General features: G+C 43.6%; 3 protein-coding genes and 1 long non-coding RNA gene across 5 annotated transcripts; 2 read left to right on the plus strand and 2 right to left on the minus strand.

The window, feature by feature from the left end:
* Positions 1-6,578: 6,578 nt before the first annotated feature.
* On the plus strand, positions 6,579-7,548 carry LOC139532144 (basic helix-loop-helix transcription factor scleraxis). The gene is made up of 2 exons (XM_071329357.1): positions 6,579-7,167; positions 7,385-7,548. Exons 1-2 carry the CDS (start codon positions 6,667-6,669, stop codon positions 7,415-7,417), a joined length of 534 nt encoding a protein of 177 aa, XP_071185458.1. The 5' UTR covers positions 6,579-6,666; the 3' UTR covers positions 7,418-7,548.
* Positions 7,549-9,502: 1,954 nt separating this feature from the next.
* On the minus strand, positions 9,503-25,024 carry LOC139532142 (eIF5-mimic protein 2-A-like). 2 transcript variants are annotated; one of them, XM_071329355.1, is made up of 12 exons: positions 24,892-25,024; positions 23,988-24,061; positions 23,705-23,881; positions 23,375-23,469; positions 23,094-23,159; positions 22,802-22,937; positions 22,399-22,508; positions 12,849-13,019; positions 11,520-11,666; positions 10,746-10,884; positions 10,412-10,534; positions 9,503-10,292 (listed from the first exon to the last, which is right to left on the minus strand). In XM_071329355.1, exons 2-12 carry the CDS (start codon positions 24,049-24,051, stop codon positions 10,255-10,257), a joined length of 1,266 nt encoding a protein of 421 aa, XP_071185456.1. In that variant the 5' UTR covers positions 24,052-24,061; positions 24,892-25,024; the 3' UTR covers positions 9,503-10,254. The 2 variants fall into 2 exon arrangements, with proteins under 2 accessions (XP_071185456.1, XP_071185457.1); XM_071329356.1 differs by having other exon boundaries at positions 10,106-10,286.
* Positions 25,025-25,226: 202 nt separating this feature from the next.
* aox5 (aldehyde oxidase 5) lies at positions 25,227-49,796 on the plus strand. The gene is made up of 33 exons (XM_071329358.1): positions 25,227-25,350; positions 26,389-26,446; positions 26,849-26,945; positions 27,146-27,254; positions 27,379-27,505; positions 27,684-27,745; positions 27,884-27,985; positions 28,804-28,884; positions 28,985-29,129; positions 29,306-29,398; positions 29,488-29,639; positions 30,219-30,312; positions 30,460-30,572; positions 30,854-31,038; positions 41,292-41,454; positions 41,642-41,731; positions 41,827-41,996; positions 42,583-42,709; positions 42,940-43,159; positions 43,242-43,366; positions 43,605-43,738; positions 44,054-44,141; positions 44,240-44,326; positions 44,570-44,761; positions 44,879-45,109; positions 45,627-45,851; positions 46,066-46,140; positions 47,843-47,895; positions 48,066-48,180; positions 48,354-48,419; positions 48,555-48,743; positions 48,935-49,102; positions 49,330-49,796. The coding sequence occupies exons 1-33, from the start codon at positions 25,294-25,296 to the stop codon at positions 49,378-49,380; spliced, it is 4,044 nt and encodes a 1,347-aa protein (XP_071185459.1). The 5' UTR covers positions 25,227-25,293; the 3' UTR covers positions 49,381-49,796.
* Positions 49,797-49,813: 17 nt separating this feature from the next.
* On the minus strand, positions 49,814-50,626 carry LOC139532146 (uncharacterized). Its single transcript, XR_011666511.1, has 2 exons — positions 50,469-50,626; positions 49,814-50,202 (listed from the first exon to the last, which is right to left on the minus strand). It is a non-coding gene; the product is annotated as an uncharacterized lncRNA (long non-coding RNA).
* Positions 50,627-71,453: the final 20,827 nt, after the last annotated feature.

A 71,453-nucleotide genomic window follows, 5' to 3' on the forward strand; every position in this document is an offset into this window, starting at 1 on the left:
AATGGGAGAAGAAATGCGGTTTGTGTAATGTCTATATTATTTAAACAGAGAGTCGCCATTGAGATCAGGGTGTCTTTCGCAAAGGAGCCCTGCACATACAAATCATAGACCAAACAAATGAAAATCAGAAAACAAACAAAAATACAGCGCAAGAAACAATCAAGAAAACAGCCAGATTAGTCAGCAAATTGTTCCCCAATCAATATTGACATTTTCCCAAGCGGCATCAGAGCGTCCAATTGCAGTCTATTTTGCAGTTGGTTCCAGTAATGAGGTGCATTAAAACTAAAACCTAATTAAAACTAAAACCTAATTCGGTGTAGCACTGAGGAATCTCAAGAGTTAACCAACCATGTGACCGGGTTTGGTATCTCATGTTTTTTTTAAATATATATATACATTAACAACAAAGTTAGGTAAAATGGAAGCTTGTCTAGTAGGAATTTGTGAACAAATAGGGAGTAATAAATTGATCTATGGGACTTTAATGAGGACTAGCCGACCTTTTGATACAGGATGCAGCGGTGAGTATTAAACGAATGGGGCTATGGTAGACGACATCCAAAGGTTTAAGAGTAGTGGCTTCTGCAATCTGATAAATGGTGTCATCGTAATCAAGAACTGGCAAGAAGGTCGACTGTACAACCTGCTTCCTGCTATTTAGGGAGAGGCAAGATCTATTTCTAAAAAAGAAGTCTACTTTAAATCTTAGCTTTTGAACGAGCTCGTCCGTATGTTTCTTTAAGCAATAACACTTGGTCAATCCAAAAACCCGATCAACGGGAGAACCGTCCAATGAATAAATATGTAGTCCATCTGAAACATTCTTGTGAGAACTAGAGAACAACATATGTTTAGTCTTGCCCGCAATAAGTACACATTTTAAGACGACCAGGGCTTTCTGTAAGGTAACAAGGTCAGATTGCAGCTCTAACATACAAAAGGTGTGATGGGTGCGCACTTTGCAGCTTTTTTGTACCTACACACTGAAGAAGGCTGCAAAGCCATAATGTATGTGTGGGCTATCCCTGATTCAGTGAAAATAATGAAAGAAAATAAGTCAGCTTAATGCTACATCTTTTTGAATGCGTACCGTCGTATCTTTTGCTTGTCTCAATTCACGGGTTTTACACACCAGCCAAGCTTCTGGGAGAGCGCGATGGTCCCCTTTTGCTTTGTGCAGCTCTAAAAAAAAGCCTGGTCAACAGTTGGGGCAATGACGTATAAACTCAGCAAAAAAAGAAACGTCCCTTTTTCAGGACCCTGTCTTTCAAAGATAATCTTCTATCCAGATCTTCATAGTAAAGGGTTTAAACACTGTTTCCCATGCTTGTTCAATGAACCATAAACAATTAATGAACATGCACCTGTGGAACTGTCGTTAAGACACTAACAGCTTACAGACAGTAGGCAATTAAGGTCACAGTTATGAAAATTTAGGACACTAGAGCCCTTTCTACTGACTCTGAAAAACACCAAAAGAAAGATACCCAGGGTCCCTGCTCATCTGTGTGAACGTGCCTTAGGCATGCTGCAAGGAGGCATGAGGACTGCAGATGTGGCCAGGGCAATAAATTACAATGTCCGTACTGTGAGACGCCTAAGACAGCGCTACAGGGAGACAGGTTGGACAGCTGATCGTCCTCGCAGTGGCAGACCACGTGTAACAACACCTGCACAGGATCGGTACATCCAAACATCACACCTGCGGGACAGGTACAGGATGGCAACAACAACTGCCTGAGTTACACCAGGAACGCACAATCCCTCCATCAGTGCTCAGACTGTCCGCAATAGGCTGAGAGAGGCTTGACTGAGGGCTTGTAGGCCTGTTGTAAGGTAGGTCCTCACCAGACATCACCGGCAACAACGCAGCCTATGGGTACAAACCCACCATCGTTGGACCAGACAGGACTGGCAAAAAATGCTCTTCACTGACGAGTCACGGTTTTGTCTCACCAGTGGTGATGGTCGGATTCACGTTTATCGTTGAAGGAATGAGCTTTACACCGAGGCCTGTACTCTGGAGCGGGTTCAATTTGGAGGTTGAGGGTCCGTCATGGTCTGGGGCGGTGTGTCACAGCATCATCGGACTGAGCTTGTTGTCATTGCAGGTAATCTCAATGCTGTGCGTTACATGGAAGACCCTTCCTCCCTCATGTGGTACCCTTCCTGCAGGCTCATCCTGACATGATCCTCCAGCATGACAATGCCACCAGCCATACTGCTCGTTCTGTGAGTGATTTCCTGCAAGACAGGAATGTCAGTGTTCTGCCATGGCCAGCAAAGAGCCCGGATCTCAATCCCGTTGAGCACGTCTGGGACCTGTTGGATCGGAGGGTGAGGGCTAGGGCCATTCCCCCCAGAAATGTCCAGGAACTTGCAGGTGCCTTGCTGGAAGAGTGAGATAACATCTCACAGCAAGAACTGGCAAATCTGGTGCAGTCCATGAGGAGGAGATGCACTGCAGTACTTAATGCAGCTGGTGGCCACACCAGATACTGACTGTTACTTTTGACCCCCCCCCCTTTTATCCAGGGACACATTATTCAATTTCTGTTTGTCACATGTTTGTGGAACTTGTTCAGTTTATGTCTCCATTGTTGAATCTTGTTATGTTCATACAAATATTTACACATGTTAAGTTTGCTGAAAATAAACGCAGTTGATAGTGAGAGGACGTTTATTTTTTTGCTGAGTTTATAACAGTGTTGTTTACATACAGATGAATATTACAAGTTTTAACAGATATACCATTATTATTTATATAAATAGTAAAGAGTACAGGTCCCAGTACTGACCCCTGGGGTACACCTTTTGTAATATCCATGAACAATTTATGATCAAATACGTGCATACCAAACCATTTATAAATGAGCCCCCTGGTAATTATGCAGTGAAGGAGTTAGGAGGACAGGGGTTAGAGGGATGCCTACCTAGCCCAGGGGCCACAGACGTTCACTGTGTGAGTCACTGGAGGTGGAGGATGAGGAGGAAATGAGGATTAACAGATAAAACCATCACCAAACTGCATCACCTCTGAGCCAATTATGACAGGCTATTCTGCTCTGGCAGCCTTTTGTCTTTGGTTTTCAAATCTCATTAAAATCAGTCTTAGTTGCCCTGTTTGAGCTCAGTAGGATTAGTCTTTTTGCAAGTCAGTTGATGTTTGTGTAGCTTTGTTCTAATCCCCCGTACTCTGCATACTGGCAGCTAATTCTAGTTCAACCCAAGCAAGCAGCCTCTGCTTTTGAAATAGTGTTCAGAATAATTCTGTGGCAACCTCACCAACTCCTGGATGGTAAATATCACGGGAAAGCCTGAGATCCACCCTCAGTGATTGTCTCTCACGGTTAAAACTTTGAGAAGCGAAACAAACTTTGTTAGGGAAATGACTGTTGTATTCTCTCCTGTTTATCCCTCACAAGATGCTGAAAGATATTAGTTTATGGTAATGTGTTTATTTTGGAATAACGGAATTGCTCACATCAAATAAAAACGCTGTTCATTTTGTCACGGCAATGACAATGTATCTTCCTTTCCAACAAATTCAGTTACAACCTTCATTTACCTTTCTGTGTCTGTCTGAATGTCTCTGTCAGATCCTCAAAAGCTGCACCATTGAGAGCATCTTGACTGGCTGCATCACCACTCGGTACGACAACTGCAAGGCACCCGACTGCAAGGCGCTACAGAGGGTGGTGAGTACGGCCCAGTACAACACTGGGGCTGAGCTCCCTGCCATCCATACCAGGTGGTGTCAGAGGAAGGCCCAAAATATTGTCAAAGACTCCAGCCACCCAAGCCATAGACTGTTCTCTCTGCAACCGCACGGCAAGTAATACCAGTGCACCAAGTTTGGAACCAACAGAACCGTGAACAGCTTCTACCCCCAAGCCATAAGCCTGCTAAACAAGACTGCTAAATAGCTAATCAAATCGGTGCCTGGACTATCTGCATTCACCCTATGTACACATACTGGACTCTACCCACACACTCACACATACTTACAGTAAAACCCCAACACACACATACACACACACACACTACATACGCCCACACGCACATAACATGCGTACACATGCATACTGACGCCACACTCACTCACACACACACACACACACACACACACACACACACACACACACACACACACACACACACACACACACACACACACACACACACACACACACACACACACACACACACACACACACACACACACACACACACACACACACACACACTAAACACATACACTGCTGCTACTGTCTGTTATCTATCCTGTTGCCTAGTCACTTTACCCCTACCTATATATACATAGCTACCTCAATTACCTCTTACCCCTGCACATCGACTCTGTACTCGTACTGCCTGTAAATAGCCATGTTATTTTTACTCGTTATTGTTATTCGTTCTTCACTGTGTATATATTCCTTGTGTCACTATTTTTTTTATTTTCTTTATGTTTAACTCTGCATTGTTGGAAAATGACCCGTAAATTAGCATTTCACTGTTAGTCTACACATGTTGTTTACAACGCATGTGACAAATACAAATGTATTTTATTTTATTCTCTCTCTCTCTGTATGTCTCTCTCTCTCTTTTCACCCTGTCCTTTGTTAGTCCCCAGGCTCATTGTATGATCTTTCTAAACCCTCCATAGTTACCAATAAAGTGTGCCTGTACACATCTATGGGTGGTAATCAAAGTAATTTGGATAGTGCAAAGTTCCCCAATGTTGCATAATGGTCCAGAAGAAAAGGGGAGAAGCAGCTGCTAATGTTACCCTACTAAATGAAAGAAGAAGCTGAGCTACACCTAACTACACCCCTCTTTTAGCACAGACAGACAAGCATGTAGACCTGCACCTTGTTCCTCTCCTCTCTCAGCCCCCTCCTCTCCTCTCCCTCTCTTTCCTCCTCTCTCTCCCACCTATCGTTCCCTCTCCTCTCGCCCTTCTCCCTCTGTCAGCGGTGTTAGTGACAGAGCTGCTACGTCAAACATGTCACGCACTTGTCACTAGTAAGTCTCCAATGTGCTGTCACACACACACAGTCCACACACGGCTGACACAGCTCCGTTCCTGTGGATGTATGCCGGTGCCCACCTACACAAAGAAAGGCTGTCAAAAGTACTTCTGTCAAAATGGCTCATAGTAATTCCACACCAGTGCTATATTGCCATCTAGTGGTGACATGCAGTCTATTGCTATATAACCCGTAGTGTAGACCTGAAATACCAAAACAACAACTTTGACAAAGGACATGCAAATCAACTCCGCTAATGTTTTATATTTTCATTTCCACAATATATGGTTGCATTGATTAGCTCAGTTGGCCCTTTGAAATCATTCAAACCTATTGATATGTAATTGCTGTGGGTATAATTCTCTTTTCACACAACTTCCATTGCTCTCAGGAACACTAAAACTATTGTTGGTATCGTGATGAAAATCTTGGTACGATGATCTTAAAGTTGACTGAAGTAACACTATATAAGTGACTTGTACGTTCACAGATATTTATATCAAGGCTAAAGATGGCACAAGTTATGGGGGGACTGCCATGGGGTGGAGGAACAGCTGGAGGGTGACTGATACACCTGGACTATTCACTCACGGTCCTGGTCGGAGAGCACTGAAGCTGGTGTCATGACTGTAAGACCAAGGAGTAATTCCTTCACTGGGGTTTGAACTGTGTTTGAATTTGAGTTCTGAGAGTTGTTGACATGCTGTAACGAAGTAGCACTTCCCCCGAAACACTTCCCCAAATAATACGGACAGGATTTCTGGGAACACACATCCTATTGTGAAACTATGCAACATGTTCTAAATATCAGTCATTTGACTGACACAGTGGCCTAGCGTAAACCGGAGGAATGTTTTCACTGTCAAGATTTGCATTATCATCTTTTCGTGACCTTTGGTGACCTTTGCACAGCGTGCAATAAAAGTTTGTGCGAATGTGTGTATGTTGTTGAGGCTAGTTAGACCGGCGTTTGAATCAGCGGGAGAAGATGAAAGACTTCCAGGAAGCAGGAGATAAGAAAATGAAGGTTATTGATGGAGGGAGTAGAGAGTCACAGCACGACCATGTGTTTACATGGGCTGAGAGTGGGAGAAGGTTAATGTAGTGCATCTGCACTGTCACACTGTCACACCCTGACCCCTCAATGCTTGCAGACCTGAAGGGGCTGGATAAGTATAAGCAGTGTAATGGTCAAGCTTCCACCATATTGCTTCCACCTTACAGATCTGCAAACATGGAAGGGTTAGGGGTCAAGAGGCAGGGGTTAGGAGCAAAGTGGGAGTGTTCTGGCTCTCTGTGGGGGGTTATATATATAAACCTCAAGCACCCAAAGAACCACGACCAGTGGCTTCTCCTCTCCAGCCTCCACCTGTCTTTCCTTTTCCAGAGGCCACATGCATGGTGACCGGGCCCAGAAAGGATCCGTTATTCAAGAAATGGCATGATGCTCTGCCAAGGGGATGGCGTGAGCCCAGTTAGCGCAGGATCCCCGCACCCCCAGTCACCGGATCACACGGCGGCAGCTGGTCCCAGGTGCTATTTTCACTCTGCATTTATAAAGCAGTCGCCATGAAACAGACACAGGAGCAGAACCAGTCCCAGACCCCAACTCAGACATCCAGCCAGGTCCACCATGAAGTCCACAGGGAGCGAACAGTGTGCCGTGCCGGACGGTTTCCCCTCCGACCTGGACGAGCTGGATAGCGGAAGCGAGGAGAGCTCCGACAACAAGTCGACGGGCAGCGGCTGTAGCCCCCAGGGAGGGGGCCGGGAGGGGGCCAGGCAGAGGGAGAGGGGGTGCAGCAGGCGTCTGCAGGGCGTTAGCAAACAGAGGCAGGCAGCCAACGCGCGGGAGCGGGACCGGACCCACAGCGTGAACACGGCCTTCACCGCGCTGCGCACCCTCATTCCCACAGAACCAGCCGACAGGAAACTGTCCAAAATCGAGACGCTGCGCCTGGCGTCCAGCTACATCTCCCACCTTGCCAACGTGCTGCTGCTGGGGGACGAGTGTTTGGATGGACAGCCCTGTCTCGGGTACCACAGCATCTTGCAGAGCAGCACCAACATCAACAGCAGCAGCCCCCCACTCAGGCCCATATGCACTTTCTGTCTCAGTAACCAGAGGAAAACGGTGAGTCCTCAAAATAAATCAGTATATATTGGTTGACAGGCTGTGGGTTATCATAGAAGGCTGCATGTAATCTCTATAAAATAAAATGGATGGGATTTAGATAATGGGTCAGTACTTTATTTAAGATTGGAGCAATTCCATAACAGCCATCCCAATCAATAGTATTTCAACGGTTTTATTTTCAATGTAAACTACTACAATGTCTCTACCCTCACAGCTCAGAGATGGAGGAAAGCACACAGCCATCTGACATGGGCACGCACTACTGTCAAGACAAGGATGCAACAAGGATGCATACCAAGTCACACGGATGTTTACACGTACCTACGAGTGGGGGAAAAAACGATATAACTTTGTACATATTTTTGCAAAATCTTAGGACAACCCCCCACTGAAATGCGCTTTCCGTTCACTACATGTGCGTCTTTTCCACCGTGTTTTGGTAAAATTGTAACTCGAGCGCAATGTGTAAGTTTCCACCTGGCAGTGGGCTATTTCGGTATCAGAAATAGTAAGCCCTAGTGTAGCGCTCCTAAAAAACAGTCTCGCCTCCCCCATGCAGCCAGTCACGTGGTTGTAACCCAAGCCTAGGCCATGCAGCGGTTCGTCAGTGGAGTAGTGGACTGGTTGGCTTGTCTCCTGACTGACTCATCTTTTGCCAACTGAGGAGAGGGTGCTGTGCTTGACAATTATGAATTCTAACTGCCATTCAAGCTCAATTCAATAGTCCCAAATATACTTTGGTAGTAGTAATATTTAAATTCATTTTAACCAGGATAGTACACTTAGTAAATGAGTATAAGCCAATTCTTTCGAGGGAGTCTTAATTTAAATGGGGTAGGCAAAACAACAATATACAAAATATAAAATGTGCTTAAATCCAAATATGAAGTGTTATATGTAGGCCCCGCCCACTTGTACAGCAGAAGCAACCAGACTTGGTGTTTACAAACTTCACCACAACATCAAGTCATATTCCATGTCAAATGTAACATGGTGTATATCAAAAGAAAACGTAACATGCATATGTAAACACTCCTTTTGGGAGCTCAATGTTATACCGTATGTTGAGAAATGTTTACTTGCATGTATTGCACAAGCCTTTCCACAATTCACAAACACACAATAGCTCTGCATGTGTTTGTGCAGTATTGGTTGCACCTTTGAAGGCCCAATGCAAATGTTTTTATATCACCATCAAATCATTTATAGTTAACAAAATACCTTACTGTAATATATTTCCATTAAAATTGGGGGGGAAAATACATTTTTTAGCACAAAACTTTCTCAAGCAAGAATTTTGCTAGGACTGTCTGGGAGTGGTCTGAGTGGGAAGGGTAAACTGAAAACTAGCCGTTATTGGCAGAGGGGTTTGGAACTCTTATTGGTGATGGTCTATTAACAAATTAACCACATGGTGCTGTCACCATGGAAACCAAAAACTCACACCCATGGAAACCTGCTGATCAGAAGGACCTGTGTAGATTGTATTTTCAACCAGCAACTATCAGGAAATAACACTAATCAAATGTTTCCACACTTTTACAGTGTTCATTTCATCAGCCGTTGCACAATATAATTTAAAAGGCAGGAACAGAATTGACTGCATTGATTTGCGTATATAATAAATTACTTCAAAATCATGCAAAATAAAAATACGATCTTATTTGGATGAATTATCCAAAACAAATAACGATGTTTCACACTGACTGCAATACACTTTTACCTCAATGAAGACCTCTGAATGTATTAACCTAATAGAATTATAGGCCTACCTCCAAGTCTATTGTAATGTGTAACATTGTTGTAAACATACTTGAATTTCTCCTAACTTATGGAAGACAATTGTTCTCTTCACATAGCAAACAATGAGAAGCTGTTTGAAGGAGAAAAAAAAAATGTATTTTTGTACACTAAGTTAAAAATATATTTGACTTGTAAACACAATCATTAAACTACTTTCAAAATAAATATTGGACTGATGAGTTGAATGTGCATGTAAAATACCTTCTTAGGCCAAGTTTACACAGGGAGTCCAATTCTGAACTTCTACTAACTTGACCAATCAGATCAGCTCTTTAGTCAATAATTGGGAAAAAGATCAGAATTGTGCTGCCTGTGTAAACACAGCCTTAGAAAATCACTCAAGACCATTTACTGTGAATTGTGTAGTACATTAAATCAGGTTTACCCAGTAATAACATTAAGCTGTGTGTGCATTTGGGACCTCAGGTGGAGTTGTATTAGTACAGCAGGCACCTAAGTTTAGTAATTGATTGCAATGCTACACACCAAACATACAAGAAATGTATACCATAAATAAATCAGAACAATATGAATTTTAGTCATCTTTATTTCTTTTAAAAAGAATTGGTTTAATCAGATTAAAGAAATTAACCAATATTACTTAGCTGGCATTGCATCTTCCAGAGAGGATGTCAGTCAGGTCAAGAGGTGGTTCTACCAAGATGAGTCACTGCAAAACGTTCATCCGATCACCAATTCAACTGTTCATTACAGGTTTGTCCAAAAGGCCAAGGTCAGGAAAGGAGCTAACATGAGGATAGGGCTACCGGTAAATCCTTTGGCGAGAAGGCAATGACTTGTCATTTTAGGGTGCCTTTAAGTCACATAGCAAGAAGGCGCACTACTGCAATACTAACAGATACACCAGTATCAGGGATATCATGGTTATCAGACTGGATGCAGCAAGATCAATAGAGGATCTTAATCAAGTGGAATGTTCCATTTCCAAAACACAGAAGGCATAATAGTAATACCAATAAAGGGAGTTCAGTTCTGCTTCTTTCCAAACAAATCAACACTTCATTTGTTAATCTTATGATTGAGGTTTTAATTCACAATACGTGTGAACTATTAAGGGTAAGTTTAAAAGAAAATGTAATAAGGAATGTACTGTTCACACCACAGCCCTTGAGTTAAAATGTAAATGTTGAAGTTGGAGAGGGGTGAAAGAAAACAGGTAAAATAATAAAATAGGACTGGGAGAGAATAGCACTTCAGTAACAAAAACATTCTACTGCTCCTATTGTGCTGTTTAAAATGCACATGTGGAGGGTCGAGTTCTCAGTTCTCTTCCTCGTCCTCGGACTCAGACTCAGACTCTGGGAAAACAGAAAAGAGTTGAAACAAATCAGAACATTACAATTTACAGCAACATGAATATTAAGATGACTTTTTCAAATAGGTGACTATTTACTATTAAACGTCGTTTCTTTTTTACCTTCCTCTGCATTCTTCAGCCACTCAACGAATTTCTTCATCTGCTCGAGGAAAACACTCTTTCCTTTAGCAACGTGGGCCTCTGCGTACCACTTAAGAATGGCCTCTTCACTCAACACATCCGCTGTGTTGGGAGAGGGGGCAAGAACAAGGAACATAAGAATGTTCGGTCAAAGGTAATGAGAGCACACCATAAAGGGCACACCATGGTACCTAATGAACGTACCTAAATGACATGTCACATGAGAGCCATTGTGCCCCCCCCACACACAGGCTGTATCCCAAATGGCACCCTATTCCCTTTATAGTGCACTACTTTCAACCAGGGCTCACACCTTTGTAGAGGAGCACCACAATCTTCTGGAAGGCCTTCATGAAGTGGATGTTGTCATAGCAGTACTCCTGGATTTTCACCAGCAAGATGATCTCAGAGGCTCCCTGGGAGGTGAATGCATTCAGGAGAGGACTGTATTGCTGTGGAGAAGAGAGAAAGACAGGGCGTTAGGGTACAGGAGGGTTAGAGACTAGATGATCTCAGAGGCGAACACTGTAAGGAAAGGACTATTGCTGTGGTGGAGAGGCCCAATTCGTTTCCATTCATCCAATCTTTATTTACTAATAGTAAAGTCAATGAGGAACAGATTCTTAGTTGCAATGACATGTCAGGGGCAAGCATAGCAGCAATATAAGCACCTACATTTACATTTTAGTCATTTAGCAGATGCTCTTATCCAGAGCAACTTACAGGAGCAATTAGGTTTAAGTGCCTTGCTTAAGGGCATATCGACAGTATTTTCACCTAGTCGGCTTGGGGATTTGAACCAGCGAACTTCCAGTTACTGGCCCAACACTCTTAAATCGTTATACAGGAGGGGGCACAAGGTGGTTGACTGGACTAAAACCAGCCAACTAAAACCTAATCACGCTCCAATCTGGCCCATATTCGTACCGCCCCACCCTCCTCTTCCAATACAGCTCCAGAAAACACTAATCTGAAGTTAACTAAGCAGCAACTAATTTAACCTTCATCTAGGTTTGTCTCATTGAGAAATCTTTTTGGCAAGAGACCGGTTCAAGACCGCAGAAGACTACAGTTACAAAGCATTTACCTTCAAGTGTTTGATAGATTGTTCGCAGACCAGCTCTTCCTTCTTGTTCCATTCCACACAGCTCATGACACTGGACCACACGATGCCGATCATCAGTTGTTCAGCGATGCTGGTCTTCTTCATCTCCTCCCTGACGTAGGCAATTATCTAAACACAGCAGGGAACATGTCAATGAACAATGCCAAGCTATCAAGCATATATATATACACTGAACAAAAATATAAACGCAACATGTAAAGTGTTGGTCCCATGTTTCATGAGCCAGAAAAAAAATCCCAGATATTCTCCAAATGCACCCCAAAAAATATTTATTTCTTTACTTCCCTGTTAGTGAGCATTTCTCCTTTGCCAACGTAATCCATCTACCTGACAGGTGTGGCATATCAAGAAGCTGATTAAACAGCATGCTCATTACACAGGTGCACCGTGTGCTGAGGACAAAAGGCCACTAAAATGTGCAGTTGTGTCACACAACGTCACAGTTGTCTCAAGTTGAGGGAGCGTGCAATTCGCATGCAGACTATAGGAATGTCCACCAGAGCTGTTGCCGGAGAATTGAAAGTTAATTTCCCTACCATTAATTTCCCTACCATTTTAGAGATTTTTGCAGTACTTCCAGCCTCACTACCGCAGACCATGTGTAACCATGTGAGCCCAGAACTTCCACAACCGGCTTCTTCACCTACGGGATCGGTAGAGACCAGCCACCCGGAACGCTGATGAAACTGAGGAGTTTCTCTGTCTATAATAAAGTCGTTTTGTGGAGAAAAACTCATTCTGATTGGCTGGGTCTGGCTCCCCAGTGGGTATGCCTGGCTCGTGGGTGGGCTGATGCCCTCCCAGGGCCACCCATGGCTGCGCCCCATGTCATGTGAAATCCATAGATAAGCCTAAAATGTATTTCAATTGACTGATTTCCTTATATGAACTGTACAGTGCAAAACTGGTTACTAAACCATTTACTCAGTACTTTGTTGAAGCACCTTTGGTAGAGATTACAGCCTCTAGGCTACTTGGGTATTACGCTACAATCGTTGCATGCTAGGAATACGGGACCAAATACTAAATTGTTGACTACTTTAATACACAAGTGAATTTGTTTCAATACTTTGTCCCTTAAAAAAAAGTGGGGACTATGTACAAAAAGTGCTGTAATTTCTCAAATGGTTCACCCGATCTATGAAAACACAGTCAAATGAAAGCAGACAGTCTGCACTTGAACCTGTCATTGTAATTCAAATATCAAGTCCTGCATGCAGTACAGAGTCAAAACGACAAATGTGTCACTGTCCCAATATTTTGAACCCACGGTATAAGAATAAGTCTCACATCTTTGAAGTTGTCCCCACGGGCCATCATCTCTTGGAGCTCTTTCTGCAGCTCCTTACGGGACCCGATGGCCTCCTGGTTCCTGGCAAAGTCTGACAGCTCTTTCAGTCCCGCGTCAGTGAAGTACTTTGAAAAATACTCGCAGCTCCGCTTGTTGGCAGGAAAGAGTTCCTGTGACAGATATTGATACAAGTAATTAGTTCCCATTCAATATTTATTTTGTTTTAAATCTAAAGGCCTATATAAAAACTTAAGCTGGTTTAACAGACAATCTCCATGGAAGAGGTTTAGACAACTAGTCTTTAAGGGATAGTTCACCCAAATTACAAAAGTATACTTGCTTCCTTACCCTGTAAGCAGTCTACGGATAAGGTATAACAGATATCCATGCTTTGGTGTAGTATCCCTCGCACCATTACAACATGCTAACGTTTCAGCATTAAAGTCATGGGACCGGATTAGCATTCTTCACACATGTCCAAATCATCCAAAAGTATCTGAAATTGATTGTGAAGCTCAAAGTCACAGATGATTTGAAAATGGTGTGAAATGTTAATATCGGTCCCACGACTAAATGGGATATTCCATAAATGCTAAAATGTTATCGTATGGAAACAGTGCCAGGGATACCAAAGCATATACTGCATACAGCAGGTGTCACACTCATTCCATGGAGGGCCTAGTGCCTGCTGGTTTTTCCTTTAAATTAAGACCTAGACAAGCAGGCGAGGGGAGTGCCTTACTAATTATTGTCCTTAATTCAATCAAGTACAACGGAGGGGCGAAAGGCCGAGTGTCTGCAGGTGTCCGTGGAATTAGTATGACATGTAGCTTACAGGGTAATGAAATAAAAATGTATTTGTCACATGCGCCAAATACAACAGGTATAGATAGACCTTACAGTGAAATGCTTACTTACAAGCTCTTAACCAACAACGTAGTTAAGAAAAGAAAATAAGAAATAAAAGTAAGAAATAATTCAAGAGCAGCAGTAAAATAACAATAGTGAGGTTTTATACAGGGGCCACCGGTACAGAGTCAATGTGCGGGGGCACCGGTTAGTCGAGGAAATACGTACATGTAGGTAGAGTTAAAGTGACTATGCATAGATAATAAGTAGCAGCAGCGTGGGGGGGGGGGGGGGGGTCTGGGTAGCCATTTGATTAGATGTTCATGAGTCTTATGGTTTGGAGGTAGAAGCTGTTTAGAAGCCTGGGCCGTACGCACTACCCTACGTAGTGCCATGCGGTCGGAGGCCGAGCAGTTGCCATACCAGGCAGTGACGCAAACAGTCAGGATGCTCTCAACGGTGCAGCTGTAGAACCTTGAGGATCTGAGGACCCATGCCAAATCTTTTCAGTCTCCTGAGGGGGAATAGATTTTGTTGTGGCCTCTTCACAACTGTCTTGGTGTACTTGGACCATGTTAGTTTGCTGGTGATGTGGATGCCAAGGAACTTGAAGCGCTCAACCTGCTCCACTACAGCCCCATCAATGAGGGCGTGCTCAGTCCTCCTTTTCTTATAGTCCACAATCATCTCCTTCGTCTTGATCACGTTGAAGGAGAGGTTGTTGTCCTTGCGCCACAGTCAGGTCTCTGACCTCCTCCCTATAGGCCGTCTCGTCGTTGTCAGTAATCAGGCCTACCACTGTTGTGTCATCGGAAAACTTAATGGTGCTGGAGTCGTGCCTGGCCATGCAGTCATGAGTGAACAGGGAGTACAGGAGGGGACTGAGCATGCACCCCTGAGGGGCCCTCGTGTTGAGGATGTGTTGTTACCTACCCTTACCACTTGGGGGCGTCCCATCAGGAAGTCCAGGATCCAGTTGCAGAGGGAGGTGTTTAGTCCCAGGGTCCTTAGCTTAGTGATGAGCCTTGAGGGCACTATGGTGTTGAACGCTGAGCTGTAGTCAATGAATTGCATTCTCACATAGGTGTTCCTTTTGTCCATGTGTGAAAGGGCAGTGTGGAGTGCAATAGAGATTGCATCATCTGTGGATCTGTTGGGCCGGTATGCAAATTGGAGTGGGTCTAGGGTTTCTGGGATAATGGTGATGTGAGCCATGACCAGCTTTTCAAAGCACTTCATGGCTACTAATGTGAGTGCTATGGGTCAGTAGTCATTTAGGCAGGTTACCTTAGTGTTCATGGGCACAGGGACTATGGTGGTCTGCTTAAAACATGTTGGTATTACAGACTCGGACAGGGAGAGGTTGAAAATGTCAGTGAAGACACTTGCCAGTTGGTCAGCGCATGCTCGGAGAACACGTCCTGGTAATCCGTTTGGCCCTGTGGCCTTGTGAATGTTGACCTGTTTAAAGGTCTTACATCGACTGCGGAGAGAGAGTGATCACAGTCATCCGTAACAGATGATGCTCTCATGCATGTTTCAGCATCACTTTCCTCAAAGCGAGCATAGAAGTTATTTAGCTCGTCTGGTAGGCTCGTGTGACTGGGCAGCTCTCGGCTGTGCTTCCCTTTGTTAGTTAGTTTGCGAGCCCTGCCGGTGTAGTACGATTCGATCTTAGTCCTGTATTGATGCTTTGCCTGTTTGATGGTTCGTTGGAGGGCATATCGGGATTTCTTATAAGCTTCAAGGTTAGTCCCACTCCTTGAATGCGGCAGCTCTACCCTTTAGCTCAGTGATGATGTTGCCTGTAATCCATGGCTTCTGGTTGGGGTATGTACGTAGTCACTGTGGGGACGATGTCGTCGATGCACTTATTGATGAAGCCAGTGACCAATATGGTGTACTCATCAATGCCATTGGAAGAATCACGGAACATATTCCAGTCTGTGCAAGCAAAACAGTCCTGAAGTTTAGCATCTGCTTTATCTGACCACTTTATTTTTTTATTGACCAGGTCACTGGTGGTTAACCTTTTCTCAATATAGGGGGTGCTGTTTCAACGTTAGCATTTATCGTCTCCAAATTAAACTGCCTCATACTCAATTCTTGCTCGTACAATATGCATATTATTGTTATTATTGGATAGAAAACACTCTCTAGTTTCTATAGCCGTTTGAATTATGTCTCTGAGTGAAACAGAACTCATTCTACAGCACTTTTCCTGATATGGAGTGAGATTTCAGAAATTTTGGCCTCTGGTCCCAGGTCAGTTTTAAAGTCCCTGTAAATCCTATGAGGATACAAACACTGCCCATGCCTTCCTCTAGATGTCAGTAAGAGGTGACAATTTGAATGGAGTCGATTGCGCAATCAGGGCCCGTATAAAACGCCAAAGACCGGATGTACCGTTCTTTTCCTGCTGCGCCTGACGCAAGATGGTCGTCGGACTGGCTCTCTTTCCAAGCGTTGGTTTAGCCACTTATATATCGCCGGTCATGTTTTTACTCGTTATAAGTGTTAAAAACATCATAAGGTAGTTAATTTAAACCGTTTTATAGCAATTTATATCCGTTTAGTGCGATTTTGAGGCATTGCTTTGTGATGCACTTTGAAGCGCCGGGCACGTTTCGGGGTCCCGGTCGAACGTTAGTGGGCATTTCGACGGACAAGAGGACATCTTTCGACCAAAAGAAGATTAGACCCAAGAAAGGATACATTGCCCAAGATACTAATGGAAGAACAGCTCACAGTAAGAACTATTTATGATGATAAATCGCTGTTCTGTTGAAAAATTTTAAACGCATATATCGCCATTTTGTTATGTGTAGCTTCGCTTGGCGGACCCGGTATTGCACAGTAAGGATAATTTTAGAAATGTAAGTCAGCGATTGCATTAAGAACGAATTTGTCTTTCGATTCCTGTCAACCCTGTATTTTTTAGTCAAGTTTATGATTAGCTATCGATTAGACTAGATCACTCTCAAATATAGCGCCCGACATTTTCAGGCCAGTTTTGCTACTATTCTCATTGTATAACCACGTTTTTTTGTGGCTAAATATGCACATTTTCGAACAAACTCTATATGTATGTTGTAATATGATGTTACAGGACTGTCATCGGAAGAATTCTGAGAAGGTTAGTGAAAAAAGTAATATATTTTGGTGATCATAACGTTATCGCTCCCCTTGCCTTGGATTCATGCTGGGGTAACGTTTGCACATGTGGTATGCTAATATAACGATTTATTGTGTTTTCGCTGTAAAACGCTTAGAAAATCTGAAATATTGTCTGAATTCACAAGATCTGTGTCTTTCCATTGCTATGCTTTGTCTATTTTTATGAAATGTTTTATGATGAGTAAATTGGTAATACACGTTGCTCTCTGTATTTATTCTAGTCGAGTTGTGATGGTGGGTGCAATTGTAAACTATGATTTCTACCTGAAATATGCACATTCTTCTAACAAAAACTATCCTATACAATAAATATGTTATCAGACTGTCATCTGATGAGGTTTTTTCTTGGTTAGTGGCTATCAATATCTTTATTTGTCCGAATTGGTGATAGCTACTGGTGGAGAGAAAAAATGGTGGACAAAGAAAAATGGTGTCTTTTGCTAACGTGGTTAGCTAATAGATTTACATATTGTGTCTTCCCTGTAAAACATTTTAAAAATCAGAAATGATTGCTGGATTCACAAGAAGTGGATCTTTCATCTGGTATCTTGGACTTGTGATTGAATGATATTTAGATGCTACTATTTACTTGTGACGCTATGCTAGCTATGCTATTCAGCTTTTTTACTGGTGGGGGGTGGGGGGTGCTCCCGGATCCGGGTTTCTGACTCGGTAGAAGTTAAAGTCCCCGGCAGTACGAGCACCGCCTCTGGATGAGAGTTTTACTGTTTGCTTATGGCGGTATACAGTTCATTGAGTGCTGTCTTAGTGCCAGCATCGGTCTGTGGTGGTATGCAGGCTTCGAAAAATACAGATAAACTCTAGCTAGATAGTGTGGTTTACAGCTTATCATGAGATACTCTACCTCAGGCAAGTAAAACCTTGAGACTTTCTTAGATATCGTGCACCAGGTGTTGTTTACAAATATACATAGACCGCTACCCTTGTCTTAAAACTTCTTCAGGCTGCAAGCCCGACGCCGGTACACTTATGACAACATCCAGCTCAAGTGCAGGGCGCGAAATTCAAAATGTATTTTTTATAAATATTTAACTTTCACACATTAACAAGTCCAATACAGCATTTGAAAGATAAACATCTTGTGAATCCAGCCAACATGTCCGATTTTTTAAATGTTTTACACCGAAAACACCACGTATATTTATGTTAGCTCACCACCAAATACAAAAAAGGACAGACATTTTTCACAGCACAGGTGGCATGCACAAAGCCAACCTAACTAACCAAGATCCAACCAAACTAACCTAGAAACAACTTCATCAGATGACAGTCCTATAACATGTTACACAATAAATCTATGTTTTGTTCGAAAAATGTGCATATTTGAGGTATAAATCAGTTTTACATTGATGCTACCATCACAGCTACCGTCAGATATAGCACCGAAGCAACGTCAAATACCTAAATACTCATCAAAAACATTTCTGAAAAATATATGGTGTATAGCAAATGAAAGACAAAGATCTTGTGAATACAGCCAATATTTCCGTTTTTTTAAGTGTTTTACAGCGAAAACACAATATAGCGTTATATTAGCTTACTACAATAGCTAACACACAACAGCATTGATTCCAGGTAATCGGTAGCGATAGCACAGTTCGACAGATATATGAAATATCATCCCAAAACGGGTCCTACTTTTGCTGATCTTCCATCAGATTGTTGTACAAGGGGTCCTTTGTCCAGAACCGTCTTTGTTTGGGTTTAGAACGACCTCTTTCCCTCTTGAATTAGCAAGCACACTGGCCAAGTGGTGCTAAGCTCTCCATCTTGAACAAAAGCAGACAACGCAACACGCCTAACGTCCCGAATAAATTTCAATAATCTAATAAAACTATATTGAAAAAACATACTTTACGATGATATTGTAACATGTATCAAATAAAATCAAAGCCGGAGATAGTATTCGCCTATAACGACGGCTTTCCAGAAGGCGATTCCAGGTCCAACTTCGCGCTTTCGAAAAAACAGGAAATGGCGGACTACTCATTCCAAGATGATTTATTCCACTTCAGACCAAGATAATCCACTCATTTCTTCTCTCACTTCCTCTTGACATCTAGGGGAAGGTGTATGACGTGTATGTATACCAATACGTATCATGCTCATTTATAGGCAAGCCTTTGAACAGAGACCTCGATTTCAGAAATCTCACTTCCTGTCAGGAAGTGGGCTGCAGAAGGAGTTCTGTTTCACTCAGAGAAAAATTCAAACGGTTTTAGAAACTAGAGAGTGTTTTCTATCCAATAGTAATAATAATATGCATATTGTACGAGCAAGAATTGAGTTCGAGGCCGTTTGAAATGGGCACATTTTTCCAAGTTACTCAATACTGACCCTGCAGCCATAAGAAGTTAAGAGGCTGCTGTTCTATCCTGCCGATAGCATGTACACTGCTCAAAAAAATAAAGGGAACACTAAAATAACACATCCTAGATCTGAATGAATGAAATATTCTTATTAAATACTTGTTTCTTTACATAGTTGAATGTGCTGACAACAAAATCATACAAAAATTATCAATGGAAATTAAATTTATCAACCCATGGAGGTCTGGATTTGGAGTCACACTCAAAATTAAAGTGGAAAACCACACTACAGGCTGATCCAACTTTGATGTAATGTCCTTAAAACAAGTCAAAATTAGGCTCAGTAGTGTGTGTGGCCTCCACGTGCCTGTATGACCTCCCTACAACGTACAACGCCTGGGCATGCTCCTGATGAGGTGGTGGATGGTCTCCTGAGGGATCCGCCAACTCCTGGACGGTCTGTGGTGCAACGTAGCGTTGGTGGATGGAGCGAGACATGATGTCCCAGATGTGCTCAATTGGATTCAGATCTGGGGAACGGGCGGGCCAGTCCATAGCATCAATGCCTTCCTCTTGCAGGAACTGCTGACACACTCCAGCCACATGAGGTCTAGCATTGTCTTGCATTAGGAGGAACCCAGGGCCAACCGCACCAGCATATGGTCTCACAAGGGGTCTGAGGATCTCATCTCGGTACCTAATGGCAGTCAGGCTACCTCTGGCGAGCACATGGAGGGCTGTGCGGCCCCCCAAAGAAATGCCACCCCACACCATGACTGACCCACCGCCAAACCGGTCATGCTGGAGGATGTTGCAGGCAGCAGAACGTTCTCCACGGCGTCTCCAGACGCGAACCTGCTTTCATCTGTGGAGAGCACAGGGCGCCAATGGCGAATTTGCCAATCTTGGTGTTCTCTGGCAAATGCCAAACGTCCTGCACGGTGTTGGGCTGTAAGCACAACCCCCACCTGTGGACGTCGGGCCCTCATACCACCCTCATGGAGTCTGTTTCTGACCGTTTGAGCAGACACATGCACATTCGTGGCCTGCTGGAGGTCATTTTGCAGGGCTCTGGCAGTGCTCCTCCTTGCACAAAGGTGGAGGTAGCGGTCCTGCTGCTGGGTTGTTGCCCTCCTACGGCCTCCTCCACGTCTCCTGATGTACTGGCCTGTCTCCTGGTAGCGCCTCCATGCTCTGTACACTACGCTGAAAGACACAGCAAACCTTCTTGCCACAGCTCGCACTGATGTGCCATCCTGGATGAGCTGCACTACCTGAGCCACTTGTGTGGGTTGTAAACTCCGTCTCATGCTACCACTAGAGTGAAAGCACCGCCAGCATTCAAAAGTGACCAAAACATCAGCCAGGAAGCATAGGAACTGAGAAGTGGTCTGTGGTCACCACCTGCAGAACCACTCCTTTATTGGGGGTGTCTTGCTAATTGCCTATAATTTCCACCTGTTGTCTAATCCATTTGCACAACAGCATGTGCAATTTATTGTCAATCAGTGTTGCTTCCTAAGTGGACAGTTTGATTTCACAGAAGTGTGATTGACTTGGAGTTACATTGTGTTGTTTAACTTCTTATGGCTGCAGGGGCAGTATTGAGTAGCTTGGATGAAAAGGTGCCCATTGTAAACGTCCAGCTCCTCAGTCGCTAATATATGCATATTATTATTAGTACTGGATAGAAAACTCTAGTTTCCAAAACTGTCAAAATATTGTCTGTGAGTAACACAGAACTGATATTGCAGGCGAAACCCTGAAGAAAATCCAAACAGGAAATGGCTTCTATTTTGAAAACTCCCATGTTCCATAGCCTCCCGTTGCTGGATTTAAAGGGATATGAACCAGATTCCTTTTCCTATCTCTTCCTCAATGTGTCAACAGTCTTCAGACATAGTTTCAGGCTTTTATTTTGAAAAATTTGCCAGAACGATAACATCTCTTCAAGTGGTCACATGAGTTTTGCTCGCGCAACAGAGTTTGGACAGCCATTGTTTTTCCCTCTCCTACTGTGAAAGACATTTGCGGTTGATATATTATCGATTATATATTTTAAAAACAACCTGAGGATTGATTATAAAAAACGTTTGACATGTTTCTGTGGACATTATGGAAACTATTTGGAATTTGTCTGCGTTGTCGTGACCACGCTTTCCTGTGGATTTCTGATCATAACACACCAAACAAACAGAGGTATTTTGGATATAAAAATAATCTTTATGGAACAAAAGGAACATTTGTTGTCTAACTGGGAGTCTCGTGAGTGAAAACATCAAAGGTAAACGAGTAATTTGATTGCTTTTCGTGACTGAGCTACTTGATGCTAAGTGTACTTAATGTTTTGTTGAGCGATCGATAAACTTACACAAACGCTTGGATTGCTTTCGCTGTAAAGCATAATTTCAAAATCTGACACGACAGGTGGATTAACAAAAGGCTAAGCTGTGTTTTCCTATATTGCACTTGTGATTTCATGAATATAAATATTTTTAGTAATATTTATTGAATGTAGCGCTATGCTATTCAGCGGTTGTTGATGACACTTATCCCGTTAACGGGATTGCAGCTTAAGAAGTTAAGTGTTCCCTTTATTTTTTTGAGCAGTGTATAACCTGCCAGCTGTATGTTATTCATGTCATCATTCAGCCACGACTGTGAAACATAAGATATTACAGTTTAATGTCCCGTTGGTAGAATATACATGTTTTTAGTTCATCCCATTTATTTTCCAGCGATTGTACATTGGCTAATAGTACAGATGGCAAAGGCAGATTAGCCACTCCTCGCCTGATCCTCACAAGGAACCCCGATCTCCTTCCGCGAAATCTCTGTCTCTGGAGTAAATCCCTCTCGTCCGACTCATTAAAGAAAAATTCTTAGTCCAATTCAAGGGGAGTAATCACTGTTCTGATGTCCAGAAGCTCCTTTCAGTCATAAGAGACAGTAGAAGCAACAACATTATGTACAAAATAAGTTACAAACAATGCGGGGGGAAAAAAACAATAGCACGGTTTAACCAACCAAGAGCCAATAAAACGCCAGCCATCCTCTCCAGTGCCATTAAATGTTGTAAGGAAATGTATATCATTGGAGAACTATCCCTTTAATCTGTGTTGAGAAAACCGTCCCTTACTCTTCTATATGTATTGGTATCCTTGGAGGGGGGGGGGGAGAAATGTAGCTTTACCATCAGCCTGTTGTCCATGCTGACTTTGCGGAGAGCGACAGCAACAGCATTGATGTCCCTTTCGTAGATCCAGGACTTGAACAGTTTGACAGCAAAGGCTGCAGATACACCTGCAAACAGTCATAAAGCAACAGTCAAAACAGCAGGTACCCTGCAATGAACAGCACTCAAATCACTATTTTGTATGAACTAAAAACATGTTCATTTCAGAGACATTGGGTTCATACAATGTGCCTGAATACTGTGTCCATTTCAGAGACCATTTAACAAAAAGGTGGGTTTCCAGTGAAGAGGGCCATGTTCATTTGGGGCCACCGTAACCAAACATTCGAAAAAAATGAAAACAAGCAGCTCTTATTGGACAGGTCCAGGTTAAGATCGTGGTGGGCTGGCAGACACTCACCCTCTTTGACCACATTCTCGTTGAAGAGACTTCCAATGACGGCGGCTGATATGTTTCCATTGGCCAACAGAATGCCAGTGAGCATGGCCAGCTTGTTGCGCTCTGATTCGGTGAACCCTTTTAAAAACAGCAGCAACTGCGGAGTAGATAAAATAATGAGCCTGCAGGGTAAATGTTTTAGTTCTTTGTTGTGAAAATAAAATATCCCATTCAAACGGTTCATGCAGGTTCCATTGTGTGTAGCATTCATCAGTGCCAACTGCCAAGCAGGAGTTCAAACCAACTGTCTCACCTTCTTGATCTCCTCCTCAAACCCTTTCTCCAGGTACTTGTAACGCCGGATCAGCTTGTTAAAAACCTACAGGTTCAAAAACAAAGTAAGATGTGACATTATGGTAAATGTGTTGATTAGCATTGATTAGCTGGATAGAGCTTCTTGACAGATGTGTCTCTGTAGTTGGATATAGATACATTTACATTTTACATTTAAGTCATTTAGCAGACGCTCTTATCCAGAGCGACTTACAATACTTAGATACTTTGCAGTAATAAATTATTTCCACATCCTCTTACCTGAGCATATGCTTGCATTGTCTCAAGGTCCTCTTGTGCCGTGAAGAGGCAGAACTCTGTGCGGGTCAGGTCATCAGATATACTCCCTCCTGGGGCTGCAGACAGGTGAAGGTGGAGAAAGAGTGTCAGTGCGCTGATCTGGACAACAGCAGCTTTCCAAATGGACTGGAAACTTGACTTCCAACACCACACTTCCTCTAAAACTTCCATTGAATCCTCCTTCCTCCTCAAAACACATTGTAGAAGGTCAGATGGGTGGGACTTTGGAAGGGGGCAAGGGATCCCTGAAAGCTACTGACTTTAAAACAGGACTTATAGATCTGTACTCACCAAGCATTCCGCCAGCCACCAGGATGTCAAAGAGTGTCTCTGCATACCGGCGGTAGTCAAGCTTGGCGCCAGAGGCATCAAGGAATTTTGCAACAGCTTCCAAATCAGATCCAGTTTGATTCAAGCCGTGTACGATACTTTCTTGAAACTGAGTAGGGTCAAATCTCTCCTTTTCATCTGTTGAAAAACATGTCATAATTTCAACGCGGGTACCATTTTGACACGGCTAGGTGAACCAAACAAGTAGTGGCAAATTGGTCGACAATGAAGATGACCAACTTACCTCTTTTCCTCGTTTTGAAACGCTGGCCGGTTAGCGTTGGCTTTTGCTGCTTTTGATTATTCATAAAAGACACTCTGGATGAGAAAAGTTGAACATTAACGTCTGATTGCGTCTGACCGTCAAGATAATTAGTCAACATTAGCAGACTATAACAGGATTTCTGTAACGTTAGGCCCATGCGAGATCTATGCTATGCCTTGTTATGGATATATTTTAGCAGACTATAACAGGATTTCTGTAACGTTAGGCCCATGCGAGATCTATGCTATGCCTTGTTATGGATATATTTTAGCAAGCTAATTAGCAAGCCACACCTGGTAATTTGGAGAATTTTCAAAGTTGACATTGTAACCTGGCTTTGTCATGATGAATATAAAATACAATCAAAATGTAGTTAGGTGAAGTTAGTTGTAGTTAGGTGAAGTTAGCCTGCTTAGTTGCCCTCCAAGGTGGTAGGCTTTAGTATGAGCACGGGGACCTTCTGGCCATGCGCCCGTTCAGACAGGCCTGGCTTGTTTATGTGGCACCTGCGAAACTCCCATAGCAGCTAACTTTAGCTAACAAGCCACAATTTCCTGTAATGCTAACAAAACTTGGAACAAAGGACGTCGATATTCACGTCTGATTATCAAATATCATGGGCAACTAAGTGGCTCTACAGTGGGTAGATAAATAAAGCCTGTGTTTCAACGTGCCATATCTACAAAGTCAGTTCCTCCGACATGACAGCCAACGTTATGTTAGCCATTTAGTTTGTTAGGTAGCGAAGATGTGCTTGCTAGCTAACAATGCAGGAAAAATAAATCTAGCTACAATACTTTGCTAGCTAGCCAATGTCGGTTTAAACAGACACATGTGTAGATTACATTGTCAACCGAATGTGCAAAGTATGCAGGTCACCTACCGAAATGTATGCAGATAAAAAACGGTTAGAGAAAGAACAAATTCAAAATACCCGAATTCAGTTCTATCGACCTAAAAAAAAGACCCTTTCCACAACCAACTAGTGACCGGTTTTCGCAAGTACGCATGCGTATTTAAATATGGCTCTATGGTGTCACTTTATCTGGTCGGGAGAGCTGACTTTGTGTGTGCGTGTGTGTGTGTGTGTGTGTGTGTGTATGGGTGGGTGGGTGGGGGGGATATATGTAATGTTTCTTTCTCATGATATAACTTAATTGATAATGTGTGTAAATGATTGTCAAGCTCAAGCCATGTGACGTTGGTCAATCCCAAAGGTATTTAAACTGCCACAAATGATAATTGAGAGACAGAGTTTCAGATTGCTGCTTTTGAGTAAACATTAATGATGTCCTCTCCCAACAGTTGCAGTGAATTGATTTTCTATGTAAATGGACAAAAGGTAAGAAATTATATTTTTCTAATATGTGACTATGGCTGTGTTCACACAGGTAGCCCAATTTTGATCTTTTGCCCTATTATTGGTATTTTGATCAACCAAGTTGGCTTCTGAGTAGTGCAGCGGTCTAAGGCACTGCATCTTGCTTGAGGTGTCACTACAGACACCCTGGTTCGAATTCAGGCTGTATCACAACCGTCCGTGATTGGGAGTCCCATAGGGCGGTGCGCAATTGGCCCAGCGTCGTCCGGGTTTGGCCGGTGTAGGCCGTCATTGTAAATAAGAATTTGTTCTTAACTGACTTGCCTAGTTAAATGTATTATTTCGTTTTTATCAGATCTTTTGCCAATAATGGAGCAAAAGATCCAGACTGTGCTTAATCATATTGGATCAACACTTTATTTAGTCTCTATTAGATGTTGGTTTGACCATTTATACTGTACTGGTCTTTTGGAATATCATTAGGCCACATTTTCAAACTGCAGAGGACAGTATATGTTCCTTTTGCTGAGCAGCTCAATTGACATTAGTTCCAAATGAAAATGAATAATAATTGTAATTTACGTCTGGTAAATGTCTATTGTGTTTGTGATACTTTCTATTATTTCTGTGGTTAGTATGAGGAAATCATATCACTTCAACATTGTAAGAAAATATTAAACAAAAGGCTGCTTTCTAAAATGTATAATCTACAGTTTTTCTGCATCTGAAATATTTTCTTATACAGTATTCAATTGATACAGATTCCTCCAGTCCCCCCACCTCAAAATGTTCACTTTTATGTAAATCACATGATTGTCAGGAGACTGATACACCAATGTCCTGATTATAGTCACAGATAATACTATAGATTAGATGCAGAGAGTATGACATTCTCAAGCCACCCGTGATATCATTTTGACTCTCCAGATTGTTTCCTGTCTCCTGATGTAGATATGCCTTGTTACTGTTTTTTCACAGACAGAGGCTTGGTTGTCTTAGAATAGATTGTGATCTCTGTCTGTGTGCTTATGTGTGTGTGTGCACGTGCACACATTTCAGATCTTAGAGAGGAATGCTGATCCAGAGGAGGTGCTCCTCAAATTCCTCAGAAGGAAAGGTACTTTTCCTCAACAAAATTTTCAAAACACCTTTTTTTATGTAAATAACAGCACGTAATGTCTATGTTCATCAAATCACATTTTATTGGTCACATACACATATTTAGCAGATGTTGTAGTGAAATGCCAACAGTGCCGTTTTGGACGAGCAATGACGTAGTGGCATTGACTAAATACAGTAGAATAGAATAAAATATATACTGTACGTATGAGATGAGTAAGCAGTATGTAAACATTATTAAAGTAACTAGTTTTTCATTATTAAAGTGGCCAGTGATTCCATGTCTATATATATATATATATATAGGGCAGCAGCCTCTAAGGTGCAGGGTTGAGTAGCAGTGAAAGTCATTTCAAAATGCTTAGCCAAAATCATCTACATGTGTCTCTTCTCTATATAGTGCTTCTAACTGGGACTAAGTATGGTTGTGGAGGGGGTGGATGTGGGGCCTGCACGGTCATGGTGTCCAGATATGACCAACTCCACAACAGAGTTCTGTATCCTTTCGTTCTAATAGTGCCCTCACAACCATATGTGGGAAGAAAACCATTTCATATTTTACTAAATAACACCGCCACAAAATATCATGACTGAGAAACACAGTTTTGGAGTAAAATGACGGAATCTTCTTCAGTTTGCATCACACTATTCTATTCGACACCGCACTGCTTGTTATATCCCTGACCGCTGATCCTAGCCACTACACTGTTAACGCCTGTCTGCAGCCCATCTGTACATTGCATGGGGCTGCTGTGGTAACAGTGGAGGGTATTGGCAGCACCAAGACCAAACTGCATCCGGTTCAGGTAGGTCCTACTATAGGGTTATATAGGGTTTTGTGATCCTAAATCCTACAAGTGTATCTCACCATTCATTGTGGCTGGATGATATTTTTTTGTAAGGGAAACTGATATGTCCATGTTCTTGCAGGAGCGTATAGCCAAGGCCCATGGCTCTCAGTGTGGTTTCTGTACTCCAGGCATGGTGATGTCCATGTACACTTTACTGAGGAACAAACCACATCCCACCATGGAAGACATCAGAGAGGCTCTAGGAGGTAATTCATTTATATTTTATAGATAAAAATATAAAACATATGCTATTAATTATTATTATTATTTATTTATTTTTAATCATCTTTAGTAGTCCAAAGGTCTCTACAAAAACATTGGCTGTAGGTTCATCGCTAGCTTTTTTCAAACGTTATTGACAGTTTTTTGACCACATTCTCAAAGGAAACCTCTGCCGCTGTACTGGCTACAGGCCGATCATTGATGGATTCAAAACTTTCTGTGATGTGAGTAAGGCCTTTAACCTATTTCCACAAGCTAGTTGTGTGATTCAAAGTACATGTCTCTTAACCGAAATGCGCATCTTTTCTCTTTTGATTACTTTGAAACATGTTCTGTAAAATGCATGTGTTACATATCATTAGGCATCAGAGAATGGAGAGGGATGTTGCCAGAATGGCCAGAATGGAGAATCAGGGGGAAAGTGCTGTATAGAGAATGGAACTAAGCAACACAAGGATAGTGACGTGAGTTAAATACTTTACATTTTCACCTAATGAATTCCAACCTTATACATGCGCACGATGCGTTAGGGAATGGTATAGTCCCCTTTAACCCAACGAGTCCCACCGTAACGCCAGCGTGTTTTGGACTTTTAATACCTTTAAACATTGTGTTTTTGAGCTACAGACTTCTGGGGTGAACCATTGGCTTTTATATTTCTTCTGCACCCATTAGTCTGTGTGATTGGTGTTTGTGAGACAAGGGCGGATCCCGAAGGGGCGCGGGGCTGGGTCTTTTACAAAAAAAGTCTTTAGCGTTCGAATGGTTTCAGCTACAAACTATTAAAAGCTGTCAATGAAAAGCTGGGACTCACAGATATGCACGTTTTGTGTCTATTGTGGCATAGTGTCTGTAAGACGCTCACATAGTTGCTGTCGCAAACTCCACACAGTTGTCATTGAGTAGTTGGATATTCATTTCCCAGTAAGCAAACTATTTCTGTACTAACATCATTCATATAAATACGTTTATTTTATGGTAATGAAAGTCATGAATGCAACTGTTTATATCTAATTGTTTTGTGTAGTACTCTACTTGTAGCCCTGGTTGTCGTGAAAATAAAATGGTAAAACATTTTATTGTCAGGCTAAATATAAGTGCTGGACATGCAGATAAATGAAAGTCCAAAGAATACCGTAACACTACTTCATGTAAATCTAATCACAGCATATAACTACGGTGGCCCAAGGGGCAAAGTAGCTTTTTCAATTGAGGGGTAGTTGAAATGATGACACCAGGAAAGAATGATTGTGTCCTAAATAGATATTTGATACCTTGTCAGATCTCAGAGGAGCTGTTCCATATGGACGATGTCCTACCACTTGACCCATCCCAGGACCTCATTTTCCCTCCAGAACTCATGGTACGTTAGATTCAGTCTTCACAGTAAAGAGACGTGTCTATTGTCAACTCAAACAGAACTAACTTGCAGAGAACTTCGATTTCACTCTTCTCTATACCAGATTATGGGAAGGAAACGTGCCTGTGGCAGTCTGTGTTTCCAAGGCGATAGGCTGAAGTTGATGTCTCCAGTAGATCTGACCAATCTGCTTGAGTTGAAAACAGAATATCCTGAAGCCCCTGTGGTGGTTGGCAACACAACTATAGGTACTAACCTTTTGCTTTGCCATCTTGCTTTTGTGTTTCAGAACTGCTTTCACTCTAACCAAAATATTTTGTCCCATTAAAAATAGACCCGTACGTTGTACACGGTACAAAAAATATTAATCCTGATGACTACTCAGCCACATTGTATCTATTATGTGTGTATTTATTTTGAGCAGGACCAAATATGCAAGTGAAAGGAGTCCATCATCCTCTCATCATCTACGCCGGGAGAGTTTCAGATTTACATACTGTGACGTGGGGGAAGGATGGTAGGTTTTGAAGTGTATTTATTGTCCGTTCGTTGAAAGAACTTTTCAGCTTTTCGTCATCTACTTGCTGTGTGTTCATGTCCGTGCAGGTGTGAGTATGGGGGCAGTCTGCACCCTGTCCAGTCTGAAGGAGGAGATGGAGAGGGCTGTGAGGGAGATGGAGGCAGAGAGAACCAGGGGGTACCAGGCCCTGCTACAGACCCTACGGTGTCTAGCAGGGAAACAGATCCGCAACATGGCTGTAAGCCCTATAACTATTACCCACAGATACAGATGTTCTATCATAATTTGACCAGTTTCTCACAGCAGGAAAGGAATCCTGCAGCAACAGTACACTTGAATTATTATGTGGATTATAATTAATGGACTTTTTTGTATCGGCTGATACATTTTTAGTTAGGATAAATCAAGTCTGACTTTTTAAATGACCAACTTTAGAAGCCTTTTTAAACCTTGAATACACTAGAATTTGCATTTCCTCCTGCACAAGAGGAACCTCCTGCATTTCCTCCTGCACATTCTCTGTGACAACAGAATTATCAAATTAAGACGGCACACCTGTATGTACCCAACAAACTTAACTGTGTTGGCTCAGATATTTTCTCCTCACGTTGTCCTTTTCAGCATGGTTCCAGAAACGATGGTCAATGCGTAACCAGGCAAGCACAGACAGTACAGCTTGGCTATGTAGTGTGAAAAGGGTGCCGCTGGGCCATTGTCGTGCAATAGGCGTATGACATTAGACCACTGCATTACTCTTGCCTGAAAGCCTCATTGATGTGTTTTATTTGATCGGTTTTATGATGTCCCATGTTTACAGACCATTGGAGGCAATATCCTCAGTGCCAACCCAAAGTATGATCTCAATGGTGTTCTAGCTGCCTTGGACTGCACACTGCAGGTCATGTCTAAAGGTACTGTTGGGCAAAGCATTGATTCTCCTTGATTTGATCCTTTTCTTTCAGTTCGTGATCATGCTATATCACATGACCTAAATGGGAAGGACATGGTTGATTGAGTGATGCCGAGATTCATAGTATGAAACTGTCTTTTTGTTGTAGAAAATGGGACAAGGGCGATCACTCTGAATGAAGAACTCTTCACTGGCTTTGGCAAGACGGCGCTTAGACCAGATGAAGTCCTCCTGTCCATTGACATCCCCTACTCCAAACCAGTGAGTAATAACTGCTTTAATCTCTCATACAAATACCACTCTGGATATTGATGATGCCCTTAGTTTAACTCATAACTCCAACCTCTTTCAAGCTTTGGGTACTGAGGATTTGGTTAATTGGTATGTAAACATTAATAATCTGTTGCGAGATTTTCAGGTTGGAGAAATGGTCTGTTGACTGTATTGAGGATGACTGTTGATTATTGACTGTATTATGTCTGTTGACTGTATTATGTTTGTTGATTGTTGTACAGTATTTATTTTTACTTTGATCTCTGCAGTGGGAGTTTGTGTCCGCCTTCCGTCAGGCCCAGAGGAGGGAGTTTGCCTTCTCCATAGTCAACGCTGGGATGAAGGTGGTCTTCAAGGAGGGCACTAACATAGTGGAGTCGCTCAACATCTACTACGGAGGAGTGGGACCCACGCTGGTCAAGGTTGGACGCACATGCCAGAAGCTTGTTGGACGGTATGTAGACTGACAACAACATACTTTACAGACATTGCAGACCTGGGTTCAAATATTTGATTATTTAAATACTTATTTTCTGTGTATTTGAGTATTTTCAAATAATGTGGCCCAAATTATCTGCAATTTCCTATAAATAGCCTACTATTTGAAAGTTTTTTTCAAATACTTATTTAAAAATACAATTTTCCATATACCTGGGTCAAATGCATGGGGGGAGTGTATTTCAGTCAGTGTATTTTCAAATACACGCCAATAGTTTCAACCTGGAATCCGGGGTAGACGTAACATAGTAAATCCTGGATACTCCAATTAGCAGAGGTGGGACCAAGTCATTGTTTTACAAGTCACAACTAAGTCTCAAGTCTTAGCACTCAAGGCCCAAGTCAAGTCTCAAGACAAGATCATATCATAAGGTGAATGCACCAATTTCTAAGTCGCTCTGGATAAGAGCGTCTGCTAAATGACTTAAATGTAAATGTAAGACCGACAAGTCCCAAGTCAAGTCTCAAGTCCTAAACTTTGAGTTTCGAGTCCTAAACAAGTCATGTAATACCGTTTCATATTTTTTAACAAGAGTAATAGTTAGTATATTACATTTACGCAAATCATTAATGCTTTTAAAAATATCTATATATTTAATCCTTTCCAAATAAACGTTATATTTCCATGGGAATACATGGGTAGCTATGAGAAAGACCCCCCCTATAGTGATCGACTATCGAGGATCGCTATGGGGCGCAATCGGGCGATGTAGACTCGTACACAATCACCCAACCTTAACACACACATACTCTCTCTGTGTGGTTACAGTAGGCTAACGTATGTCAATGGTTTTAGGAACAGCAGTAACATCAGGCAGGATTTAGGCTACCAACTGCCTTGCCATTTATAGCTCAATCTTGGGTGCAATGATCACGTTCCCGCACTGACTGACTGTGTGGAGACTCATTGATTTAACGTTATGTTAGCCTACATGTTACACCAGTAAAGTAATAAAATATATAGCTGTCGGCTATATTATCCACGTCTTACCGTTCTTTGTGCAGCTTCAAATGTCGAACAAAGTTGGAAATTGTTGCGTCTCCGTCTGTAATTTTCTTCCCGCATGTTTTGCAAGTTGCAATCCGTTTTTTGTTGATACAGCGTCGTCTTTATATCCGAAAATAATAATTTTGGGTATCATCTTTCCAAGGGCTCCATCTGAATTCACCCGCCGACGTTCCTTTGCACTGCCACGCACAACTTTTTCTCAGCTGGCACAATTTGATTGGCTGCTGTCCGATTCAAACTGTAATCTGTTAAATGAAGAGTTGATGCGCTGCACACTTTTTTTAATAGCATCATTTTTAATATTTGGGCTTGAAGAGGGTATCAAGTCAGGTCGAGTCATAAGGTCCAAGTCAAGTCACGAGTCATTGGTGTCAAAGTCGAGTTGCAAGTCATCATTTTTATGACTCGAGTCCAAGTCATGTGACTCGAGTCCACACCTCTGCCAATTAGTATGATATGTTATGTTTCATATGGTATTTATTACATTTTGGAATTCCATAATCCATTTTGTATGATATTTTACAATTTGTATGATATGTAACGAATTTTAATTCGTACTGTTAGGTTCTAATTTTTCAGTGTAAATAACTCAAGCACACTAGAAAAGCTTAACCAAGTTTAATTCTTCCCAAAGGGTCAACACAGCTGCATTCAGACAAAGACATGTTTCCACCACTTCAAGTATATATACTCCACTTTAGGCACCCCTCCTTTAGGCACCCCTACTTTTATGCTGGATTCCACAAAACCAAAAGCCCTAAAGAAATCTCCTCATGCTTCCACCAAGTCTTCCCCTTTTGGCCCCAGGTTCCGAGAGGTGTTCCCAAGTCATGTCATTGTCACTTTTTTCCCCCATCTCCTCCATTTCCACAACCCTACATCCTCTTAAGGTAACTCAGCACTGTATATGCTTTCACATCAATTCCTTAAAAATGTTGTTCAGAGTACAATTACCCCAACATCTATCCTCTTTCATGTGATGCATTAACCAATAAAGCAGCTAACCCCAACCCAACTATGATGTTTAAAGTAGCTCCCAGACCCAACCCATCTGCATGTCTTACAGTGGAATCTAGTCTCTCTCTCTCTCTCTCTCTCTCTCTCTCTCTCTCTCTCTCTCTCTCTCTCTCTCTCTCTCTCTCTCTCTCTCTCTCTCTCTCTCTCTCTCTCTCTCTCTCTCTCTCTCTCTCTCGCAAAGCTTCCTCTGTCATGGTGTTTTCAAGCTCACCCATTATGCAGCTCACTTCACGTGAGAACTATGCACCCCCCCCCCCCCCCCCAAGGAGAGACATGACAATCTTTACCGCTGCATGTGCTGTAAGGAGTAGTGTGTGTGTGGACCAAACCAACACTGGTCCCAACACCCCCGCCTGGTGTATCTTAACGTACATTCAGTCTCCAGAATTCAGCCCATGCCCTTGCTTATCTCTGCTTTCACCTGAGGATATACACACTGCAACACATGGGTCATTTCCTGACAACATAAACTATCCTCTTATGGCAAGATCACTAATTTGTGACATTTGAATAACAGCCTCCCCTGTACTCCCATCGGTCTCCCAGTTACCAGTTACCAATCCATGTGGCATGAGTCCTCATAAACTGATATCCCCAAAATGTTACTAAAGTAACCCCTGCTACTACCAACATGGACCATGACTATAACCTCTTTCAATTAATCTGTCAAGTGTTCGCCGGCTGTTAGAAATTGGGAAAAAGATGAATGAGTTGGGAATTATATCCAACCTAACAAAACTCGGGAGTCACAGGTTTCCTGAAAGTTTACCATAGTGTCTGAAATGCCACCGCTATCTCTTCTACTCTCAGCATGATCTGGGTATGTGTAATGTTCAATTAAATCCCCATATTGTGTACAGTTAGCTGTCCACCCTCTCCTATGAGCTATCTCCTGTAGCAATATACAGTCTCTGGGAATGATACTCCTCTATCATCCCATCTAACCCATAACACACAAGTCACTTCTCCTAATGCATTTCTACCAAAACATTATCAAATCAATTAGTCAATATACATCAATGTTCAAAGTTTACCCCGAGTCCAACAGTACAATATATTACAGATTGCAATTCGTACGATATGTTACAAATTTGCAAACGTATGATATGTTACGAATTCCAATTTGTTGTGGCTAACGCTAACGTAAGCTAGGTGGCTAAAGTTAGCTAGGCTAGGGGTTAGGGTTAGCGGTTAAGGTTAAGGTTAAGGTTAGGAGTTAGGTTAAGGGGGTTATTTTTACATTTTAAATATATATATATATTATGTTTTTTTATTTAACCTTTATTTATCTAGGCAAGTCAGTTAAGAACAAATTATTATTTACAATGATGGCCTACCGGGTAAACAGTAGGGTAATTGCCTTGTTCAGGGGCAGAATGATAGATTTTTACCTTGTCAGAGTGGGGATTCGATCCAGCAACCTTTCGATTACTAGCCCAACATGCAAAGTAATTGCAAAGCTGCTAAAATGCTAAAGTTGTCTGTGATGAGATTTGAACATGCAACCTGTAGGTTGCTAGACTTTGCGTTATACGCCTGACCCAGCACCCTGCTGTTGTGGAAATGCATCACTAAGGACTCAAATTCAAAGTAAATTAAGTCATCTTAATTATCACGCCCGGAAAGTTTCATAAACGCAATACAAGCTTGATAAAAACTCTGAAAACAGTGTTCCCTTTCAGTCCTTATAAATTGCTACACAAACAAATCATATAAGCATGATTTACATAATTTATTATTAAACTTGGTTCCGGTATTTGACTGACTGATACCTCACGAGGCTTCTTCTCTCAAAGATGAGACCTTGAAACTGAGATACTCCTTTTGGTTCCCAAAGCAATGTTCTGGGCGTACTGCCAAATTGCTTATCAGTGATAGAAGAAATTCCTCCCATGTACAATCAATCAGTCACTCTCATGAACCAACACAGGTTATTAGAAAAGCAGCATTATGCTAAACATACGATCTGATACACAGAGAACATTTCCATCACACGCCCTCCTTTTATCACTCTGTGATAATTATTGTTACATTTTAAGGTAAGCATTAGATTATGGCTTACATTATCAAAGGTTACACGGAAACATGGCTAACTCAAGAGATGCTAACGGAGTCGGTGCAGCCAGCTGGTTTCTTCACGCATCGCGCCGACAGAAACATACATCTTTCTGGTAAGAAGAGGGGCGGGGGGGTATGCCTTATGATTAACGAGACGTGGTGTGATCATCATAACAACACACAGGAACTCAAGTCATTCTGTTCACCTGATCTAGAACTCCTCACAATCAAATGTCGACCGCATTATCTACCAAGGGAATTCTCTTCGATCATAATCACAGCCGTATATATTCCCCCCCAAGCAGACACATCGATGGCCCTGAACGAACTTTATCTGACTCTTTGTAAACTGGAAACCACACACCCTGAGGCTGCATTCATCGTAGCTGGGGATTTTAACAAGGCTAATCTAAAAACAAAACTCCCTAAATTCTATCAGCATATCGATTGTGCTACCAGGGCTGGTAAAACCCTGGATCATTGTTATACTAACTTCCGCGACGCATATAAGGCCCTCCCCCGCCCTCCTTTCGGAAAAGCTGACCACGACTCCATTTTGTTGATTCCAGCCTACAAACAGAAACTAAAACAACAAGCTCCCGCGCTCAGGTCTGTTCAACGCTGGTCCGACCAATCTGATTCCACGCTTCAAGACTGCTTCGATCACGCGGATTGGAATATGTTCCGCATTGCGTCCAACAACAACATTGACGAATATGCTGATTCGGTGAGCGAGTTCATTAGGAAGTGCATTGACGATGTCGTACCCACAGCAACGATTAAAACATTCCCAAACCAGAAACCGTGGATTGACGGCAGCATTCGCGTGAAACTGAAAGCGCGAACCACTGCTTTTAACCAGGGCAAGGTGACCGGAAACATGACCGAATACAAACAGTGTAGCTATTCTCTCCGCAAGGCAATCAAACAGGCTAAGTCCCAGTACAGAGACAAAATAGAGTCGCAATTCAACAGCTCAGACACAAGAGGTATGTGGCAGGGTCTACAGTCTATCACGGATTACAAAAAGAAAACCAGCCCCGTCGCGGACCAGGATGTCTTGCTCCCAGACAGGCTAAATAACTTTTTTGCCCGCTTTGAGGACAATACAGTGCCACTGACACGGCCCGCTACCAAAACCTGCGGGCTCTCCTTCACTGCAGCCGAGGTGAGTAAAACATTTAAACGTGTTAACCCTCGCAAGGCTGCAGGCCCAGACGGCATTCCCAGCCGCGTCCTCAGAGCATGCGCAGACCAGCTGGCTGGTGTGTTTACGGACATATTCAATCAATCCTTATCCCAGTCTGCTGTTCCCACATGCTTCAAGAGGGCCATTGTTCCTGTTCCCAAGAAAGCTAAGGTAACTGAGCTAAACGACTACCGCCCCGTAGCACTCACTTCCGTCATCATGAAGTGCTTTGAGAGACTAGTCAAGGACCATATCACCTCCACCCTACCGGACACCCTAGACCCACTCCAATTTGCTTACCGAACCAATAGGTCCACAGACGACGCAATCGCAACCACACTGCACACTGCCCTAACCCATCTGGACAAGAGGAATACCTATGTGAGAATGCTGTTCATCGATTACAGCTCAGCATTTAACACCATAGTACCCTCCAAACTCGTCATCAAGCTCGAGACCCTGGGTCTCGACCCCGCCCTGTGCAACTGGGTCCTGGAGTTCCTGACGGGCCGCCCCCAGGTGGTGAGGGTAGGTAACAACATCTCCACCCCGCTGATCCTCAACACTGGGGCCCCACAAGGGTGCGTTCTGAGCCCTCTCCTGTACTCCCTGTTCACCCACGACTGCGTGGCCATGCACGCCTCCAACTCAATCATCAAGTTTGCGGATGACACTACAGTGGTAGGCTTGATTACCAACAACGACGAGACGGCCTACAGGGAGGAGGTGAGGGCCCTCGGAGTGTGGTGTCAGGAAAATAACCTCACACTCAACGTCAACAAAACAAAGGAGATGATTGTGGACTTCAGGAAACAGCAGAGGGAGCACCCCCCTATCCACATCGACGGGTCAGTAGTGGAGAAGGTGGAAAGTTTTAAGTTCCTCGGTGTACACATCACGGACAAACTGAATTGGTCCACCCACACAGACAGCGTTGTGAAGAAGGCGCAGCAGCGCCTCTTCAACCTCAGGAGGCTGAAGAAATTCGGCTTGTCACCAAAAGCACTCACAAACTTCTACAGATGCACAATCGAGAGCATCCTGTCGGGCTGTATCACCGCCTGGTACGGCAACTGCTCCGCCCACAACCGTAAGGCTCTCCAGAGGGTAGTGAGGTCTGCAGAACGCATCACCGGGGGCAAACTACCTGCCCTCCAGGACACCTACACCACCCGATGTCACAGGAAGGCCATAAAGATCATCAAGGACAACAACCACCCAAGCCACTGCCTGTTCACCCCGCTATCATCCAGAAGGCGAGGTCAGTACAGGTGCATCAAAGCAGGGACCGAGAGACTGAAAAACAGCTTCTATCTCAAGGCCATCAGACTGTTAAACAGCCATCACTATTACAGAGAGGCTGCTGCCTACATACAGACTTGAAATCATTGTCCACTTTAATAAATGGAACACTAGTCACTTTAATAATGCCACTTTAATAATGTTTGCATATCTTGCATTACTAAGTCTGTAAAAAACATAAACTCATACTTTTAACCAGGATTACCAGTTAGGCAGCAGGTTTTACAAGAGGTATTCCCACACCATATCACGCTCACTTCGCCCTTTTTTTGCATGCTACGTGCGGTCAACTAGTATAATTATTGTTCTCCCAAACAATCCCGCCCTCCTCCTGAGTCTAGGATGTACAATGAATCTCTGTGGCTAGGCAGGTGTTGTTATCGTCCCAGCCCAAGTTCAGTACTACCGGTCTTCTTATCAGTCAGGAGAAGCCTTGAGATTAGGAAGTGTACATCCATGCAGCCTGCCGCAGTCAAATAAATTCAGAGACTGGCCCCCGTTGTACTTTGTTTCCTGCCACAAATATATTTGCACAAAAATCATTCCATCTAACCCATAACATGCTAAACACTACTGCTAGGTCACTTACAGTGCAGTTGGAAAGTAATCGGACCCCTTGACTTTTTCCACATTTTGTTACGTTACAGCCTTATTCTAATGGATTAAATATATGTTTTTCTTCATAAAACTACGCACAATACCCCATAATGGCAAAACGAAAACAGAGATTTGTAAATAGAAATACCTTATTTACTTAAGTATTCAGACCCTTTGCTATGAAACTCCAAATTGAGCTCAGGTGCATCCTGTTTCCATTAATCACTATTAATATATTTTGCACTTTGGGTTCACCCTGTGCCATTTTGTTTATAAAGATATATTTTGAGCACAACAGCGTTTGGGTTACGTTCCGCTTCGATCTATGGTGCTTAAATACATTCAGTAGTTGTAAACCTGCGGCTGCCTCCTGCCTACTCCTTTCTACACCAGTGACAGAATGATCGACCCAAGAAAACAGGAAGCAGCAGGACTTCCGACCTCTCCGCTATAGGAGCGAAGCTCCGCCACCACACCTCGTGCCTGGAGCGCCTTGGGACTGCATTGGACGAGGTGCTCCGGGGCCGTACACCAACTGCAGGCTACACCAGCACCTTCCCATCTCCCTGCGTCATTCCAGCCACCCCACCACCATCTACATAAAATCTAAAAAAATTCTACACATTTTACATTTCAAGAACTTTGAATGTTTCTTCAACTGCAGTCGCAAAAACCCATCAAGCGATATGATGAAACTGGCTCTCATGATGACCGCCACAGGAAAGGAAGACCCAGAGTTACCTCTGCGGCAGAGGATACGTTCGTTAGAGTTAACTGCACCTCAGAAATTGCAGCCCAAATAAATGCTTCACAGAGTTCAAGTAACAGCATCAACATCAGATGAGACTGCATGAATCAGGCCTTCATGGTCGAATTGCTGCAAAGAAACCACTACTAAAGGACATCAATGATAAGAAGAGACTAGCTTGAGCCAAGAAACAAGAGAAATGGATATTAGACAGGTGAAAATCTGTCCTTTTGTCTGAGTCCAAATTTTAGATTTTTGGTTCCAACCGCTGTGTCTTTGTGAGACGTAGAGTAGGTGAACAAATGGTCTCCGCATGTGTGGTTCCCATCGTGAAGCAAGGAGGAGGAGGTGTGATGGTGCTTTGCTGGTGACACTGTTGGTCATTTATTTAGAATTAGCGGCACACTTAACCAGCATGGCTACTACAGCATTCTGCAGTGACACATCATCCCATCTGGTTTGCGCTTAGTGGGACTATCATTTGTTTTTCAACCGGATAATGACCTATAACACACCTCCAGTCTGTGTAAGGGCTATTTGACCAAGGAGACTGATGGAGTGCTGACCTTCTGGCTGTGCCGGGTGGAGATTATAACAAAACATGGCCAAGATGTTCAAATGTTCATAGATGACCAGCAGGGTCAAATAATAGTAATCACAGTGGTTGTAGAGGGTTCAACAGGTCAGCACCTCAGGAGTAAATGTCAGTTGGCTTTTCATAGCCAATCATTCAGAGTATCTCTACCGCTCCTGCTGTCTCTAGAGAGTTGAAAACAGCATGTCTGGGACAAGTAGCACTTCCGGTGAACAGGTCAGGGTTCCATAGCCACAGGCAGAACAGTTGAAACTGGAGTAGCAGCACGACCAGGTGGACTGGGGACAGCAAGGAGTCATCAGGCCAGGTAGTCCTGAGGCATGGTCCTAGGGCTCAGGTCCTTCGGGAGTGAGAAAGAAAGACCTCACCAAGAGTTACAGTGTCAGGGAGTTAGAGCGCTAACGCTTAGGGAGAAATCCTGACCATACATCAGACCCAATTTGGTGAGATTTTGTTTTGACGCAAGACAAAAACAAAACAAACAAAACAACAACACTTCTTCATATTTACCAGCATTTACATACTATACTTAAATCCCACCCAATGTCTCTAGCCTTTCTAGCGAGGGTGATCAGGCCTCACCAGAAAGTCAGGACAGAGGTCATTCAACACCATTAAGTGAGTGTTCTTTTCCCTTTGCTCTCCCTGTACTTCAGACTCATTATTTTAAAGACATTTCAAACATTCTGTGTACCAGGTTTACATTGGGGTTTTCAGTACATTTCTTATCAGGAGAACTTACATCTGTGCAACCAAAAGTCGGACAATAGATGCTTCAGAAAATAGTATTTGTGTGCCCTTTAAGGTGCATCCTCTCTAACCCGTGAAGAACCCACAAAACCCAAATAAAAAGACCTCACACAATGAATCAGACACGGTATTAACACCGCTAACAAATATGCATAACAGGTGGGTTGTGTGTGTGCCAGGCCTTACTTAATTGGGAGCTGGGTACCTTTTATACTCAATAGAACAGCAGAATTTCACTAACTGCTCTCCCAAGGCAACCCGGCCTCCGGAAACATTTCAAATGACGAGATAGGTACACCTCATCCTCTCCTAAAAGAGAAAATAAAAATTTTGTTAGTTTTCACTTTGCCAAATCTTAAATTAGCAACAAAACGGTTTTAATTACAGACAAAACAAAACAGGATAACTTCTGTTCACATGGAGGCCATTGTCCTCCCTCCACTCTTTAATCATTTGTGTTTTAATCCACCCCAACGTTTACTGTATATACTATTACCAATCTCTGTTGGATATTCATTACTTGCTTCACAGTCATTGTCTACTATTTTAAGATGAATATGCACTTAATGGAGACCGATCTACTTTTTAACTATTTTAAAGGTGATTGTAGGTTTGGTAACCCCAATGCTGGTGCTTTTTTTACCTCTACAATTACAATTGTTTATTTTACTCTACAAACACTTCCTCACAGTATTACTCCATTATATTTACGGTTGTTTCTTTATAATACAGGAGTTGAGATATTCATTCTTCACAAACTCCTCCTTCACACTAGTGTTCTATTCATACAACATATTCGGTAATAGTGATCTCTCCTTTCCTATCATCACACACACATCACATCAAACAGAATTAAATTAACCAAACTGAACTGAACTGGTGAACTTAACTGGTGATCTGGTGAACTTATGAATTGCAATTGAAGTGTTGGTTGATTGGCTCAGGTCCTGGGGGGAGGAGCTTTTGGCTGATGCCTGCTGGCTTTTGGAGGAGGAGGTGGAGCTATCTGACTCTGCCCACGGAGGGAAGGTGGAGTATCGCAAGACCCTTACCACCAGCTTCTTCTTCAAATTCTACATGCAGGTCCTCCAGGAGCTCAGAGAGAGGGTACATATACAGGACAGGCACAATCCTTAATTATTTTTCAGCGAAACATCAAATCTGCTACTTGTTTTGCTGAATCTGAGGGATGTGACAATATTTGTGAGTAGCAATATTACATTGGCTCTCTAAAAGGTGTTTTACAATCATTTTTATTATGCTTCATGTTTCTTGATTTCTACCCAATTGTCAGGATGTGAACGTGTGTCTTCTACCCCTTGAGTACCTCAGTGCTCTCAAGCCTTTCAAAAACGAAGTGCCCCAGGGACATCACTCTTTCCAGGTTTGCTATCAACAATGGCTTATATATAAACAGTTACAACTTACTCCAATGGATGATGGTTGTATCGCCATAGTGTCTGTCTCTTTCCTCTGCAGCTTGTGCCCAATGCCCAGTCCTCCCGGGACCCTGTGGGCCATCCCATGATGCACCAAGCAGCCTTCCATCAGGCTACAGGAGAGGCCCAGTATTACGATGACATACCACCTGTCCAGGGGGAACTCTTTGTCTTCATGGTGACCAGCACCAGAGCTCACGCCAAGATCATGTGAGTCTATGGTAGTGTGTCATTATTTGACTGTTTTTGGATTGGCCATACAAACTTCTACAGTTGGATCTGTATCATAAGATAATCACCTAAATCCAGACTCGTCTTTTTGAAATTGCATGTAGGTTTTCTTCCTTTTATAATATTTTTCTCCCCAATTTCGTGATATCCAATTGGTAGTTACAGTCTTGTCCCATCGCTGAATCTCCCATACGGACTCAGGAGAGGCTAAGGTTGAGAGCCATGCGTCCTCCGAAACACGCTTAACCCGGAAGCCAGCCGCACCAATGTGTCGGAGAAAACACCGTACAACAGGCAACCGTGTCAGCGTGCATGAGCCCGGCCCTCCACAGGAGTTGCTAGAGCGCGATAGGACAAGGACATCCCGTCCGACCAAACTCTCCCCTAACCCGGACGACGCTGCGACAATTGTGTGCCGCCTCATGGATCGCCCGGTCGCGGCCAGCTGCGACACAGCCCGGGATCGAATCCGGGTCTCAAGCATCAGTGCCTTAGACCGCTGTGCCACTCAGGAGGCCGCATGTAGGTTTTCTGATCATGTGTCTTTATTCCACTTCAAAACCAGCAACATTGACCCATCTGAAGCACTTGGCATGACTGGGGTGGTCACGTTCCTATCAGCTGGGGACGTCCCTGGTCAGAACCGACGGATGTTGTTCGATAACCCAGAGGAACTCTTTGCCGAGGAGGAGGTAGGCTACCGTACTGTACCCTCTCACTACCATTCCCAGTCTGTAGCATCGTACTATAGACAGACAGTATGACCATGGCAATGACTGAGGATGATAATTGAGGAGAATAGAGCAGCTCTGTTCTAATGGCATTTCTAATTATGAGAGGTCTATTATACTGTATATTGGCTTACCATGGTGGTTTTTGATTGATTGATTGATTGGTTTGTTGATTGGTTGTTCCTGTGCAGGTGTCTTGTGTGGGGCAGATCATTGGGGCTGTGGTAGCAGAGAGCAGAGAGCAGGCCAGGAGAGCAGCTCAAAGGGTAAAGGTCACCTACCAGGATCTACTTCCTGTCTTCTTCACAATAGAAGAGGCCATCCAGCATCAGTCCTTCTTTGACCCAAAGAGGCAGCTGGAGAGAGGAGACATGGACAAAGCCTTTGAGACGGTGGATCAGATTCTGGAGGGTAAAAATCTGTGCATCTTCTTCTTCTAATGCGAGTTCATGCCTTCAAATGTCTTGATGATATGTGATTGTGTTGTGAGCAGATGAGATCTACTTGGGAGGTCAGGAGCATTTCTACATGGAGACTCAGGGCCTTATTGCAGTGCCCAAAGGAGAGAATGGAGAACTGGAACTATTTGTGGCCAGCCAGCATTCAGCATACACTCAGGTTAGACACACATAAACTATCTATGTTTGAGTTTTCTCCTCTGTTATATAGCTAGCTACATTGGATATTGGCATCTTGTTAACCCTTTCCCGCCGATCGGAATCTTTGATTTTTGACACACGACTACCATCAGTGCCCCAATGCTGGTTGATTGATATGATCAGGAAAAAGTTTTCCAATCGAAAAGTTATACCAATTTGTTATTTGAATGTCCTTTGTTTTGTCCCTGCAACCCCAGGAAGTGGTAGGAATCACTCTGGGCATCGACTCCAACAAGATCACATGTCACGTGAGGAGGTTGGGGGGAGCGTTCGGGGGCAAAGTCATGAAGATTGCCTCCCTCTCTGCTATCACTGCCACAGCTGCAGTCAAGTAAGAGCTTTCAACAGAGTGTTGATAACACACATTAGTGGAATACTGTATAATACATTTAATAATACCTTGAATACAGATAATACCTTGAATACATATAGTACATTGAATACATACAGTATAATACCTTGAATACATGTAATACCTTGAATACATATAATACCTTGAATACATATAATACATTGAATACATTGAATACATGTAATACCTTGAATACATGTAATACCTTGAATACATATAATACCTTGAATACATGTAATACCTTGAATACATATAATACCTTGAATACACATAATACCTTGAATACTTTTGTAGGACAGGGCGAGCAGTACGCTGTGTTCTGGAACGTGGAGATGACATGCTGATCACCAGTGGCAGACACCCCTTCCTAGGAAAATACAAGGTATTGTAGAGTAGCCCTCTCAGATGAGCATCATCAACAACAACTGTATCATCAGTGGAATTTTACCTCAGCATTTCTAACGACCAGTTGTCTCTCAGGTGGGATACAACAACGATGGAACCATCATGGCAGCGGACATCACCTACTACAGTAACGGGGGGTGTACCCTGAATGAATCATTATTCGTAAGCTTGTTAAGAACTTTGAATTCAATACTGTGTATGACTCAATGGTTATCTTTAAGAACTTTGAATTCAATACTGTGTATGACTCAATGGTTATCTGCGCTTGTCCAATATATTGCCTGATATCAGTTGAAAAGTCCTAGACAACAAGGACTGATGATTCTCACCACGTTTAAAAATGGACAGCAGAAACACCCTAGCATAAGACACATTTTCATTTCCCTGTAATGTGCTGTGATTCAGATCATGGAGAAAGCCCTGCTTCACATGGACAATGGCTACAGGATCCCTAACCTGCGTGGGCGTGGCTTGGTGTGTAAGACCTACCTGCCCTCCTACACAGCGTTCCGAGGCTTCGGAGGACCCCAGGGACTCATGGTGATGGAGAGCGTGCTGCACGAGGTGGCTGTCAAATGTGGCCTCCCTCCACAGAAGGTTAGTGAGAGGTTACTGGAGGATTCAGGGTCATGTTCAGTTAGTTAATTACCCACCTTTCATCCATCCATCCAATCTTCCTACTGATGATGAATGTGGCCTGGTGTGTCTCTGCAGGTGAGGGAGATCAACATGTACCGGGAGGAGGAGTGCTATACCCACCACAAGCAGCTCTTCTCCCCCCGCAACATGCTCCGTTGCTGGGACGAGTGTCTAGACAAGGCTGGGTACCACGATCGCCTCCAGGCCATCCAGCAGTTCAACACCTCCAACCGCTGGAAGAAGAGGGGCATCTCTGCTGTGCCTATGAAGTTCGGCGTCGGCTTCTCCAAAGGCTTCTACAACCAGGTGAGGATGAAGAACTCCCTTTAAACATATGTCAAATTTAGAATGCCCCATGTTAATTTTTCCACTGTGCTAGCAAGATGCTCTGGCAAAGGACATTGTTGACCGAAGGCTTAGCTCAATAAACACTGTAACTCGTGTCTGGTTCGGGTGTGCAGATACTTATTTTCATAGCTGTAAGCACTTGTGCTGTGGACAAATAACTTTTTAAATGTAATTGTAACATTTATTTCAACTAGGCAAGTCAGTTAAGAACCAATTCTTATTTACAATGACGGCCTACACCGGCCAAACCCGGACGACACTGGGCCAATTGTGCGCTGCCCTATGGGACTCCTAATCACGGCCGGTTGTGATACAGTCTGGATTCGAACCAGGGTGTCTGTAGTGACGCCTCTAACACTGAGATGCAATACCTTAGACCGCTGTGCCACTCGGGAGCCCACAGTATAAACTGTGTTCATCCCCATAGAGATACAAAATAACAGTTGTTCATTCTCTTGTTCCACCTCTGCTCAAGGGTGCAGCTCTGGTGAACATCTACAAGGATGGCTCGGTGTTGGTGGCACACGGAGGCACAGAGATGGGTCAGGGAATCAACACAAAAGCCCTCCAGATTGCCAGTCGTATCCTGAGGGTGCCCATGTCCTCAATCCACATCAAGGAGACCTGTACGGGCAACATTCCCAATGCTTCACCCTCAGCAGCCTCCTTTGGCACGGACGCAGTGGGCATGGCAGTCAAGGTATTTCAACGAAGCCTGGTCTCCGATCTGTTTGTGTTGCCACGCCAACTGCCTTGGACAATGACCATAGGAGTTGGCAAGACTGCACAAACAGATCTGGGATCAGGCTAGCTCCAATGTTCTGTTATCACAGGCTTCTCATGTGGCTTTTCAAGACATGTGGTATAGATGTGTTTGTTGTACTCTTACCAAATGTTACTGTGTATGATTTTAGGATGCTTGTGAGAAACTGATGGGGCGCTTGAAGCCAGTCATGGAAAATCATCCCAAATATACATGGCAACAATGGGTAATCAACAAACATCCACCAGACTATAATAAACTCAATATAATGATGTTTTTGTGTCTCTCAATAATGGTATACAGTGGGGAGAACAAGTATTTGATACACTGCCGATTTTGCAGGTTTTCCTACTTACAAAGCATGTAGAGGTCTGTAATTTTTATCATAGGTACACTTCAACTGTGAGAGACGGAATCTAAAACAAAAATCTAGAAAATCACATTGTATGATTTTTAAGTAATTAATTTGCATTTTATTGCATGACATAAGTATTTGATCACCTACCAACCAGTAAGAATTCCGGCTCTCACAGACCTGTTAGTTTTACTTTAAGAAGCCCTCCTGTTCTCCACTCATTACCTGTATTAACTGCACCTGTTTGAACTCATTACCTGTATAAAAGACACCTGTCCACACACTCAATCAAACAGACTCCAACCTCTCCACAATGGCCAAGACCAGAAAGCTGTGTAAGGACATCAGGGATAAAATTGTAGACCTTTCACAAGGCTGGGATGGGCTACAGGACAATAGGCAAGCAGCTTGGTGAGAAGGCAACAACTGTTGGCACAATTATTAGAAAATGGAAGAAGTTCAAGATGACGGTCAATCACCCTCGGTCTGGGGCTCCATGCAAGATCTCACCTCGTGGGGCATCAATGATCATGAGGAAGGTGAGGGATCAGCCCAGAACTACACGGCAGGACCTGGTCAATGACCTGAAGAGAGCTGGGACCACAGTCTCAAAGAAAACCATTAGTAACACATTACGCCGTCATGGATTAAAATACTGCAGCGCACGCAAGGTCCCCCTGCTCAAGCCAGCGCATGTCCAGGCCCGTCTGAAGTTTGCCAATGACCATCTGGATGATCCAGAGGAGGAATGGGTGAAGGTCATGTGGTCTGATGAGACAAAAATAGAGCTTTTTGGTCTAAACTCCACTCGCCGTGTTTGGAGGAAGAAGAAGGATGAGTACAGCCCCAAGAACACCATCCCAATCGTGAAGCATGGAGGTGGAAACATCATTCTTTGGGGATGCTTTTCTGCAAAGGGGACAGGACGACTGCACCGTATTGAGGGGAGGATGGATGGGGCCATGTATCGCGAGATCTTGGCCAACAACCTCCTTCCCTCAGTAAGAGCATTGAAGATGGGTCGTGGCTGGGTCTTCCAGCATGACAACGACCCGCAACACACAGCCAGGGCAACTAAGGAGAAGCATCTCAAGGTCCCGGAGTGGCCTAGCCAGTCTCCAGACCTGAACCCAATAGAAAATCTTTGGAGGGAGCTGAAAGTCCGTATTGCCCAGCGACAGCCCCGAAACCTGAAGGATCTGGAGAAGGTCTGTATGGAGGAGTGGGCCAAAATCCCTGCTGCAGTGTGTGCAAACCTGGTCAAGAACTACAGGAAACGTATGATCTCTGTAATTGCAAACAAAGGTTTCTGTACTAAATATTAAGTTCTGCTTTTCTGATGTATCAAATACTTATGTCATGCAATAAAATGCTAATTAATTACTTAAAAATCATACAATGTGATTTTCTGGATTTTTGTTTTAGATTCCGTCTCTCACAGTTGAAGTGTACCTATGATAAAAATTACAGACCTCTACATGCTTTGTAAGTAGGAAAACCTGCAATATCGGCAGTGTATCAAATACTTGTTCTCCCCACTGTAGCATACAATAACTTGTGTTCTTTCCCACAGATTTTTGAGGCTTATTGCCAGAAGGTCAGCTTATCTGCAACTGGCTTCTTCTTGTACGTACCCCTGTCAATACTGTAGACCGTAGTGTGTAATGAAGCAATGCAACGTATCACTGACTGTTGTAAGACCGTGATCACTGCAATGGCACGATTTACGGCGCTCACATTAGGAACGTCTCAGTCACAAGTAGGCTATCCTAATACGGGCGCCGTATGGGTTCCAGGGGACCTCACACGGGTGTGGACTGGGAGAACAGCGAGGGTCCAGCCTACTATTACTTCACATTTGGGGCCTGCTGCTCAGAAGTGGAGATCGACTGTCTCACTGGAGATCACAAAGTACAGTAGTATTACCCTTGGTCTAAACCAGTGAAATGTTCATTAACACTACTTCATACTGTACCTGCAGGCATCCCCTAGAACTTGCAATAAGCATGTATGAGCCTTTGTTTTATATGTTATGTCTTAAGGGCGTCATTGGCTTTATACAATTGGCTGTGTGTTTGTTGCAGAATCTCAGAACAGATATTGTGATGGATGTCGGGAGGAGCCTCAACCCAGCTCTAGATATAGGACAGGTACAGTACTCTCTAGCACTCACAGGTCTAGTGGCTACACATTTCTACAGTATTATGGATCAATATAGGACATCTTCAGTAGCATACATTCCAATATGACTTGAGACAAAGTTAACATGGTGCTATATATTCCAGATCGAGGGAGGCTTCGTCCAGGGCATAGGTCTGTACACCATAGAGGAGCTGCAGTTCTCTCCTGAGGGGGTTCTGATGACCAGGGGTCCGTCCCAGTACAAGATTCCTGCCCTCTGTGACGTCCCTCCTCAGTTTAACGTCCACCTGCTAGCCAACGCACAGAACCCACATGCCATCTACAGGTCCAAGGCAAGACAAACGACATGACATCACGCGACGCATCCATAAAGGCATCAATTAGGCCTAAATACAGAGCATTTTTTGGACTGAACAATTTGGACCAAATATTTGTCATATAAAACACAATAAAATGCTTTCACTCAAGGATCCTGAGGATTCACTTCCTAAGTGGTAATTGATGGTTGGCCATGTTGTTACAGGGTATAGGCGAGCCGCCAGTGTTCTTGGCCAGCACCATCTTCTTTGCCATAAAGGAGGCAGTTGCTGCAGCACGTAGAGAGAGGGGGTTAGGGGACAGCTTCCCTCTAAGCTCCCCTGCTACTGCTGAGAGGATACGCATGGCCTGTGAGGACCAGTTCACTGAGATGGTAACATTTCTTCATATCAAAGGACTGTTTTTCCAGAGGACACAGATCAAGCCTAGTTCTAGACTAAAAAGTTGTTTGATGAAAATGCTCCATCGAACGTGCTTTTTAGTTCAGGACTAGGCTTATTCTGAGTCCACTAACTGGCCCATGTCTACTGTTTTGGTCTCACCAATAACCTTTCTCTAACAACATTCGTTTAACGGCATTATACATATTTTCTTTTCAAGGCTCCATCTCCAAAGAAAGGAACGTTCAAACCATGGAGTATCAACATATGAGCCAACTGAAGATGACTTGGCAGCCTCGTCAGACCTGGACTTGGCTCCAACTATTAATCCTTCACCTGATCGTAATGTATTGTTCGGTCTTGGTGGGCTGCTTGCAGATTGTGTGCTTTCTGGATGACTTGGAAATGTGTCCAGAATATGTGCTTGACGCCGTTGCTTGAAATTTCACTTTTGTCCCAGGACCTTGGGGTAAGATAAATAACACCATCTGGTGTTTGGTCGTGTATGTTTTGGGCTGTTTGTTAAAACGTTAACATCCTGCATCTGTGACCTGCAGCCAAGCGCAGTCAGCCTACAGAACCCAGATTAATTAACCTAAAATTAGAACTGAACTTTGAGCGTTGGTTTAATTCTGTGCTGTAAAGCATTCCGATGTCTGACTGACTAATAAAGGATACATTTTTGAAGCATGTATTTTCGTATATTCAAGTTGAGAAACGTGCAATTTATTGAAAGCGAAATAAGGCATACGTGACATTGGACGGATTCACAGGATGGACATACATTTGGACAACCCTACCTTTTGCATCCAATTTAATTTGGATACAAACCTGTTTTTTTTAAGCAAAGTATAGGTTGACAGCAAAAGCGTAGGCTTATCCTGTAATTTGATACTTAAAGTAGTGCAATCCTAGTGTTATTGATCCTTATTCGGCTAAATAGAGAATTTCTATGTTAGTAACATTCTATGATTAGGTGTTATTCCTTATGGCAGTGATCAACACCTCGTCGATTGACAAATCATAATGTTGTTTTAATTCGGGGAATATTCAAAGCCTATGGTTGGAATGATCCTGGTTTGCTGGCTGGAATCTGGAAAAGAACAATAGTTGACATTACTCTTGAGCAGGAAGTTGGATTTCAAACAGTCATGGCTCCCATGTGAATCAGGTACAGTACATCGAACTGGTGACTTGACGATTCCATTTCACTCCCTACCCCTTCTCCCTGCCCCTAACTCTTTTATGGAAGCAGTATAAAAACTCCCTATTCAAATTGGCAAATATTGATGGGTTAGGGCCAAGCATTATGGGTTGGGGTAGGGAGCGAATTGAGACCGGCTGGTGGTATCGCCTTACCTTCTGAGTAAAGGGGGTGTTACAGGCCAGACAGGTCCTCTCTGGGGTAGCAGGGCTGTCCAGGGTAAAGGGCCCCACCATACTAGCCTCTACATGGGCTGCTGCCACCGCGTCTTTAATGGGGAAGAACACAAGAGCTACCCAGGAACAGCACTGGCTCTCCGATGCCCTGTAGAGAAGAAGATTTACTTTATCGCCAATTGAACTCGACAGAACATTCTTTACGGACTACTGTAAATTACTGTAGACCCCAAAGGTCTTGGTTAGACTTGGTTAAAGGCTATAACTAGTTTAACTATAGTTTTTCCTGGTCACACACACACCCTTCTCTCACCTTAGATGAGTAGATGGCATGTGGGTTGTCAGAGCCTGAAAGCAGGTAGACGTTGAACTGCAGTGGTATGTCAAAGACAGCAGGGATCTTGTACTGGGACGGGCCACGTGTGTGCAACACTCCCGAGGGAGAGAACTTCAGCTCCTCCATGGTGTACAGTCCCAAACCCTAGATGAAGGTGCCCTTAATCTGGCCAATGTCTACAGAGGGGTTGATGCTCCTTCCAATATCCATAAATGTCTGTCCTCGCCGTCTAGACATGGGCAGAAAACAATGTCAAATTGTGCATATTTAAATGTATGAAATGGTGATTATGTCCTAATTTGTCCACCGAGTGACCGCAAAGGTTGAGCATGTTGTACGCATTGTCCAGGAGAAGGAGAATCCTCTCTATTACCTGGAGAAAGGGAGGGGGCAAAGAGCTCAGACACTGCCTATGACAAGCATAGAGACATAGTCTGGTATTAGGTTTCAAGGATGACTTGGGACTTGGGGTTAAGAATTGAATGGTGAAAGGCAGAGGAAGAGTGACTCACCAACAAAGACTCATCTGCAGTGTTTCCAGAGTTGCCATACTAATGTAGATCAGCAGCCATTATCCTCCCATCTTTCATAAAGCCCACCTGGAGACATTAACACATTATCAGTCAAATCTACAGTACCACTTAGAGATCCATCAAATGCACTGACAGTCAGTCACATCACAAAGCCTTAAGAGGGGGAGCACCTTGTGTTTGCCCAGGAAAGGGTGGCGGGCCCCAGTGATCAGTATGTCCTCTCCTCTCTCCCGAACACAACGTACGGCCCGACCAGTCCTGGGTAGAGAGATCAGAACCGGCTGGGATTCAAACCAACACATCAATTTCCCTCCAAACGCTCCGACAACTCTCTTCACATGACAGGACACTTTGTTGGAGGGAATCTCAACAGTCTGTTCGGTGGATTCCTACAGAAAAGACAGAGATAGGAAACATTTCATTTGGCAATTAGGAGTAATGACTTACACTTCAACAGTGACTACTTGATATTTTCTTATCCTCAGGGATGGAGATTGAGGGAGTAGAGTTGACTGTACCTGGGCATAGGTTGGGTGTTGACAGGAGAGATCAACTTTGAGCTCCCTCCTCTCCAGAAGGCACAACAACCATGCTCTGTGTTTCCATGTAGAAAATGCTCCTGACCACCAAGCCGGATCTCCCCTGAGATTAAAGACCACAACAAGACTACAACATGGCTCAGTACATAGACGTAACCGGGACAAACAACACTCAAGATAGGAACCAGGTTGACACACCTAGTATGCACACGAATCTAAGACATACTGTACCTTCATAAATGTGGTCAACCTTATCAAAAGCCTCATCCACATTGCCTCGCTCGATCATCCTCTGGGACAGAAAGAAGGACTGTTTCTCAATAGCCTTCTCAAGAGTGAACACTGGGCCTGGCAGATCCTCACAGCCTATCTTCACTACAGCCGCCCCTCTCTTAGCCTGCTTCCTGGTGTCAGCCACCACTGCACACACCATGCGACCCACGAATGACACCTGAGGAACAGAGACGTACATAAACCTGGCAATAACGTTTGTGAACATACTAACAGGCATGCATCTGTGTGAGAATGGCCTTCAAACAAGACCAAACGTTTGTGGACACCTGCTCGATCTCATTCCAAAATCATGGGCATTAATAGGGAGTTGGTCCCCCCTTTGCTCATATAACAGCCGCCACTCTTCTGGGAAGGCTTTCCATTAGATGTTGGAACATTGCTGCGGGGACTTGCTTCCATTTAGCCACAAGAGCATTAGTGAGGTTGGGCGATTAGGTCTGGCACTCAGTCGGCGTTCCAATTTATCCCAAAGGTTTTCGATGAGGTCAGGGCTCTGTGCAGGCCAGTCAAGTTCTTCCACACAGATCTCCACAAACCATTTATGTGTAGACCTTGCTTTGTGCACAGGGTCGTTGTCATGCTGAAACAGGAAAGGGCCTTCCCCAAACTGTTGCCACAAAGATGGAAGCACATAATCTTTACAGTTAGCGTTCTCCTGGCATCCACCAAATCCAGATTAGTCCGTTGGACTGCCAGATTGTGAAGCGTGATTCATCACTCCAAAGAATGCATTTCCACTGCTCCAAAGTCCAATGGCGGCGAGCTTTACTCTACTCCAGCCGACGCTTGGCATTGCGCACGGTGATCTTAGGCTGCGGCTGCTCAGCCATGGAAACTCATTTCATGAAGCTCCCGGCAATGTTGCTTCCAGAGGCAGTTTGGAACTCGGTAGTGAGTGTTGCAACCAAGGACAGATGATTTTTTACGCGATATGCGCTTTAGCACTAGGCGGTCCCGTTCTGTGAGTTTGTGTAGCCTAACACTTCGCGGCTGAGCCATTGTTGCTCCTAAACGTTTCCACTTCACAATAACAGCACTTACAGTTGACCAGGGCAGCTCTAGCAGGGCAGAAATTTGAAGAACCGACTTGTTGGAAAGGTGGCATCCTGTGACGGTGCCACGTTGAAAGTCACTGAGCTCTTCAGTAAGGCCATTATACTGCCAATGTTTGTCTATGGAGATTACATGGCTGTGTGCTCGATTTTACACACCTCGATTTTACACGCAATGGGTGTGGCTGAAATAGCAGAATCCACCAATTTGAAGAGGTGTCCACATACTTTTGCAATTACACAGTATAGTGTACAGGGTGAGGTAAATAAACAGCATGGCTACTCAGTTCCGGTGTGACAACACACTGGACAAGCCTTTGATGATATCATACACTGTATGAAAACAACAACACATGATATGACATGTACGATTCTGGTTGTGTCTCTTCGATGAAGCACTACAATACCTCATTCTGAGCCAGAATGTCCTCGTCTATGCCTGTAAACATCCTGAACTTCTTCCCTAGGATGTCTTTAGAACTGATGACATCCACCACACCTGGAACCTGGAGAGCTTCACTGAAATCTATGTCTCTGTTAGGAGGGGTAAAATGCAGTGAGTAGAGAGACAGTCATTAACATACTAACCTCTCATTTCCTACAGGTTAGGATTATACATGGTGTTTATATGGACATTACTCATTTACAGTGAATGACGTTCAGATAAGGATCTATGGTACTGTATACCCATTTAACAATGAGGATAACAACATAAGGCCCACATGACCCACCATGCTGGTTAACAAAAGCCAGTCTCTCTACACTGGTGTGTCTATGAAGCCCACTTCCTGTCCAATGAATAGTGAATGTGTGAGTAAGGTCAATACACATTTAACATAACATTTAACTTTTAAGTCATTTAGCAGACGCTCTTATCCAGAGCGACTTACAAATTGGTGCATTCACCTAATGACATCCAGTGGAACAGCCACTTTACAATAGTGCATCTAAATCTTTTAAGGGGGGGGGGGGGGCAGAAGGATTGCTTTATCCTAGGTATTCCTTGAAGAGGTGGGGTTTCAGGTGTCTCCGGAAGGTGGTGATTGACTCCGCTGTCCTGGCGTCGTGAGGGAGTTTGTTCCACCATTGGGGTGCCAGAGCAGCGAACAGTTTTGACTGGGCTGAGCGGGAACTGTACTTCCTCAGTGGTAGGGAGGCGAGCAGGCCAGAGGTGGATGAACGCAGAGCCCTTGTTTGGGTGTAGGGCCTGATCAGAGCCTGAAGGTACTGAGGTGCCGTTCCCCTCACAGCTCCGTAGGCAAGCACCATGGTCTTGTAGCGTGTCTCAATGTAATCAAGGTATGAAATTACTATGCTATTTTCAAATACATTTTGAAATGTAGTTTTGTGCCAACAAAAAAAAGGGCCAAATATCTCTCCAAAAAACAAAAATATTTCCTGAGCTTTCTTACTGTATATCTCCTAAATTTGATTGAAATAAATTCATTAAGCCTTAATCTATGGATTTCACATGACTGAGAATACAGATATGCATCTGTTTGTCACAGATACCTTAAACAAATGGTAGGGACGTGGATCAGAAAACTAGCCAGTATCTGGTGTGACCACCATTTTCCCCATGCAGCGCAACGCATATCCTTCGCATAGAGTTGATCAGGCTGTTGATTGTAGCCTGTGGAATGTTGTCCCACTCATCTTCAATGGCTGTGCGAAGTTGCTGGATATTGGCAGGAACTCGAACACACGGTCGTACACGTCGATCCAGAGCATCCAAAACATGCTCAATGAGTGACATGTCTGGTGGGTATGCAGGCCAAGGAAGGACATTTTCAGCTTCCAGGAATTGTTGTTCAGATCCTAGGGACATGGGGCAGTGCATTATAATGCTGAAACATGAGGTGATGGCAGCAGATGGATGGCAAAACAATGGGTCTCAGGATCTCGTCACAGTACCTCTCTGCATTCAAATTGCCATCTATAAAATGCAATTGTGTTTGTTGTCCGTAGCTTATGTCTGCCCATACCATAACCCCACCACCACCATGGGGCACTCTGTTCACAACGTTGACATCAGCAAACCGCTCACCCACACAACGCCATACACATGGTCTGCGGTTGTGAGGCCAGATGGACATACTAAATTCTCTAAAATGACGTTGGAGGTGGCTTATGGTAGAGAAATGAACATTCAATTATCTGGCAACAACTTTGCTGGACATTCCTGCAGTCAGCATGCCAATTGCATGCTCCCTCAAAACTTGAGACATCTGTGGCATTGTGTTGTGCGACAAAACTGCACATTTTAGAGTGGCCTTTTATTGTCCCCAGCACAAGGTGCACCTGCGTAATGATCATACTGTTTAATCAGCTTCTTGATATGCCACACCTGTGAGCTGGATGGATTATCTTGGCAAATGAGAAATACTCCATAACAGGGAGTAACCACATTTCTGCCCAAAATTTGAGAGAAATATGGTTTTTGTGCATATGGAACCTTTCTGGGATCTTTTGTTTCAGCTCATGAAACATGGGACCAACACTTTACATGTTGCGTTTATATTTTTGTTCAGTATATATTACTTTGTCCAGCTCCTTTTATTATTTCAGATGTGTGTAAAAAAACAACAACCTCCAAGTAGGCCAGAGATGGGACAACACATATTGCCATGGGGCGGAGAGAAAAATATGCAGTTTTATAGCAAATTTTATACAAACAAGAAGTATACAAACAGACAACGATAACATATGCTAGGGGTTACAACAAATGACAGATTATACAAAGACCTTAACAGATGCACACATATTGATTGTTATAACAGATTTCTTATTAGAAGAATCTAGAGTGGTCTTAATGTCCTGCTCGAATTCCTTATAGAAAACACAGAAGAGTGTTTTTCTATTAGTGAATTTACATTTATGAATAGGGCATTTTGCCATTAGCACAATTAGATTTATGAGGTTAAATTGTTTTCTATATCTTTATTATGGTACTACTCAATAATCATCAAGTGACCTCACACGCTTCCTTGACGAAAGCAAATTCAGCTGCGTTCCTGCCGTTTTGTAGAACTTTTCACCTAGTGGTTGATATACAACAGTCACCTAAACCAGTAGATAATTACTGATTTTAAATCGATACGATAGTCAGAGGAGAGAGTACATTTGGGGGTGCATAGCCTACTGTAACTTGACTCCACCTCCCAATGTTAATGCTGTGTAACAACTGCACTCTTAATTCAATCAACACTAACCGATACAGTGCCGATACAGGACTAATACATTTCGATGAATGACAACATCTTTGTATCGTATCATGCCCTGAATGGAAAAATAACCTATTAAATGTTATTTTCTTTGCATAACTTTGACAAAAGAGAATGAAACTATGCACTTCTAACCAGAGGGTGGCACTACAACCTAACCTACCTAAATGCTCTCAACAAAATCATTGCCAATCACTTGTTAGGCTACCACATTGATTGATATAGAAAGCTTACATTTATAATATACAACAATTGCCCTTTGAGCAATTTTCTTTCTGAGACCGTGCCAAATCATAATGTGATGAGCAGTAAAATAAGTAAAATAAATAATCTCCAATATCATGATGTTGTTTGTGGAGTTTTGTTTTGATTTCATAGATGCATGGTTAAGGTTAAATGTATCCTGCCCATGTGCACTAAATTCCACACTCCCAGAGGAAGACTGACAGACAGCCTTTTTGGGTGTAGGCAGGTCACCTTGTTCTCTCTCTCTCTCTCTCTCTCTCTCTCTCTCTCTCTCTCTCTCTCTCTCTCTCTCTCTCTCTCTCTCTCTCTCTCTCTCTCTCTCTCTCTCTCTCTCTCTCTCTCTCTCTCTCTCTCTCTCTCTCTCTCTCTCTCTCTCTCTCTCTCTCTCTCTCTCTCTCTCTCTCTCTCTCTCAATTCAATTCAATTCAATTCAAGGGGCTTTATTGGCATGGGAAACATGTGTTAACATTGCCAAAGCAAGTGAGGTAGATAATATACAAAAGTCAAATAAACAATAAAAATGAACAGTAAACATTACACATACAGAAGTTTCAAAACAATAAAGACATTACAAATGTCATATTATATATATGCAGTGTTGTAACAATGTACAAATGGTTAAAGCACACAAGTTAAAATAAATAAACATAAATATGGGTTGTATTTACAATGGTGTTTGTTCTTCACTGGTTGCCCTTTTCTTGTGGCAACAGGTCACAAATCTTGCTGCTGTGATGGCACACTGTGGAATTTCACCCAGTAGATATGGGAGTTTATCAAAATTGGATTTGTTTTCGAATTCTTTGTGGATCTGTGTAATCTGAGGGAAATATGTCTCTCTAATATGGTCATACATTGGGCAGGAGGTTAGGAAGTGCAGCTCAGTTTCCACCTAATTTTGTGGGCAGTGAGCACATAGCCTGTCTTCTCTTGAGAGCCATGTCTGCCTACGGCGGCCTTTCTCAATAGCAAGGCTATGCTCACTGAGTCTGTACATAGTCAAAGCTTTCCTTAGGTTTGGGTCAGTCACAGTGGTTAGGTATTCTGCCACTGTATACTCTCTGTTTAGGGCCAAATAGCATTCTAGTTTGCTCTGTTTTTTTGTTAATTCTTTCCAATGTGTCAAGTAATTATCTTTTTGTTTTCTCATGATTTGGTTGGGTCTAATTGTGCTGTTGTCCTGGGGCTCTGTGGGGTGTGTTTGTGTTTGTGAACAGAGCCCTAGGACCAGCTTGCTTAGGGGACTCTTCTCCAGGTTCATCTCTCTGTAGGTGATGGCTTTGTTATGGAAGGTTTGGGAATCGCTTCCTTTTAGGTGGTTGTAGAATTTAACGGCTCTTTTCTGGATTTTGATAATTAGTGGGTATCGGCCTAATTCTGCTCTGCATGCATTATTTGGTGTTCTACGTTGTACACGGAGGATATTTTTGCAGAATTCTGCATGCAGAGTCTCAATTTGGTGTTTGTCCCATTTTGTGAAATCTTGGTTGGTGAGCGGACCCCAGACCTCACAACCATAAAGGGCAATGGGCTCTATGACTGATTCAAGTATTTTTAGCCAGATCCTAATTGGTATGTTGAAATTTATGTTCCTTTTGATGGCATAGAATGCCCTTCTTGCCTTGTCTCTCAGATCGTTCACAGCTCTGTGGAAGCTACCTGTGGTGCTGATGTTTAGGCCGAGGTATGTATAGTTTTTTGTGTGCTCTAGGGCAACGGTGTCTAGATGGAATTTGTGGTCCTGGCGACTGGACCTTTTTTGGAACACCATTATTTTGGTCTTACTGAGATTTACTGTCAGGGCCCAGGTCTGACAGAATCTGTGCAGAAGATCTAGGTGCTGCTGTAGGCCCTCCTTGGTTGGTGACAGAAGCACCAGATCATCAGCAAACAGTAGACATTTGACTTCGGATTCTAGTAGGGTGAGACCGGGTGCTGCAGACTGTTCTAGTGCCCGCGCCAATTCGTTGATATATATGTTGAAGAGGGTGGGGCTTAAGCTGCATCCCTGTCTCACCCCACGACCCTGTGTGAAGAAATGTGTGTGTTTTTTGCCAATTTTAACCGCACACTTGTTGTTTGTGTACATGGATTTTATGATGTCGTATGTTTTACCCCCAACACCACTTTCCATCAATTTGTATAGCAGACCCTCATGCCAAATTGAGTCGAAGGCTTTTTTGAAATCAACAAAGCATGAGAAGACTTTGCCTTTGTTTTGGTTTGTTTGGTTGTCAATTAGGGTGTGTAGGGTGAATACATGGTCTGTTGTACGGTAATTTGGTAAAAAGCCAATTTGACATTTGCTCAGTACATTGTTTTCATTGAGGAAATGTACGAGTCTGCTGTTAATGATAATGCAGAGTATTTTCCCAAGGTTACTGTTGACGCATATTCCACGGTAGTTATTGGGGTCAAATTTGTCTCCACTTTTGTGGATTGGGGTGATCAGTCCTTGGTTCCAAATATTGGGGAAGATGCCAGAGCTAAGGACGATGTTAAAGAGTTTTAATATAGCCAATTGGAATTTGTTGTCTGTATATTTGATCATTTCATTAAGGATACCATCAACACCACAGGCCTTTTTGGGTTGGAGGGTTTTTATTTTGTCCTGTAACTCATTCAAGGTAATTGGAGAATCCAGTGGGTTCTGGTAGTCTTTAATAGTTGATTCTAGGATTTGTATTTGATCATGTATATGTTTTTGCTCTTTATTCTTTGTTATAGAGCCAAAAAGATTGGAGAAGTGGTTTACCCATACATCTCCATTTTGGATAGATAATTCTTCGTGTTGTTGTTTGTTTAGTGTTTTCCAATTTTCCCAGAATTGGTTAGAGTCTATGGATTCTTCAATTACATTGAGCTGATTTCTGACGTGCTGTTCCTTCTTTTTCCGTAGTGTATTTCTGTATTGTTTTAGTGATTCACCATAGTGAAGGCGTAGACTCAGGTTTTCCGGGTCTCTATGTTTTTGGTTGGACAGGTTTCTCAATTTATTTCTTAGATTTTTGCATTCTTTATCAAACCATTTGTCATTGTTGTTCATTTTCTTCGGTTTTCTATTTGAGATTTTTAGATTTGATAGGGAAGCTGAGAGGTCAAATATACTGTTAAGATTTTCTACTGCCAAGTTTACACCTTCACTATTGCAGTGGAACGTTTTACCCAGGAAGTTGTCTAAAAGGGATTGAATTTGCTGTTGCCTAATTGTTTTTTGGTAGGTTTCCAAACTGCATTCCTTCCATCTATAGCATTTCTTAATGTTACTCAGTTCCTTTGGCTTTGATGCCTCATGATTGAGTATTGCTCTGTTCAAGTAGACTGTGATTTTGCTGTGGTCTGATAGGGGTGTCAGTGGGCTGACTGTGAACGCTCTGAGAGACTCTGGGTTGAGGTCAGTGATAAAGTAGTCTACAGTGCTACTGCCAAGAGATGAGCTATAGGTGTACCTACCATAGGAGTCCCCTCGAAGCCTACCATTGACTATGTACATACCCAGCGTGCGACAGAGCTGCAGGAGTTGTGACCCGTTTTTGTTGGTTATGTTGTCATAGTTGTGCCTAGGTGGGCATATGGGGGAGGGAATGCTGTCACCTCCAGGTAGGTGTTTGTCCCCCTGTGTGCTGAGGGTGTCAGGTTCCTGTCCAGTTCTGGCATTTAGGTCGCCACAGACTAATACATGTCCCTGGGCCTGGAAATGATTGATTTCCCCCTCCAGGATGGAGAAGCTGTCTTCATTAAAGTATGGGGATTCTAGTGGGAGGATATAGGTAGCACACAGGAGGACATTTTTCTCTGTTAAGATAATTTCCTTTTGAATTTCTAGCCAAATGTAAAATGTTCCTGTTTTGATTAATTTAATGGAGTGAGTTAGGTCTGCTCTATACCAAATTAGCATTCCCCCTGAGTCCCTTCCCTGTTTCACACCTGGTAGTTTGGTGGATGGGACTACCAGCTCTCTGTAACCTAGAGGGCAACCAGTGGGTCCGTCTCCTCTATACCATGTTTCTTGCAGGATGACAATGTCTGCATTACCGATTTCTTTGGTGAAGTCCGGGTTCCTGCTCTTTAGGCCAAAGGCAGATGACCTCAGGCCTTGGATATTCCAGGATGATATAGTGAAGGCTTTTTGTTCCATAAAGTGTCCAATGTTGTTGGTCGGGGTTTGGCCTCAGGCCAGTAAGTGTGAGCAGAGCCTGCTGAGCATCTGGTACATGCCGTTGGCTTGGGCGAGTGTAAGAGTGGGGGTTGGGCCTGTTTGCCCGCTCACTACCTGGGCGTATGTGTGACTTCCATGTTGATGCCCTCTTTGCGGGGGTGGGGTGCATGGGGTGGGCAGGAGTGGCATGGGTCTGATCTGAGGGGGCCTAAATTGGGTGTGGGCATGGTTGATGTGGGGGGGGTGTGTAGGTCCAGGGGGGGGTCCTGGAGGTCTTGGAGGGTGTCTCGCTGGTCTGGGTGGGGTGTCTATTGATCTCTTGCTCCTGTGTGAAGTGTTGGGGCTTTGTTTGAGAGCGATGTCCTTTAGAGTCCGGGCAAAGGTGGGCACTGCTGCCTTGTAGAGGTGGACCTGGTCATAGAGGCTGTTCAAGTCCAGGGTGGAGTGGTGGGCCAGAAAAACATTTGGTTTTGAGGCACAGTCACGGGAAATGCTTGCGTTTACCCGCTGTATTGTAGCAGGGTGGAAGTCTTTTCGTGGTAGCAGGGTGGAGATAACCACTTGTGCGTTGGGGAAAGTAGAAGAAGCTTTTTCAATCACTCCCTTCAGTGCTGTGGCCACCCTTTCCTGCTGTGCTCTCAGGTCGTTTGTGCCTGTGTGTATTATTATGTGGCTAGGTGAGCCTAGTTTGTCCTCAGACAGAAGGTCTAGGGCGCGCTGGGTGTTTGGACACCAGAGTTTAGGCACACTGTGTTTGGGAAAAAGTTTTTTTTCTTCTATATATTTCCCATTTGAGTCCATAAGAAGGACAATCTGTGTCTTGTGTTTGTCCTCAGTGGGTGTGGGGGGGTTGTCAGGAGGGCTATCAGGGTGGCTGACAGGGGGGGTTCTCAGAGGGGGTGAGAGCTGCTGGGCTTGGGGTTTTTCTTTTGTCTGTTCTGTTGTGATGTCGTTTCTATGGTCAGGGTCTGGTGTGGACTGTTCTGCTGTGGTGTCGAGACTTTTGTCGGGTGCTGAGGTGGGCTGTTCTGCTGGCGTCTCTGTGGGGATGGCCACCTCCCTAGTGGGTTGTTCTCTGTCATATGCCATCCCCCTCAACCTCTCCTCCAGCAGTCTGATCCTCTCCTCTAGTGCTCTGTTCTTCTCCTGCTCCTGCTCTTTCTCCTGTTGATGTTGTCTCACCACTGTCCATAGTGCAGATATGTCTTTCTCCACCTCCAGCTCTCCAGGTCTGGTTAAGGGGGTGTTGTTGTGCTGGACTGTTGTCTGGGTCTGTGCTGACTGGAGTGTGATCACCTGCTGTTCCAGCTCCACCTGCCTTACCTCCAGCTGGGTGAATTTATCCTTCATTTCAATGAGGGAGAAGTACTCTGTACTGGGAGGTTGACTGTCTGCTGAGGGTTGCTCGTCTGTGGGGTTATATGGTGAAGAGGTTTGGTCTGACCCACTTGGGGTGGGGGTATCTTTATCAAGGGAGAGCTTCTCCTGCTGGGCTAATTCTTTGATTAGGTGAAAGTCCAGCTGAAACTGTTTGTGGTTGCCCTGTACCAATACTGTTCCAGACTTATATAGGTTTATATTAGCTGACTCCTCGTCCTCGTTGTCAAGAATCCTGAGTTTCCACCCCTCGTTAACCCCCCCTCTCTTAACAGAGGGGTAGTGTGCTAATATAGCACTGTGCCATGCCTGGGGATGGTTTGTGTGGAAGATAAGGTTGCTGATGTTCCCATTTTTGTAATAGTCAGCAAAAAGTGTCTCTTGATTTTCCATAAGGAGCTTCATTTTGTGATCTTTTCTTGTTTTGTCATTTTTTACATGCACAGGGTACTGTATTCTAATTACTTCTGAGCAGCGGGAGGCAGCTTCTAAGGCCTCTCCATTTGGTTGGGGTAGACTATTCGACTCTCCTGCCATTGTTGGGCTAATGGGCTTTGACACCTCTCACTTGACACTTAAGTGCTAGTTGAAGCTGTATCAAGCTTGGCAGAAATATGTTACTATTCAGTCCTTATAAAGTAGTGTCATGTATTTTTCTTCTTGGCTTTTGGAAATCAAATATAGTTTCAGACTCTCTCTCTCTCTCTCTCTCTCTCTCTCTCTCTCTCTCTCTCTCTCTCTCTCTCTCTGTCTCTGTCTCTGTCTCTGTCTCTGTCTCTGTCTCTGTCTCTGTCTCTGTCTCTCTCTGTCTCTTCAGCAGCACATTGTCTCCCAGTCATGCTGACCTAGACTATGCTTCCTGTCTGTGGGCTGTTGTTTCGTTGCCAGGTCCCTCTCTTCTCTGCTGCTCTGTAGGACAGGTCAGTCCCGGGGGACTGAGCATGAGGAATGCACTGAGAGCACTTTCACAAGAAAATGGTGTTCAAATAATTCTGTATGACAAGACACAGAAATTAGTATTAACGAATGAATCTATTCATTCGTTAAAGTGACCCCATCGAGTTCATGACTTCGTGTACCAGGTGTTGCTGTAGATAAGCCCCAAACCATACATACAATTAGCATGTCAGCTGAAAAGGAGCTTCTTCTAGGTTATTTGTGTGAGTAGGGAGAGAGAATAATGTTATGGTAAGCTAGGTACCACATCAATGTTCTATTCCTTTTTTCACATTGATATTATTCCTTTTAATCTGATACTGGGTGTACCCTACCTAAAACAACATCAGTGTACATACAGTACAGTCTAGCTTCTGTCTTTGGTTACTCAGCTAGGAGATCTGAGCGATTTAAGCCATGCTGCTGTGTCTAATGTGGTGTCTTACATGCTGATTCAACAGTCAACTTTGAAGATAGGATCAGGACTGCAGAACACAGTTACATAATGCTCAGACGACTAGAGCACAGTCAGATGGATTTACGTTCTCAGCTCGTTTCTAATTCAGTCTGACTTCACCAAGAGGGTTGAGCGAAGATCACGACTCTGAATTTGACTTGAAAACCTCTTTCCTTCATTTCTTTCCGTCACTTTAAGAAGCGAACCCTCTCAGGAATCCAGACTGGGGATTTTAACCCAGTGGTGTTACTACTCAGCCAATACTCTGGAATTGAAATGAAGGGGAAACATGATTTAAATGAAGGGGAGACTTACATCAAAATAACCCTTAAAGCAATGTTAAGTGGTGAAGGACAGGGCAGAGACTTTTGGGTGCTGAGTGAGTAGTGGTGGTGGGGCACCACCATGGATGCCCAGTGGGACTAGGCTTCATGTTTATGGATGAGCCCCAGACTGCAACTGGCTCCATGCTGGCTCCCTGCTGGGGAATGATCATGGGCAGCGTGCCACCTGGAACGCTCATCACAGTGCTGCTAATGCATGGTGCTGTAAGGCTGTGGAAGGCTTCTCTCCTCTGGGATGACTGGGATTAGCCCAGCACACACAGGCATACTGAGATTAGTACTCGACTGCTCATGTTGTGTCTCGCCCACTGTGTCCGTTGAGTCTCGCTCAACCACAGTTCAAACATCTACTTTTCGAACTTAAAAACGATATATACGGTTTCTCTCAGGCTGGCAGTGTTGTTCACGTGTATGGCATAGCGTAACAAGGTCCCTGTATTGTAGGCATGCCCCTATGGGCCAGTGTCACGGAAACGTTACAATCTATCACCCTGGCATAGTTGTTTCCTCCTTCCATTAGCCCATCACTCCTTCCAAATCCCATCTGCTTCCCATTCCACCACATATGTATGTATGTATGGTCTTAGCTTCTCTCCCGGGGTGAAACAGCTGCAAATCCAACAAGACACAGATCTGGGCTGCGTTCAAGTACGCAAACACGTAGTGGAATGTTCAAATAAAATGAAACAGTGCTGTACTGAATGACCAGTTGAAAAACAGGGAGGTGTTGGGTTGGGTTGGGTTGGGTTGGGCTGGGGGTTCAAAATGTACTGCTTCCCTTTAAATACATCACTCATTGTTTCAAGCCACGCCCGCCTCACCCACCAAATGGAGCAAATGTACCTCAAAGTCTGTTCAAGAAAGTACAAGAGTGTTTTGGGGGAACGTGTCATTCAGTAGAAATCGTTATGCAATGTAGCAAACATTCAATCAAACTGAAGGCACCTCAGATCTGCATTACTTACTAATTAAAGCTCTTGCGTGTGGCTAGCTAGAGAGCGTTCCCTTCCCCGCCCTCACTCAAATCTAACCTATAAATCTTCAGCTGAGGTGAAGGCTGTTAGGCTGTTCAAAGCGTTCAAAGCGTTCAAACAGAGACGCAAAACAGAGGCCTCAGTCGTGGCATTTACAATCACAGAGTCTTTGAGCAGTGCTCTACTACTCGCTCTCTCTTGCTCTTTCTCTCAAACTGTCCCTCGTATTCTCAGTTATGACGTCTAGGATTCAAGGCTGAAAACAGATAGCCTACCCCGAGTTATTGAGTCAGAAAGGGAATGAAGATATTGTAAAGTGAGAGAAAGTAGCAAGAGGCAAAACGGTCACTGCCAGGGACCATTTGTAATTCATTTAGCTCAGATGAGAACAGTTTAATGGCAGCAGCCAGCCAGTGCACGAGCATGTTAAATAAGAACTGAAGTGCAGAGAGAGAGAGAGAGAGAGAGAGAGAGAGAGAGAGAGAGAGAGAGAGAGAGAGAGAGAGAGAGAGAGAGAGAGAGAGAGAGAGAGAGAGAGAGAGAGAGAGAGAGAGAGAGAGAGAGAGAGAGAGAGAGAGAGAGAGAGAGAGAGAGAGAGAGAGAGAGAGAGAGAGAGAGAGAGAGAGAGAGATGGAGAGATGGAGTGAAAAGTACCAGTGCTTTGAGACCCTGATCAGACAAGACAGAGAAAGAGAGAGAGTGGTAAATATTTCTCAATCACAGGCTTTTTTTCTAGATTTATTCAAAGAGCTCAGAGTTTATGATGTAAAAATAAGAGGAAAGCCTGCATGGATATTTCTTTGAAGATTTAATATACTATAAAAGATCAAAACTACAAAGAAACTCAATAAACCTGGCAGTCCAGAGTATCTGGTAGAACCCAGCTGCTATAGGTGTACATACAGTGTCAGTTCCATGTGAGACAACTGTTGATATACAGTATGTATACAAAATTCCCTCACATTGACAATCTGTTCCTGGAACATATTTGGAACATGCAAAGTCGTCAACAGTTCTTGCTGATACGTTTTGTGTACCGAAGGAGTGCCTATCATACTGCTACATACTGTAGTTCTACTCAGAGCCCTTTACAGAGCTACGGCTCTTGTTCTACCTGCCCAACCCAAGCCTTTGGTCTTGAGAAGTAACATCTCACCTTGGGAAAGCCTGGAAGCTACATGATCAGAGGGTGAAGTGAATAACAGGGGGGACCAGTAGCAAAGCCCATTAGACCTATAGGATCAGAGTGATCTCGTAATCTAGTCCAGACTTTGCCCTGAGGCTTTCCCAGTTCTCAGGTCCTTCTCATGGGCTGTCCTATGAGGGTTGCTGTTTGATGTGGGGCTGCAGGTGTTTGCACAGCCTGGTCCTGTGAGCTGTGGGTAGGGCAGGCCTGCAGGGTCTGAGTTGCTCCAGCTGCAGTAGCTACAGTAGCTATCCAGGGTCGTGTTCATTAGGGCACGCCGTAGCAAAACGCTTTGCAATGGAAAACGAAAACAAGCGTTTCTTATTGGACAAGTTCATGTAGTCCCTCCCGGTTTCAGTCGGTTTTGATGGCTAATGAATACACTCCAGCTCTCCTCATCTCAGAGTTACAGCCCGAACTTTCTGTTTACACATATTAAAGGGGCTTTGGATGGTGGCTTTAAGGCTCAGCCGCATCAGACGTGGTCAAGATAGGGCAGCACTGAGAGCTACATGGCGGGGGTTGGTTGGTTTTGATAAACACTTCTGTGATTGTGGAACACCAACCACCATCCCCATTCTGCATTGTGCAGTGCTCTATCCAGAGAGGTAATGCTTAATGATAATAGTTCATGGGGGTATGGGGTACTGTCTCGTCTCACACCGCTAGAGTCAGTCACTATATAATCTCTCTCTCACAGCCTCTCTCCAACCCCGCTGGGACTCGTGTTGAGTGTGAGTGCACCCAGATCTAGACATACTACCCTCTGAATTACTGTCCTCTGCTGTACAATTTCATCTGGGGGAAATTCAGCGGTGTTGAGGCTTCAGGCTTGTAGGATGTAAATGACATGCTTTTACCCCTCCACAGCAACATGGTATCATTAATAAGCCACAGAGAGGGAAGCTTTTGCGAAAATATAGGCATCCCGATGACAGACGATAACGCGTTCGAGTCTTTCATTTACATTCATAAAGCTCCGCCCTGATGCATGACGCTAGTCGACTACATTCAAGATACGGTACTTTGCTTTGTTTACTGAACATAGCTCTCTCATAGTTTCTCTCTGTTTTAAATTTTTTACAAAAGATACACAATTGTGCCCTTCAGACAGAAAAGGGAATTGGCCAAAGAAAACTTTAGGGCATTGTGTTGTTGTGATTGCATGCCAGACATGGAATTTTACACATACCTTAAAATCATATCTGGGAATTAAAATCCACAAACAATAATGGCTAGAGTGATATTAAAAGTACCTAAGATACCATCTGTTAAATTACAACCACCGTGAAATATAGGAAGCATTAAATCTATATAGATTTGAAAGGGTTAATATAATAGAAGCTCCTGTGTGCTCACTTGTTTCATGTCACTCAATGGAATGATCAGCATTAGGATGAAGGGGACCAACAGAAAAGACAGACAGAACATTGAGGATCAAAAGATTATAGGCCTACCCGAAGACCACATTGCACCCATATGCAAATACATACACTCTGGATCTGCAGTCAATCAAGTTATTATTGGATCACACCTCTCTGCATATGGTGAGCTTATGGTGGTTGCTGAGGTTACACTCCCTTCCCGGTTCCCTTACCTCAGCCCTCAGAGCTGGTTGCTGTAATAGTATCATTCCCACTGTGTTGGTGTGAAGGGGAAGCATATCCCAGACTCCTCTCTGCCCACGTAAAGGCATTTGGTGGCAGCAAACAGAGGTGTGTGTGTGTGTGTGTGTGTGTGTGTGTGTGTGTGTGTGTGTGTGTGTGTGTGTGTGTGTGTGTGTGTGTGTGTGTGTGTGTGTGTGTGTGTGTGTGTGTGTGTGTGTGTGTGTGTGTGTGTGTGTGTGTGTGTGTGTGCGTGCCTGTGCGTGTGTGTGTAGTCTAACCCAGGGGGTTCATTCATTATCTGAAGGGATGCCAGTCTCTCTCATTTTCCTGCAGCACTCTGCCTGCCGAATACCTGTAATTGAATTTACCTTTGGGCAGCAAAGCCCAGCAGCTGTTGTTTATATGACGCTGTAGATCCCCCTTTACATTTACTTACTGCTCAGCGTGTCCCTGCAGAGAGGTGGGTGTGCTGCACCCTCAGGGATCCTTCTACTGCAGTGTGTGTGTGTGTGTGTGTGTGTGTGTGTGTGTGTGTGTGTGTGTGTGTGTGTGTGTGTGTGTGTGTGTGTGTGTGTGTGTGTGTGTGTGTGTGTGTGTGTGTGTGTGTGTGTGTGTGTGTGCGTATTCTCTTCCAATCCACTTGTCTTCGATTTCAATGACGTAAAAGGATCACGAGCCTCCCTTCCAACTTCCACATTTCTCATGTTTCTATGTCGTCTTATGTACGGCTGCCCTTTTTTTGAACGACTATTACATTCCCATCCCTGCAAATCGGATTTCCGTTCAGCATACGTCTGCATGCCAAGCTCCTCATTATTCATCCCATGCCTTCTTTTAGTGTCACATCAGAAATAATTGACAAAGACAGAGGGAGAGAAACAGGCTACCACCTACGCAGCAGGGGTAATAAACACATCTTAAGCTCTTCCTGTTGAAGGATTTCTTTCCTCCCTTTCATATGAGAGAGGAGGATAGAGATGCATCTACAGTATAGCATACAGTCAGGTCCGTAAATATTTGGATATTGACCAAGTTATTATTATTTTAGCTGTCTACCACAGCATATTTTCGAGAACAACACATTGAAATTAAATCGTGACGATGAGCTGAAAGACTTTCAGCTTTAATTTGAGGGTATTTGCATCCAAATTGGGTGAACGGTGTAGGAATTACAGCACTTTTATATGTGCCCCTCCCCCCATTTTTAAGGGACCAAAAGTAATTGGACAATTGGCTGCTCAGCTGTTCCATGGCCAGGTGTGTGTTATTCCCTCATTAGTTCATTTACAAGTAAGCAGATTAAAGGTCTAGAGTTGACTTCAAGTGTGGCATTTGCATTTGGAATCTGTTCCTGTTAACCCTCAATATGAAGTCCAAAGAGCTGTCGCTGCCAGTGAAGCAAGCCATCATTAGGCTGAGAAATCAAAACAAACTCATCAGAGAGACAGCGAAAACATTACATTTTGGTACATTCTTATGAAGAAAGAACGCGCTGGTGAACTCAGGAACACCAAAAAGCCCGGAAGACCACGGAAAACAACTGCGGTGAATGACAGAATAATTATTTCCCTGGTGAAGAAAAACCCCTTCACAACAGTTGTCCAGATGAAGAACACCCTCCAGGAGGTAGGCATATCTGTGTCAAAGACAACCATTTTTTTTTATTTAACCTTTATTTAACCAGGTAAGCTAGTTGGGAACAAGTTCCCATTCACAACTGAGACCTGGCCAAGATAAAGCAAAGCAAGAGAAGACTTCACCAGAGTAAATATAGAGAGGTTTACCACAAGATGTAAACCATTGGTAAGCCTCAAAAACAGGAAGTTCAGATTAGAGTTTGCCAAACAACATCTAAAAAAGCATGTACAGTTCTGGAACAACATCCTATGGAGAGATGAGACAAAGGTCAACTTGTACCAGAATGATGAGAAGAGAAGAGTATGGAGAAGGGAAGGAACTGCTCATGATCCGAAGCATACCACCTCCTCTGTGAAACAGGGTGGAGGTAGGGTTATGGCGTGGTCATGTATGGCTGCCAATGGAACTGGTTCCCTTGGATTTATTGATGCTGTGACTGCTGACAAAAGCAGCAGGATGAATTCTGAAGTGTTAAGGGCTATATTATCTGCTCAGATTCAGCCAAATGTTTCAAAACTCATTGAATGGCACTTCACAGTGCAGGTGGACCTCCACCATGTTTCACAGAGGAGGTGGTATGCTTCAGATCATGAGCAGTTCCTTCCCTTCTCCATACTCTTCTCTTCTCAAAATGATGCAAATTGTGTCACTGTCCAAGTACTTATGAAACCTGACTGTATATTACATTGAGTGTACAAAACATTAGGAACACATGCTCTTTCCATGACAGACTGACCAGGTGAATCCAGGTGAAAGCTATGATCCATTATTGAGGTCACATTTTAAATCCACTTCAATCAGTGTAGGCGGAGGGGAGGAGACAGGTTAAAGAAGCCTTCAGACAATTGATGGATTGTGTATGTGTGCCATTCAGAGGGTGAATGGGCAAGACAAAGTGCCTTTGAACAGGGTATGGTAGTAGGTGCCAGGTGCACCGGTTTGAGTGTGTCAAGAACTGCAACGCTACTGGGTTTTTCATGCTCAACAGTTTCCCGTGTGTTTCATGACTTGTCCACCACCCAAAGGACATCCAGTCAACTTGACACAACTGTGGGAAGCAATGCGGTCAACATGGGCCAGCATCTCTGTGGAAGGCTTTTGACACTCAGGTTCTGAGGGCAAAAGGGTGTGCAACTCTTGATTGAGGAACGAACTGCTCTCATTATGTAAAAAAAGATTGACTTAAGCGCAACAATCATCCCTGCTGTTGACAGGGAGCCAAGGGGGTAGCTCTGCTCTGCGCTCACATCTCACATTCCTGCCAAATGACTAGTTAATGCTGGGACGACTGAGAGGGGGCATTGTACTGACGCCTTCCTGCTCTCCTTGCAAAGTCTGATCCACCTGCCTCTAAACATGATATCTGTAGGAAGAGAAAAAGAGAGCTTAATTCTGAGTCACTTGCCCCCGTGTTCTGTCACGAAGGTAGATGTCACACCAGCCTTCGCTTTGGCTCCTCCGTCTGTCCAGCTCAGGCGTTCGGCGTCGCCAGCCTTATAGCTGCTGCTGCACCTGCTGCTGGCAAACACCCTTCACTCATCAACCCCGGACTTGTCTCGTCATCATTACACACACACCTGGTTCCAATTCCACTCTATATATACACTCCCTCTGTCATTTGTCTTTGTCGGTCATTGTAAATGTTGCTGTAATGAACACGAGGGAGACAGAGAGCTGGTTTCTAGCACAGAGCGCAGCAGGTGTTTAATGAAAGGGACCATGGGAGGAGGCAGGTAGCTGGGTCCAGGGGCAGGCAGAAGGTCATACACGGTAGGTCCAAAAATGGCAACAGTACAGGCAGGGCATAGGCAAAGGGCGTCATGAGTGAGGCAGGCAAAAACGATCATACATGGGAGGAGAGAAGGATGGGGAAAAAACCAGCGCTCTGAAAAAGTGTGTCTTTTTCAAAACAAACAATACCTCACAGTGATGGGGTGCAAGGAACTGAACTAAATAGTGTGGGATGATGACATGCAGGTGTGTGAACAGGTGATTAGAATTCCGGTGATTGGGATCTGGAGAGTGAGCTGGAAAGTGGGCTGCGTTCCGGGGATCTAAGTG

The sequence above is a fragment of the Salvelinus alpinus genome, chromosome 10 (assembly GCF_045679555.1).
Source record: "Salvelinus alpinus chromosome 10, SLU_Salpinus.1, whole genome shotgun sequence".
NCBI classification, from domain to species: Eukaryota; Metazoa; Chordata; class Actinopteri; order Salmoniformes; family Salmonidae; genus Salvelinus; species Salvelinus alpinus.

What these genes read in the sequence shown, in the direction of transcription:
- LOC139532142 (XM_071329355.1), bottom strand. Translation starts at nt 24,051, where the DNA reads ATGAATAATCAAAAGCAGCAAAAGCCAACGCTAACCGGCCAGCGTTTC. An exon ending in GGTGGCTGGCGGAATGCTTG is followed by an intron (nt 23,470 to 23,704) that starts GTGAGTACAGAT and finishes ACCTGTCTGCAG; the next exon opens with CCCCAGGAGGGAGTATATCT. An exon ending in CGAGAATGTGGTCAAAGAGG is followed by an intron (nt 22,509 to 22,801) that starts GTGAGTGTCTGC and finishes GACTGTTTGCAG; the next exon opens with GTGTATCTGCAGCCTTTGCT.
- LOC139532144 (XM_071329357.1), top strand. Translation starts at nt 6,667, where the DNA reads ATGAAGTCCACAGGGAGCGAACAGTGTGCCGTGCCGGACGGTTTCCCC. An exon ending in TCAGTAACCAGAGGAAAACG is followed by an intron (nt 7,168 to 7,384) that starts GTGAGTCCTCAA and finishes CTACCCTCACAG; the next exon opens with CTCAGAGATGGAGGAAAGCA.
- aox5 (XM_071329358.1), top strand. Translation starts at nt 25,294, where the DNA reads ATGATGTCCTCTCCCAACAGTTGCAGTGAATTGATTTTCTATGTAAAT. An exon ending in CCTTCCTAGGAAAATACAAG is followed by an intron (nt 44,142 to 44,239) that starts GTATTGTAGAGT and finishes GTTGTCTCTCAG; the next exon opens with GTGGGATACAACAACGATGG. An exon ending in CCAAAGGCTTCTACAACCAG is followed by an intron (nt 45,110 to 45,626) that starts GTGAGGATGAAG and finishes CCTCTGCTCAAG; the next exon opens with GGTGCAGCTCTGGTGAACAT.